At 40.2% G+C, this 55,558-nt stretch overlaps 1 protein-coding gene across 3 annotated transcripts; it reads left to right on the top strand.

The window, feature by feature from the left end:
- Window positions 1–4,337: 4,337 nt before the first annotated feature.
- Window positions 4,338–48,297, top strand: LOC133547071 (uncharacterized). Of its 3 annotated transcripts, none has more exons than XM_061892855.1 (9): window positions 4,338–4,386; window positions 9,200–9,253; window positions 9,353–9,424; window positions 23,650–23,685; window positions 26,303–26,369; window positions 28,208–28,399; window positions 30,023–30,100; window positions 44,809–44,964; window positions 47,663–48,297. In XM_061892855.1, exons 1-9 carry the CDS (start codon window positions 4,367–4,369, stop codon window positions 47,804–47,806), a joined length of 819 nt encoding a protein of 272 aa, XP_061748839.1. In that variant the 5' UTR covers window positions 4,338–4,366; the 3' UTR covers window positions 47,807–48,297. The 3 variants fall into 3 exon arrangements, with proteins under 3 accessions (XP_061748839.1, XP_061748841.1, XP_061748840.1); XM_061892857.1 differs by having other exon boundaries at window positions 4,339–4,386; window positions 47,215–47,812; XM_061892856.1 differs by having other exon boundaries at window positions 4,339–4,386; window positions 47,207–47,812.
- The last annotated feature ends 7,261 nt before the right edge of the window (window positions 48,298–55,558 follow it).

The following is a 55,558-nucleotide window of genomic DNA, read 5'->3' as shown; positions in this document are numbered from 1 at the left end:
AACAGAAAATTGTGTGTCTGGGCATCGCTCATTGTTGTTGCTTACTTCGATTTCGTATATCTATGTGTTGTTTTATCATTTGTTTGTATGAGGCATGAAAATACTGCACATATGTTTGTGTGTGGCGTGTGTGAGTTCTCCATCTCCTTTCCTCACATGATTCATAAAGCCGTGTGGTGTTTCAACCTTCAATCTTAAAAATCCATAAACAATGAATTTCTTAAAAGATAACATGATATATTTAATGTGGATGTGATTTACAATGCCTTTTATAAAGAAAACCAATATTTTGTATAAAAGAATTACAATAGAATGTACTACTAACAATTACAGACATGTTATGAAGTAAGGTAATAATAATGTACAGCATCTACCTTGAAGAGCAGACTTCTATGGCATCTACTTCTTGCTACTTCTCGGTCAAAATACACCATCAGCAGCTTTTCCGTATTTGCAGGGATAAATGTCTGCCATTTAGATAATAAAATAGTGTTTTTGGCTGGTGTTAGACCCCATTCTGGGAGGCACGGTGGAACCGTGGTTAATGCATGTGCCTCACAATACGAAGGTCCTGAGTAGTCCTGAGTTCGATCCCGGGCTCGGGATCTTTCTGTGTGGGAGTTTGCATGTTCTCCCCCTGTGACTGCATGGGATCCTCCGGCTACTCCGGCTTCCTCCCACCTCCAAAGACATGCACCTGGGGATATGGTTGATTGGCAACACTAAATTGGCTTCTAGTGTGTGAATGTGAGTGTGTATGTTGTCTGTCTATCTGTGTTGGCCCTGTGATGAGGTGGTGACTTTACAGGGTGTACCCTGCCTTCCGCCCATGTGCAGCTGAGATAGGCTCCAGCACCCCCCGAAAGAGACAAGAGGTAGAAATGGATGGATGGATAGACTCATTCTGCTACAGTATGGTGCATACTAGCAGTGATACGCCCAAATTACATTGCCAAGTTGGCGACACATTCAGTCATGTTTTTGTCGATTTCTTTCTTTAATTTAATTATTATCTTCCACTTCTTTTTATCAGCAATGTCCTTCACACTCACTTCCTTTGTTTCAATGTTTAGGAAAACAAAGTTATGTTGATCTCTTGCTATAAGCTAATGCTAGCGAGTAAGAACAGGTGTTATGCCTGGATCTTACATGCTTCACTGTGAGATTTGCGACACCCACATATTGGCAGGGATACTCTGTACCTTGCAACTTGCTTGCAACTTAAAGAGGAACTACACTTTTTGGGGAATTTTGCATATCGTTCACAATCCTTATGATAGACAACATGTTTTTGTTGTTTTTTTTTGCATTCTAATTTGTAACAATCCATTGTTGGACGTGTCTAACAATGCAGCTAATGAGAGAAATTCATTCTGCCTTTAAGTCACTTTAAAATTGCCCCAAAAACCGCCAAAAATACTTTAGTAACCTGCATAATAACCACGGAGTAGCGCCATTGTGATTGTAAGAGCAAACACTAAGGTACTGTTTATCTAACATAGTAACACATCACCCTGCGACTATATGCCACAGTAGTAGCTGTAAGCTATTCTTCGGGGTTAGCCGCAGGATATGGCGTTTGAGTTTATAAATGTACAATACAATACGATAGGACACCAAACTGTACAAAGAAAAAAATATGAACAGTAATATTACAGCATCTGTAAAGTTATAGCCCACATTGCATGTTTTGTTTGTAGACAGCTAGCGTGTACAAACAAATATTCATTGCGAGATTTTTGTCCTTTTTTTAGCATCTATATGCAGGGTCCTTACAGGGTCACTAAGTTTTTATGGTTGCAGGTTTTGTACGTAGTTGTAGCAAGCATGGTGTGTATGTATCGTGATCGATATTATAGTGGACTCACTCGATGAACAGTTGTCTTGGTCAGGCTGGTCGGGGAACGTTTTTTTCCAGTTGATTGTGAATATGCACTTAATTTCTGTCGACATAGCTTGGCTCCAAACTCCACATCTACAGCCTCAAGCCACTCCAGTCCTGACTCTCGGCTGTTGTCTGCTCCAATATTTTACCCTGTGCTGAAGTTTTGCTCAGCTTCTATGACCAGTAGTTCATCTTCCGTAAATTCAGGTTAAAAAATATAAGGTTGTTGAATCCTCAAAAATACTCATCTTTGTTTATTAACGAAGTCAGCCATGATTAGAACACGCACGCGGTTATTGCCCGGAAGTACAAACTATTTTGCTATGGGCACTAAAAAAAATGCGCCCAGGAATTAAGTTCCGGCAAGGCTTAAAATGACTAAAATACGTTATATTTTGTACGTATTTCATATTGTTATGAACGTGTTTGTTACTACATTATGTATATATGCATTATGTATATTTACATTATATATATATATATATATATATATATATATATATATATATATATATATATAAGGGCTGTGAATCTTTGGGTGTCCCACGATTCGATTCAATATCAATTCTTGGGGTAATATATAGATTTTTTTCGATTCGATTCGATTCTCAATTTAAAAACGATATTTTTCCGATTCAAAACGATTCTGTATTCATTCACTACATAGGATTTCAGCAGGATCTACCCCAGTCTGCTGACATTGCTAACAGAGTAGTAGATTTAAAAAAAAAAAAAGCTTTTATAATTGTAAAGGCCAATGTTTTATCAACTGATTGCAATAATGTAAATTTGTTTTAACTATTAAACGAACCAAAAATATGACTTATTTTATCTTTGTAAAAACATTGGACACAGTGTGTTGTCAAGCTTATGAGATGCAATGCAAGTGTAAGCCACTGAGACACTATTGTTCTTTTTTATTATTTTTATAAAAGTGTAGGGATAATGTCAGTGAGGCATTTTAAATCACTGCTATACTGAAATTATAATTAATATTGATACTGTTGTTGATAATATTAATTTTTGTTTCATTACTTTTGGTTTGTTCTGTGTCGTGTTTGTCTTCTCTCAATTGCTCTGTTTATTGCAGTTCTGAGTGTTGCTGGCTCAGTTTTGGTTTTGGAATTGGATTGCATTGTTATGGTATTGCTGTGTAGTGGTTTGTTGGATTGATTAAAAAAAATAAATTAAAAAATTAAAAAATTGTTTTTAAATGAAAAAATATATATTCTTTTTTTTTTTTAAATTGAGAATCGATTCTGAATCGCACAACATAAACGATACGATTCGTATTCGAATTGATTTTTTCCCACACCCCATAATATATATATATATATATATATATAATTATATTGATAGAGAGAGCAACCATACTAAACTAAATTGGGCATTATCTACCGCAGATTTTTGTTCATTTATTTTTCCTTAAATGTTATTGATGTGCTGCCAAATGTTCCTATCCTACTACCAACATATTGAGAAGCATCACACACAGCTACCAACGTCTTGGGATTGCAGCAAAATTATAATCAATTACATATCATTTATCATAAGATGTATGTATGTGTCCGGTTTGACACACAATACAAATTGTCAAACCTTTACAAGTTCTCCGCTACTCACAAGTGCAGCAATTTATCATCGCAACACTAAATCCATGATGATATTTTGCAGTTGTCAGTCAGGGTAAGGGCAGATGTGCGATCGTAATTATATTTATGTACAGTGTCACAGTGTGAAAACAAGACACAATTATTTATCAGTTAGTTAATGAGAGACTGGACAAGACATATTGAGCGATCCAAGCCTCCAAATTTGTGGCAACAGTTTAGTTTCTCTGCACCAGTGCACAGAGCAAGCTCCACTGAGGCTTGCTTTCATGAGTTTGGTGTGGATGCACCTGAGAGCCCAGAACACAACCAATTCTTGTTGTGGGTGCAAAGGAACAAACTATGTTTTTGCTTCTGTGTTAAAGGTTTTGTAACATCAATAACCTTTGATGGTTAATTATGTGTTCAAGTGTAGCTGTAAGCCTATTTTTCTTACCTAGCGTTACGTTCTAACATGAGTTGTAAACCTTTTCTGAAGGCTAACACATCTTTCAACTCAAAAATTGAAGGTCTTTTAGAGGATTAGTTCCTCACTTTGCATTTTACACATTCAGCTCCATTATTTTGCAGTAACATGCAGACATTTACTGCCAACATTATTAAATCCTTTTAAAGATTGTAGTGGTTATTTTATCTCCTTTGACCCTTTACTTAATAAAGTTTTATTTGTGACGTCTAAATAGTGATCAGTTAAAACCTTGTTCTTTGTATGACAAAATAATATTGTATTATTAGTCACACAGGTTTCAATATTCAGACCTATTGTATTATATTCTGTATTGACAAGAGCGAGTATTGCTGTGGTGATTTAAACCTTCTTGTTTGTGTTATGCTCAGGGTGTTCCTGGAAACCAAGGCTCCCCTGGTAGAGATGGCCCCCCAGGATCGAGGGTAAGACATCCCCTGTTGTTGGAGTGTGGATCTCTCAATCTTTATTTCACAGCAATATAATGCACGATCATGTTGTTGACTGTGTGACTATAAATTATGTGGACAATTAGTGGCAAGTGCTTAACCGCAAAAGGATATTAAAAGACAAATTATTCATACTTACACTATATTGCCAAAAGTATTTGGCCACCTACCTTGACTAACATATGAACTTGAAGTGCCATCCCATTCCTAACCCATAGGGTTCAATATTATGTCAGTCCACTTTTTGCAGCTAACGCAGCACTAATCTTTCCAACATGTCCACATGACATATTTTTTATTCTGTGAATACAGGTGATAATAACGTCCCTGTTACTTAGAGTCCAAAAACTCATTGCAATTACTTTTCATTTAAAAAAAGCCTAAATACAAATAAACAGTCACTTTGAAAACACATGCATTTCCAAACTCTTGAGCCTCTTTATCTAAACAGCCTAAAGAAGGTTTAGCAACTCTCCTTTCGGTATCGTACCATTAGCGTCTGTAGCCAATAGGAGGGACAATATGGACTAAAGATTATTCTGGTACCCTTCACAACATTTGATAATAAAATCCAAATAAACTATTTTCCAACAGTCAGTTTGCTTGCTGACTTTATGTAGGATTCGATGCGTGACCAAAATCCGTAAATCATAAAGCACTTCGAACCAGCTGAGAAAACAGGAAACACTGCAGCATTTTTAACTCAATCCATTAGAAGGAAAGCAAATACCTTTGTGCTGTATCTTTCAAATAGTTGTCAAATACAGGACAACACGAGTTTGCCCCTAAGATAGATGCTTAACACAACATAGTGTCATGGAAGAAATGAAGAGCACCCATACTAATAATACAACACCAATAAAGTGGCTTCTACACGTTCTACTAAGGATTGAACTTGGACGAACTACAAACTCTTGAAATAAATCAATCACACATTGAAAGTCAAAGTGCTTTGCAAGGACGATGAACAACAGCATCGACATTCACAGAGAAGACTTTCCACTATTGGTGGCTAATTTCACAGAAATACTCTACTTACACAAGATGCTATGCTTGGCCCTCTTGTGATATAACAGATGCCTTACTAATGGAGCTTTGCTTGGCTGGACTCAGTCTTTAGCGCGTAACAGCAGGTTGCTGCGTCAGGCTTTTCAATCACACCCCAAGCTTGGCTGCTTATACTTGTAGTGCCGGTAACCTCTGTGTCCCGGGAATTCAGTTATTTTAGTTCCATACGTGCGCTACTGCAATCGTATGTATGTGCAATATTGAGATGCGTGTTGTGTCAAGGTGGTTTTGAATGCCTCTCACTTTGCATTCATTTGTTTCGCCGTAAATAATACAGATCGGACCGTTGTGTCCCACTCTTGGAGCCGGTGTTTTCCCTTGGAAGGCCGATGAGTCCGTTGAAATTGTAGCTGCCTCCTAAAATTCAACACCGCAGGGAATGTTCTTTGTCTCACCAAATAGGATTTACCAGTGTGAGCAAGCCAAAAACACATAAGCACAACTTAGGGGCTAATTCATTGTAATATCTGGGGGCTTGTATCTTCAGCTGTGTTCAATATTTTAGCGGTTGTATTGCTTGTTATTGGCTTCACTTCACACATGGTGAAATGAGAGCCACGTAAGAAGACAGTCCTTGTTGAAAGGGTATCGGGCGATGAAGCAAAGCAAAAACAATAACCTCTGTTTGCAAAGTTTGGGAGATTTGTACAGTTGTGTTTCAAAACTGCCGCAGTGCTAAAATTGCATTGATAATTACCCCCAAAAATAGGGGGTAGAACTGCACAACACATTCCAAATGTGATTGGAGGTCATTTAGGGCTGAGCAATCGACGATAGACGATACACGATATAAATGATATACATTTGGCCAACGATAGAGCTTTCAATACCATCTTTATATCATGGTAATGCATGTTGATCGAACATTATCGCTCATTCTTTCAAATATGACAGCAACAAGGGTATTAACGTGCCTGTCACTACTATTATCGAGCCCTGCATGTGCAAAGATACGCCATCTCCTGTCAACTTGTTTTGCAGTCATGTTCGTGCATGCCGTCACAGTTGAGTTTGATTGATTGATTGATTGATTGATTGAGACTTTTATTAGTAGATTGCACAGTACAGTACATTTTCCGTACAATTGACCAAATAACACCCGAATACGTTTTTAAAGATGTTTAAGTCGGGGTCCACGTTAATCAATTCATGTTATCATGATTTTCTATATTTGTAATCTTTTTTTTTTATTTCAACAGCAATGTCATACAAAATATTACACACAAACAACAAAACAAATGTTATTTAAGAATACAGTATTTGTTTTGATAACGTCAGCTCTACACAGAAACCCGAACAATGTGTTCAGCTGCCTTAATTGGCAAAGAAATCAATCTTTTTTACTACTTTATTTGCATTAAACACATCAATTCACAATACTGACAATTTAAATGTCTACTTTTTGTTGGGCTTTAAATATAGGTTTAAGTTAAGTGTCTCCTTTAGAAAAAAATCTTCTTTTAAAGATTAAATTACCAGTGGGAGTCACTCATTGCAATGAAAGAGTAAAAGGGATTTAAAATGTGGCAGTAAAACTCCTTGAATTTTTAAATCTACCCCTTGTTCATTTTTATATTCCTGTTATTTTTTACTACTAAAAAAAAAAAAAAAAACATTGCTTAGAAGGAAGAAAAGTAGTCTTTATGCATGCATGCGTGAGCCAATCAACACAGTATTTTTATTTTTATTCTTATTGTGATATTTTTTATATTTTGTTTCCATTTTAACCCCCATTATTTACTTTTTACTTTTTAAATTCGATCTCATTTCTGTACACTGCTGCTGGAATTGTAATTTTCCTGAAAGAACTCTCCTGAAGGAATCAATAAAGTGCAATCCATCCATCCATCTATCTATCTATCTATCTATCTATCTATCTATCTATCTATCTATCTATCTATCTATCTATCTATCTATCTACCTATCCATCTATCTATCTATCTATCTATCTATCCATCTATCCATCTATCTATCTATCTATCTATCTATCTATCTATCTATCTATCTATCTATCTATCCATCTATCTATCTATCTATCTATTTATTTATCTCACATTCTTGTTAGTAGCTAGTGGCTAACATCCCTTCACAGTGCAAAAACACTTCTAAATCAGTAATCCTTGACTCCATGGTGGAAAATAAACTATGTTTCCTACAATTACAATTATCATTATAACTGGAAAACAAGCAATAGCTAATCATGCTACACTACTCAGTGAAGGTTATACTATCCGCTAAACTAGAGCTCTCGAATGTAAACAAAGGTGGGTGAATCGACAGAAATATCAACAGTAACGATAGCAAGTAATACTACAGTGGTTAGATCGATATTTTTTATTAACAAAAAATATTTTGTTGTTTTTATTATTGTTTACAAACAGGAAATAAATACCAAAGGCTCCAAAGGCAAAAAATTCATGAATAAATCATTTAAATCAGAGCCAAAATTAGTGAATAATTTTTATATTTCATTGGTATTGTTACATTGCCATTTTATGTTTTTGTCTGATTATAATTGTGATCCAAAATGTAATCATTCATATTAAAAATGTGACGTATCAGCATTGGTTTGACCAATACTGTCCCTGTAATTACTTGGTATTTGATCAAAACTAAAGTTTGCAGTATCTCTCAAAACTAAAGTAAAGTATCGAAACAACATAAGAATAAATTCTTATAACACTTTAACAGAAGTCGAGATTGAAACATGTTACAACAGACATTAACTGGACATTAACAGTAAATTCACACGAAGATTAATTATAGTTTTGAGGAATACAATACAACCAGAAATGACTGCTTACGTCAGCAGCCAAATTAGAAGCATTTGTAAATTGATTTAAAATTATTCAATCATCATTTATATACCAAATAATATAGTGTGATATGTATATTGTTATTGCAGGAGGCTGCAATATGCAGCGCCTTGCAAAAGTATGCACCCCCTTTGGCTTTTTCCATAAAGCCCAGCTCTATGGAATATACAGATTATTTTAGTCCTTTGCACCGACACTCCAGTCTTTTCTGAGGAACTCTGCAGCTTCTCCAGGGTTACTTTTGGACTCTCTGTTGCCTCCCTGATCAATGCCCTCCTTGCTCTGTCTGAGAGTTTTGGTGGGCGGCCCTGTCTTGGTAGGTCTGAGGTGCTTCCAGATTCTTTCCAATTGAATATTATGGATTTGATGGTGCTCAGGGGGATAATCAGAGACGTTGATATTTATTTATCACCCAACCCGAACTAATTATGTGACTTCTGGAGGTAATAGATTGCACCAGAACATTTTAAGTGGCTACATATGTACATGCCAATTTTATTATTAAATATTCTTTATTTTTTTCAAATTTCACTCCACCAACTTAGGTTATTTTATGCAGATCCGTCATATACTGTAAAATACAGATTCAAACATTTAAATGAAAGGTTGTCATGTAACAAAATAGGTAAGCCCAAGGGGACGAATACTTTTGCACGGCACTGTATATCACGATATACTGTAGATGTTAGGCCGTATCACCCATCCCTATTGTTGGTGGATGTGTTGTCAATCAGTGCAAGCTGGTGAGTTTGGTTTTCAAAAGCAGCTTGTTTTAATAATTGGTGTTTGTGTAAGAAAACAACTAAGTTGCTCTCATCGTTGCCAATGAAAATGTAAAGCAAATCATCACAGGAGTTGTGAAAGTCTACTCAATTATGAGAGTGCTGTCTGTGCATCTGTCACAGGGTCTGCCAGGTAATAACGGACCTCAGGGCCGACAGGGACCACCGGGGCCACTTGTAAGTTTATGCCTTTTTATCATCACTCCCACTCTACATATAAATGGGATTAATTAGCTAACCATCTCATGCTTTTCATCTCCTTGTTACCTCTTTCAGGGAACCCCGGGTGCACCTGGAGCTCCAGGACCAAATGGGTCAGCAGGACCCGAGGGGAATCAAGGACTTCCTGTAAGTGATTTGTTTGTTTTTTTCGTGAAAAAAGATAAATAGAAAATATGAAATCATGACAAAACTTTCACCGCATTGAAAAATGTTCTTAACTCATACGAGTATAAATAGCAAATAACTCCTGTAAAATAAAGCTACGAAAATACCTGACAGGCACATAAAGCAGAGGGAGTAGAGCATTTATTTTAGCATCTGATTGTTTCGATGTAAAGTGGTACCTTGACATGCAAGTTTAATTTGTTCCATGATAGAGCTCGTTACCCAAAATACTTGTGAAGGAATTGTTTAACATTAATTGTATCCAAGCTCCCAATAAACAGCACAATTTTAACATGTACCATGCTTTTCAATAAGAAAAACACATTTCTAAAGAACAAATATTATATCAAAACAATACAATACTAGCAACAACAACAACAGTAGTTTAGTAAGTGAAAGGAAAATAATATTTACCTTGGAGAGCAGACTTCTATACAATATCTACTGTGACCGACTTCTCTGTCAAAGACACCATTAGCAGCTTTCAAGGGTAAATGTCCTTCATTTAAAAAATTATATTAACACCCTTGGCCGGTGATAGCTTTTATTGACTCCTCCTGCTTCAGTGTGGTGCAGATTATAGTAGTGCTATGCTCATACTGCTTCGCCAAGTCGGCGAGACACACACCTCGGTCATGTTTTTGATTATTTCTTCAATTCAATCTGCTTCTTCTTGTCAGCAATCTCCTTCACACTCACTTTTTTCGGAACCATACTTGGAAAACCCTTTTTTGTTTGTCTGACCATTAGCGACTGGTAGTGAGTGAGATTCTGAATGTTGGGCGGAAATTACAGGGCTCACTGTGGCAACTGTTCCGCCAACTAGCAATAAAATGTTATCTAAAGATGGCTCGGAACTCAAATTTTTGGTCGCAACTTAAAGAAAAAGATTAGCTGAGATACCGCTCTTATTTAAAAATTATCCTAAGGTTGGGCACTAGAGATGCGCAGTTTGCGGTCTCATCCGCGGAGTCCGCGGATAAACCGCGGGTCGGGCGGTTGACATGACGAAAAAATAGATTTTAATTAGATACGGGCGGGTGGCGGTTGAACCATCTGGAAATATTTGATATGCATGGTTCTGTGATCGGTATCCTTTGCCATTCAAAGTGCCATTTGGGACCCGTGTCATAAAGCGAAGAAGACAATAAGAGCAATATTATTCTCCTGAATGACTGCCGGTAGTCACCCAGATAATAAGTTTTAGGGCGTGTTGTGAAGCCATTGGCTTTGTCGCCTACTACAACATGTACGATCTGCTTGTCAGTCCAGTATCATGTTGTGTGTGGCTTCCGCGGCAACACGCACACGACTGCAAGGCATACTGGGTGACACAGAGTACACTAATGGTTGTGATATAAACAATTTTAACACTAATATGCGCCATGCTGTGAAGCCACACCAATTAAGAACGACAAACACATTTCGGTAGAACATCCTCACAGTAACACAACATAAACGCAACACAACAAATACCCATAATCCTTTGTATTCATGACACACCCGACTATTTTATACACCCGCTAGCAGCAAACCTTAAATTGAAATACTTTGCTTTGACATGCGAAGAACTTAACAAACAGAAAGGTGTGTTATTATTTGTGCTACGGTGCCATCTTTTGGATGAGCTGCTCACTGCAGGTGCTGTAAAAGAATTACACTTCCACTGTAAACAAACATGGCTTTGTGCATTTCTGATTGTCCAATGTTGTCACTGTATTTATTTGTCATTTTTTTCTTTCTGTTCACTATTTTTGTTTTACTTCTCTTTTTGAAATGGAACTGTTCTGTGCCTTTTATAACGTGATTATGTGCGGTTTGCGGCACATCTTCCTGTTACGACATTTTGTGTATATGTCTGTCGCTAGCAGTTAGCACTTGGAGTAGCTGTAATGTCGGGAATAAAACAGCTTGTTAAGATGACTACTGAATACCTTCTTTTATTGTTACATTGACACATGACACTCCAGACCATACTTTTGTTTTTGTTTTTCTCATTTTAAAGCAACAAACTCAACAGTATGTAACTTTATTTCTGTATATGTTGAGGGGGAACACAGCAGCAAGACAATTACTTTATTTGGAGACTATTCAATTTAGTCCTCCTCCATCTGACATCAAAGACATGCGCAGTAAGGCGAACTTCGGAAGATGTGTTTTCATGCGCTACAATCCGAATGACTATTGGCATAAACCACCCGTCTCTATCGGAATGGAATTTAGATCAGAACCTGTGTGATCGGGTCAGAATATTGCATATGTCGTGTTTACAAAAAGCATTTTTATTCCGGTTAGGGCAAGCCTTTTAATCCGATTAAATGTGTCCATGTGCATGTCCTTTTGACAGTGAATTAATCAAATTGTACTGAACTGTCAGACCTTTTCCTATATTTCGCAACAATATTCATATTTTGTATCATCGTCATCATTGGTCTATTTTCTGTTGTATTATCAGAAAAATGAATACAGAAGAAAATTGAAGATGTTTTCTGAGCTGAAGTTTCATGAGGTTGGCACCATGCATCATACATAATCTAAACTGTATAAAAAAATTAAATAAAATGAACATGAGATACAGACATGTAAGGAATAAACTTCCATTTATTTTTTGTTAAATCACCCGTGAGATTTCTGTGGATTATTGCCACAGGAAAATTTTTTTTTTTTTTTTTTTCTCAAACTGGCACATATTTTTATGGAGAGAAGTTCAGAGTTGTTTCTTTTCAAGCCCGATGTCTGACACAAAACACTTTTAAATGTGGTTACCTGTCACTCAACCCCCTCAGGTTATGATAAAAAATAATTTGCTGAAGTTGGTAGCAAGCACATTTGCCGGTTGAAACATTTTAATATATCATTTTTGAAAGCAATTCTTTTCATTCAACGCTTTTATCAGCTTTGTTACAACACACTTCCTTAGACTAAATAATAAGAGCACTGGTGAGTCTAGCTTCAGCGGCGCCCTGGGCGTGACCCCTTTCGCCGCCAAAACAACATTGGCATTAAGATCGCGGCAAGCCTTTACCAAATGAGATTTTACCCGAACATCCATCCATCCATCCATTTTGGACCGCTTATTCCCTTTAGGGTTGCGGGGCCGCTGGTGCCTATCTCAGCTACAATCGGGCGGAAGGCCGGATACACCCTGGACAAGTCGCTTCTTCATCGCAGGGCTTACTAGAACATACTTGACATCAAACAACATTTGCAAAAGCACTTTGAGACATATTTTCTCAAACTTTATGGAAATGAACGGCCAATCTACAGCTCTGCTCGGATGTCTGTTGAATCAGAACTAACTCAAGTGATAACGTCGCCAATGTTGGGTGACACTTGATTACCAGGAGAGTGCAGCACATTTACCACCACTCTGACATCACAAAACAACTACAGTATTTTTCGGATAATAAGTCGCAGTTTTTTTCATAGTTCGGCCGGGGGTGCGACTTATACTTAGGAGCAATTTATGTGTGAAATTATTAACACATTACCATAAAATATCAAATAATATTATTTAGCTCATTCACGTAAGAGACAAGACTTATAAGATTTCATGGGATTTAGCGATTACAAGTGACAGATTGTTTGGTAAACGTATAGCATGTTCTATATGTTATAGTTATTTGAATGACTCTTACCATAATATGTTATGTTAACATACCAGGCACCTTCTCAGTTGGTTATTTATGCATCATATAACGTACACTTATTCAGCCTGCTGTTCACTATTCTTTATTTATTTTAAATTGCCTTTCAAATGTCTATTCTTGGTGTTGGGTTTTATCAAATAAATGTCCCCAAAAATACATGAAGCATTTTTATTCCGGTTAGGACAAGCCTTTTAATCCGATTAAATGTGTCCATGTGCATGTCCTTTTGACAGTGAACTAATCAAATTGTACTGAACTGTCAGACCTTTGCTTTATCTCTCAAAATGTTGACAAGACTTATATATGTTTTTTTCCTTCTTTATTATGCATTTTCGGCAGGTGCGACTTGTACTCCGAAAAATACGGTACCTGGATAAACACCCAAGGGATCATACAGCTGATTGTATCATGGATGTCAGAAACCCATCCATCCATTCATTTTCCACTGTTAATTCCCTTCGGGTTCCGGGGGGGCGCTGGTGCCTAGCTCAGCTACAATCGGGCGGAAGGCGGTTTACACCCTGGACAAGTCACCAACTCGTCGCAGGGGCCAACACAGATAGACAGACAACATTCACACTCACATTCACACACTAGGGCCAATTTAGTGATGCCAAGCAACCTATCCCCAGGTGCAACAGTCTTAAATCCTGAGGAAAAACTAGTTGGAAATGTTGATAAAGTGCTACTATCTCCACTCAACAGTAGACCTCTCCCAAACATCGACAGGAGGATAAACACATTCAGCAGGCCGCTTCAGTTGCTGTCTTGAGTCTGTGAGTCCAGAGAACTACATTTCATTGACAACTTCAATCTCTTCCAGAAAAGATAGGATTTGTTTCTAGGGAAAAGTTCACACCTGGACAGAGGTGGAGTGAGACGACTGATTGATAACCTCCTCCATGCTCCGAGGCATCAGAATAGGACCGGACCAAATCCTGCATTGCCTCTGAAGGGGAGTGGAAGAAGAAGTTCTCCTTCGCTGCCACCTAGGAACCCAGTAAAGGTCTCTGCCACAGCAACCACAGCTGCACCTCCAGAATCCCCAACACAGAAGTCTGAAGCAGCAACACCTCCATCGCCATCATCACCTACACCATGGCCTCCATCACAAACATGGATCCCACCTCCTGCATCTACACCCTCCAGAGATGCTGCCCTGTCTTGCTCCTCTCCACTGTCACTAATGAGACTTCCTGACCACCTTAAACGCTTGATGAAATAAGGGACTAAAAAATGATTCCCCTTACTTCGGACATAGTGCGATCAATGATTTTGTAATCCAAAAAAGTATTGCGTCTCTCTCTCTCTACCCCTACTCCATTAACCAAAACTCCCCCAGCTTGGCCCCTGCCAACGATTCCCATAGCTGTTATTCCCAACAGCATCAATGCAATTGTCTAAGATGCTAAGGGCCTCTGCGCAGATAAACATCACATCAACCGGAGGACCAATAAGAAAGTGTTCACTTCTAAAACAATATGAGAACACAAAGATAAGTTAAAAGGCAGTTAGATTATCTGATCAGAGAAAATTGAATTCTCATTCTTTTGAAGAACACAACTCTATCTAATCTCAAACATGCAGTACTCAATGTCAGATATTTAGGTAACAAATTATTTGATTTCCCCTTACAATTTCAATTTATGTTTTTACTGAGACATGGCTCCACAAAAACACCGCAAATGCGGTTATGATTTAGACTACTCCACCTCACTTCAACTATGTGTTTGAGACACGACAAAACCAGAAGGGTGAGGGTGTCCATGCAATGTTCAGGGAAAATAAATAGTCATCTAAGGTTTTTTTCATAATTTCAGTACAACAACAAGTGGTGTACAGATGTGACGGTGATATCCCAACACACCTCTCCTGCTCTGGAATATATTTTCCTTCACTGTAAGCCCTTTTACTCACCGTGTGAGATTGTTTCATTCATTCTGGTGGCTGCCTACATACCGCCCAGCGCGGACGTGCGTGACGCTCAGCGCACGCTTGCAGGCCAGATCTTACATGTGGAACGGTCTTTTCCGGACTCTTGTTATCATGCTTGGTGACTTTAACAAGGGAAATTTGAGCCAGGAATTACTCAAGTATAGGCAGTTTATTAAATGCCCGACTAGAGAGGAGAACACTTTGGATCACTGTTACACCACAATAAGCAAGGCATACCATGCAGTCCCGTGTGCTGCTCTTGGACTATCAGATCACGTGATGGTGCACTTAATCCCTTCATACAGACATAGACTGAAACTGGCTAAACCTGTTATGAAGACCATTAAGTGTTTCACCGCTGAAGCTGTAGAGGAGATGCGCGCATGTTTGGAGACGACAGACTGGGAGGAAATTGGAGCGAACACGGACAATCTGGACGAGTATACAGACACTGTGAGTTCATACATTCAATTCAATGAGGTGCGCATCATTCCAACGCGCACCAGGGCTTGTTATAAAAACGACAAGCCCTGGTTCACACCTAAGCTCCAACAGCTGTGCAAGAAGAAGGAGGCTGTGTGGAGAAGCGGGGACCGGAGTACCTACAGAGAAGCGAAGTACCACTTCAACAGAGAATTGGAGAAAGCTAAATCTGTGTACTCTAACTGTCTACAGGAACAGTTCCGCTCCAGTGATTCTGCGGCCGTTTGGAGAGGGCTGAGGACCCTTACGAACTATAAGCCCAAAGCCCCCCAGGCCCTGAATGACCGGACACTCGCTCAAGGCCTCAACATAAAATTACTGCCGTCATGAACGGCCTTCAGCTCATCAAAGCTCTGCTCCCCCCACCATAACCCTCCCCACCAACGCCAGCACTCCTTTGAAGGACTACAAGGACTTCACAGGACTCCAAGAACATCACAGGACTTTAAAGGCCCTCTCCATATAAATGGGTTGTACTTGTATAGCGCTTTTCTACCTTCAAGGTACTCAAAGCGCTTTGACACTACTTCCACATTTACCCATTCACACACACATGCACACACTGATGGAGGGAGCTGCCATGCAAGGCGCCAACCAGCACCCATCAGGAGCAAGGGTGAAGTGTCTTGCTCAGGACACAACGGACGTGACGAGGTTGGTACTAGGTGGGGATTGAACCAGGGACCCTCGGGTTGCGCACAGCAACTCTCCCACTGCGCCACGCCGTGAGAGGAGGATGTATGCCGGCAGTTCTTGAAGCTGAACACACGGAAGGCCCCCTGGCCGGATGGTGTCTCCCCCTCTGCCCTCAGACACTGCGCGGATCAGCTGGCTCCGGTCTTCATTTTTAACACCTCTCTGGAGCTATGCCGCGTGCCGTCCTGCTTTAAGACCTCCACCATTGTCCCTGTCCCCAATAAAGCACGGATCACAGGACTCAATGGCTACAGGCCGGTTGCGCTGACGTCTGTGGTCATGAAGTCCTTTGAGCGCTTCGTCCTGCCCCACCTCAAAGACATCACCGCCCGCATCCTGGACCCACTGCAGTTCACCTACAGAGCCAACAGGTCTGTGGATGATGCAGTGAACCTGGCCCTCCACTTCATCCTGGAGCATCTGGACTCCCCAGGAACCTACGCGAGGATCCTGTTTGTGGAGTTCAGCTCTGCTTTCAACACCATCCACCCTGGACTGCTACGAGACACGCTCTACCAGCTCAGCATGCCCGACTCTCTCTGCAGTAGGATCAATGACTTCCTGACAGACCGAAGACAGCACGTGCGGCTGGGGAAGATTGTCTCGGACAGTCAAACCACTAACACTGGTACTCCTCAGGGCTGTGTACTTTCCCCCTGGCTCTTCTCCCTTTATACAAACTGTTGCACCTCCAGTCACCAGTCGGTAAAGCTGCTGAAGTTTGCGGATGACACTACCCTCAACGGGCTCATCTCAGATGGCGATGAGTCCGCCTACAGGAGAGAGGTGGACCGGTTGGCGTCCTGGTGAAGTCTCAACAACCTGGAGCTGAACACCCAGAAAACAGTGGAGATGATCATGGACTTCAGGAAAGTCACAGCCCCACCATCCTCCCTCATCCTGATTGACTCTCCCACCCCCGTCTCCATTGTGGACTCCTTCCGTTTCTTGGGCACCACCATCACCCAAGACCTCAAGTGGGACCCGACTATCAGCTCCCTCATCAAGAAGGCCCAGCAGAGAATTTACTTCCTGCGGCAGCTGAGGAAACTTAAGGCGCCGACCAAGATGCTGGTGTAGTTTTATTCAGCCATTATCGAGTCCATCCTCACCTCCTCCATCACCGTGTGGTTCCCCGGCGCCACAGTCCAGGATAAGCATCGACTGCAGCGCATCATACATGCTGCTGAGGAGGTGATTGGCTGCAAGCTCCCACCCCTCCAGGACCTGTTCTCCTCCAGGACCAGTAGGCGTGTGGGTCGGATCACAGCTGACTCTTATCACCCTGGACACAAACTATTCTCCCCTCAGGCAGGAGACTACGGTTCATCCAGACCCACACCTTCCGCAACCTGAACAGTTGTTTCCTCTTGGCCATCAGACACATGAACAAGAACAAGAGCTGATAGCTCATCCTATTACCTATTCTGTCTTATATGTCTTCTATGTTGCATGATTGCACCAAGAAAAATTACTAGTTTGTGAACCCGTTCTCAAACAATGGCAAAAAAAACTATTCTGATTCTGATTCTGATATGTCATTCAAAATGGAGATAAAGCAATTCCATACTCTATATCGTTATTTACAAACCACCACAAACTTCTTCTTCATCCTCTTCTTAAAAGACCTAACCTCGATCCTGACCTCATGGTAAACTACCGACCGGTGTCTCACCTTCCCTTTATTTCAAAAATCCTCGAAAAAATTGTTGCGGAGCAGTTAAATGAACACTTAGCGTCTAACAATCTATGTGAAACCTTTCAATCCAGTTTCAGGGCAAATCACTCCACGGAGACAGCCCTCGCAAAAATGACTAATGATCTATTGCTAACGATGGATTCTGATGCGTCATCTATGTTGCTGCTCCTCGATCTTAGCGCTGCTTTCGATACTGTCGATCATAATATTTTATTAGAACGTATCAAAACACGAATTGGTATGTCAGACTTAGCCCTGTCTTGGTTTAACTCTTATCTTACTGATAGGATGCAGTGTGTCTCCCATAACAATGTGACCTCGGACTACGTTAAGGCAACGTGTGGAGTTCCCCAGGGTTCGGTCCTTGGCCCTGCACTCTTCAGCATCTACATGCTGCCGCTAGGTGACATCATACGCAAATACGGTGTTAGCTTTCACTGTTATGCTGATGACACCCAACTCTACATGCCCCTAAAGCTGACCAACACGCCGGATTGTAGTCAGCTGGAGGCGTGTCTTAATGAAATTAAACAATGGATGTCCGCTAACTTTTTGCAACTCAACGCCAAAAAAACGGAAATGCTGATTATCGGTCCTGCTAGACACCGAACTCTATTTAATAATACAACTCTAACATTTGACAACCAAACAATTAAACAAGGCGACACGGTAAAGAATCTGGGTATTATCTTCGACCCAACTCTCTCCTTTGAGCCACACATTAAAAGCGTTACTAAAACGGCCTTCTTTCATCTCCGCAATATCGCTAAAATTCGCTCCATTTTGTCCATTAAAGACGCCGAGATCATTATCCATGCGTTTGTTACGTCTCGTCTCGAATACTGTAACGTATTATTTTCGGGTCTCCCCATGTCTAGCATTAAAAGATTACAGTTGGTACAAAATGCGGCTGCTAGACTTTTGACAAGAACAAGAAAGTTTGATCACATTACGCCTGTACTGGCTCACCTGCACTGGCTTCCTGTGCACTTAAGATGTGACTTTGAGATTTTACTACTTACGTATAAAATACTACACGGTCTAGCTCCATCCTATCTTGCCGATTGTATTGTACCATATGTCCCGGCAAGAAATCTGCGTTCAAAGGACTCCGGCTTATTAGTGATTCCCAAAGCCCAAAAAAAGTCTGCGGGCTGTAGAGCTTTTTCATTTCGGGCTCCAGTACTCTGGAATGCCCTCCCGGTAACAGTTCGAGATGCCACCTCAGTAGAAGCATTTAAGTCTCACCTTAAAACTCATTTGTATACTCTAGCCTTTAAATAGACTCCCTTTTTAGACCAGTTGATCTGCCGTTTCTTTTCTTTTTCTTCTATGTCCCACTCTCCTTTGTGGAGGGAGTCCGGTCCGATCCGGTGGCCATGTACTGCTCGCCTGTGTATCGGCTGGGGACATCTCTGCGCTGCTGATCTGCCTCCGCTTGGGATGGTTTCCTGCTGGCTCCGCTGTGAACGGGACTCTCGCTGCTGTGTTGGACCCGCTTTGGACTGGACTCTCGCGACTGTGTTGGATCCATTATGGATTGAACTTTCACAGTATCATGTTAGACCCGCTCGACATTCATTACTTTCCTCCTCTCCAAGGTTCTCATAGTCATCATTGTCGCCGACGTCCCACTGGGTCATTATTGTCACCGATGTCCCACTGGGTGTGAGTTTTCTTTGCCCTTATGTGGGCCTACCGAGGATGTCGTAGTGGTTTGTGCAGCCCTTTGAGACACTAGTGATTTAGGGCTATATAAGTAAACATTGATTGATTGATTGATTGATATTCATTTATTGAAGATTTTACAGCATTACTTTCAGTTGTGTACACTGATTTTGACAGTTGTTTCATCACGGTGGACGTAAATATGCATGTGGATGTAGCCAATGACAGGCAGGCTTTGATCATTACTAAGGAAGGGTTTTTCTATCTCAAACGTCAATGTTGTCTATGCTGCTTTTTTTTTGGATCATTTCTGTGTTTTCTTCAACTTATCTGTTGGACCCAAACCAACAGTTGGGTCTGCGGTTGTTCGGAGAACACTCATACATGACAACATACGGACACAGTTTGTGGAAATTATTAGGTTTAAAAACACTCTGTATTCTAATTTTGATGATCTGCCGAACGCATATACATCATTTGTTAAATGTAAATGTTTTGGACACCATTGCTCCTATCAAGGTTAGAATGTTTAAAAGTAAGCAAAAGGTACCATGAAGAAAAGGGAGTGTTGCAGAGCCAAACGGAAATGCCAAATCAAAGCTCCAAGCTCATTATGAGATTTACAAAGAAAAGATGCATGTGTTCAACCAGACTTTGCGTAGATCAAGGGAAAATGTTTCTCTGAAATCATTACAAACTGTAGTGACAACTCTTGTGTTCTGTATGCTACAGTCAACAGATGAACAAACCCTCCACTTTCACTTCCAATAGAACTCATGCCCACATCAAAGTGCAATGAGTTTGCAATATTATTTCATGCTAAAGTTCAAAGCATTAACAATGCAATTATTTCTGGAAAAAAAAATAGGTACTCTGCAGCCAGATAGACAACTAGAACTGGCACATTCCATTTCTCCAAACTTAAGAGATGCGAGGCAAGTGTAAACCACTATGACACTATTGTTCATTTTTTAAATGTTTTTATTTTATTTTTTATAAATGGCTGTGGTGATACGAATTCTTATTAACATTGATACAGTTGTTGATATTAGTTTTTGTTAGACTACTTCTGGATTGTGTGTCCTCTCAAGTGCTCTGTGTATTGCTTTTCCGAATGTTGCTGGAATTGGAATTGTATTATTATTGTATTAATGTGTATTATTTTTTGGGACTTATTAATTAAAAAAAAAAACTGGACTTTGGGACTTTGCCTATGTGGCTCATACTTACAAAAAGAAGCCCATTGCTAAAGAACATTATCTTTACTTGTGGTGTGTTGCATACAACTACTCTTTATTGTGAAAGCATGCCTGGTTACAATGATACCTCAGCTTAAGAATGTTTTGAGATAAAAAAAAATAATTTAAGAATTTCATCAGTATGCATAGCAATTTTCACAGTAAATCCTATAATATCTGCCCAACACATCTGGTCCTACTTGCTAGCATTAGCTTATATTTAGAAATCAACATAATTTGGTTTTTCCAAGCATGGGAACGAAGACAGTGAGTGTGCTGAGAAAAAGTAGTGGATGATATTCATTGAATTAAATCCAGTAATCATCAAAATTATGACTGAGCGTATTGCCAACTTAGTAAAACAATTTGTTAGTCTGCACCATAATGAAATAGAGAATGAATCTAATGCCAGCCAATAATTCTTAAATAATATCCAAACAGGGGACATTTAGGCTCGGGATCTTTCTGTGTGGAGTTTGCATGTTCTCCCCGTGAATGCGTGGGTTCCCTCCGGGTACTCCGGCTTCCTCCCACTTCCAAAGACATGCACCTGGGGATAGGTTAATTGGCAACACTAAATTGGCCCTAGTGTGTGAATGTGACTGTGAATGTTGTCTGTCTATCTGTGTTGGCCCTGCGATGAGGTGGCGACTTGTCCAGGGTGTACCCTGCCTTCCGCCCGATTGTAGCTGAGATAGGCGCCAGCGCCCCCCGCGACCCCGAAAGGGAATAAGCGGTAGAAAATGGATGGATGGGACATTTATTAATGAAAATATGGAAAAGCTGCTGATAGTGTGTTTGATGGGGAAGCAGCTGGAAGGCGATGCCGTAGAACACATAATATATGCGGCTTTCACACACACATATGCGAATGCCCCACATACTTGGTCAACAGCCATACAGGTCACACTGAGGGTTGCCATACAAACAACTTTAACATTGTTACAAATATGCGCCACACTGTGAACCCACACCAAACAAGAATGACAAAACACATTTCGGGAGAACACCCGCACCGTAACAGATAGATAGATAGATAGATAGTACTTTATTGATTCCTTCAGGAGAGTTCCTTCAGGAAAATTAAAATTCCAGCAGCAGTGTACAGAGTTGAGATCAATTTAAAAAAAAAAGTAAAAAGTAAATAATGGGGGTTTAAAAGGAAACAAAATAGAGAAATATTACAAAAAGAATAAAAACAATGGGAATAACAATATAACAGTAAAACACAACATAAACACAACAGAACAAATACCCAGGACCCCTTGCAGCACTAACTCTTCCGGAACGCTACAATATACACCCCCCACTACCACCAAACCCCGCCCAACTCATTTTTATTTTATTTTCGAATGTATTAGCCTGTGGAAAAAGTTAATGTTGATATTTACCTCAGAAGGCTGCAAATAGAAAAGAGGCATTAATTTTTTTAATGAAATTTAATTTAATATACCACTGATGTTTTTTTGTTTGTTTTTTGAAAGTTGATTTTGCACTATTACGTTATATAAGCTCTGCCTGTTCCATGGGAGGAAGCCGGAGTACCCGGAGGGAACCCACGCAGTCACGCGGAGAACATGCAAACTCCACACAGAAAGATCCCATGCCCAGGATTGAACCCGGGATTACTCAGGACCATCGTATTGTGAGGCAGATGCACTAACCCCTGTATCACCGTGCTGCCCTATTTAAGCCATGCTTGTTCAATATTCATTGCAAAACTTGTTTGGGTCCCTATTAAAAGGTTCATTTGTTCAACCTTGGCCCGCGGCTTTGTTCAGTTTAAAATTTTGGCCCACTCTGTATTTGAGTTTGACACCACTGCCGTAGAAGTCCACTCTCCAAGATAAATAATGTACATTATTATTACATTACTTTATAAAAATACTGTAGTTGTTTGTAGTACATTTGATTGTATTGTTTTTATACAATATTTCTTATCAAAAAACGTGTTTTTCTTTTGAAAAGGCACATTACATGTTAAAATTGTGCTGTTTTCAGAGGGTCAAGCACCTACTAAATTGATTCCAATTCATTTCAGGGGGAAATGTTGATTTTGAAGTGGTTTAAGTTAAGACCCCCGTCACAGAAAACCCGTTCAGATTGCAAGTTGAGGTCCTACTGAATAGCTAATACAGTTTCTTGTTCTAAGGTGTCCCAAAACTTTTGACGCGTACTGTATATCACACGATTACACAACAGTTAAAGGGACAACTGAGCCTTAAATCAAAATTGTAATAGGCTGTAGAGGTTATCCTTTAGTGGGTTCCAACTCACACTGCCAGGATAGTTCGGAATTCAGGGTATAACACTGTTTTATTTTCATATATATTAAAAGGCTTCTGCTTTCCAGCACAATGTCTTTTCCTCCTGCGTCCGCTCATCAGCACATCCAACACCGTGTCTCCTTCCGGCTGCTGCTAATAAAGGCGACAGGTGATTAGATAACAAGGCCCACCTGGGCCAGCCACTCACCTGTCACTGTCTTCGAGGCCAGTCCTTGCACACCCCGGTCCGCGGCAGGCCCGCAGGCCACGCCCCCTTTCGCATAGGCATAAGAGTATATTTGTCAAACCTGAGGCGTGGTAATATTTACCTGTGGATGACAAGGTGCTTCACTCAGAAGTGCATTCATAGCTTTGGCAGCTTTTCTGAGTAGGTTTTGACCAGACATGTTTGTGTGCAAGGCCCTCTAAACCTGTGCTTATTATTGTTGTTATACATGCACACAACCAACATAATTCACTAAGTCAACATGCATTTACATCACAACCGAGTACTTCAAGAGTAAAATTGCCCTGTGCTTTTACTTCCTAGGGTCCTGGTGGCATCAAAGGAGACAAAGGAGAAAGAGTAAGTCCCCACACTAAGTCAATCATTGCTGGTCCAATCAAGTTTTTGCTGAAATGGGAGTATTACTTTGCTGCACTGTCTTGGTTCGAAGGAATTAGCGTGCCACTCTGTTCCCCCTTAAAAAGGCTGTTTTTTTAGCACAAGTGTTCATTCTGTTTCTCCTGGGACTCCCTTCCCTCCATTTAGTGCAAATCAAGTTGGCGTTCATGCCTCAGATTGGTAGTAGAGCGAGGTCTGTACTTTTGATCAGTGCGCCACCGCTGAGACACTGCTTACCACTCTAACTCAAACCTGCTTCCAACCAATTCCATCATTTGTATCCAACTGTGCTTCATTTATCGGAAGGGAGAAAGACTCTTCAGAAATACAGAACATGGTTTTTTTGGTGCTTCTTTAGTACAATTTTAGTGCCTGGCGGGCTTTTTCCCCGATGATGAAACTCACTTCACAGCATAGGGGTGATGTATGATCATTTAACAGGGAAACCTTATAACCTTTATTGGAAATAGTTGTATTAAATATTTAAGCTCTTGGCTTCCAATTGCATCTGTTGTAGGTTTGCAATAAAAGTGCCATACTGCGTTTCACCTAATGTGGTTGGAGGGATTTAGAATGGCCTGCAGGAGGGTGGATTGTGTTCTTATGTGGACGTATACAAATAGGGAAATGGTCAAAGTTTTAGTTTATTTGGAACGTGCATATAAGGTTACCTTGTAGTATGTCACATAATTACAATTTCACAATTCAATCAGTTCGAAAAGAAGTTTGATGAAGCAGAGCTTAATTTCTATTAGTTCTCCATTTGTTCACTTCCTGTATTTATTTTGATTGCAACTTGCTCACAATTACTGGTACATTTATAAAAGCAAAAAAAAAAAATCTGATTAAAAAAAAAAGGATTGTTTTATGTAAACATTAGTGGTTTAACAGAACATATTTGTTTTACATTTGTCTATATTTTTAAAAAAATATATTTTTTATTTTTACCAGCCCAAATAAAATGATTGGTGTTTCCGGTTGTCACCCACCCGGTCTCATCAATGTGTAGGCGCAGGGAGCGCATGCACACATACAAAAACTTCACCTTTAAGCCTGAAAGTGTCCATTGTAAAAAGTACACTTTTTATATAGTGAACAGGTATCTTATACGCCAGTGGTCCCCAACCACCGGGCCATGGCCCGGTACCGGGCCGTGGCCCGATTGGTACCGGGCCGCAGAAGATTGTTTTATTAATTTTTATTTAAAAAAAAAAAAAAAAAAAATGTAAATCAACATAAATAACACAATATACACTTACAATTAGTGCACCAACCACAAAAAACTATTTTTTTCATGACAAAAACGTCCCTTTTTCATGACAAAGAAAAAAAAAAAATTGTTGGGGACCACTGTGTTAAACCACTAATGATAACATAAGTCTGGTGGTGTTCTTGTTATATTTTGGGGGACTGAAAAATTTTACTTTGAGCAAGTTGCAAACAGACCATTTAATTTAAAAAAATAATTTCATTGTAATTGATGTTTACATTTTTAAATGGATGTATATCCTTGATCTTGGACCATTTTGATTTAACACATTTTTTGGCACCATTTTAAAGAACCCTGGTGACGTTTGCCATAATCTTGAGCATTCTAATCAACTAAATGCACGCCTGTATTATTTAGTTTTTATTTATTTATTATTTATTTCTGTATTTTGATTATTTGCACTTATTTCAAACAAACTATTCTTGTTTTCTATTTCTTATTTCTTTTTATGGTTCTGCATAGAAACTGCCTTAGTTATCTATCTATTGCCACACTCTCTCTATTCTATGTCTTCCTTATTAGAAAATGGTAGCACTTAAATGCAGGAAGTCAACAAATGATCAGTTCTGTTTATGGAGAAAGGTTTAAAATAAGATTGAATAAAAGATCTGCTTCTTCGTACTCCTTTCTGGACATGTTGAAATGTAAAATGTAGTCATGTGATAGACCAGGGGTAGGGAACCTATGGCTCTAGAGCCAGATGTGGCTCTTTTGATGACTGCATCTGGCTCTCAGATAAATCTCAGCTGACATTGCTTAACAGGATAAGTAATGAATAATTACGCTGGTAATCACAGTGTTAAACATAACCCCGTATCAAGACTACATAGACATCAGCAAAACCATGCAGCACCATAAGTCACATTAATGGTAAGAAGCATTTTATTTATTATTGGTTATCTTCAGAATAACAATAATATTTAAAAGAATAAGAGACTTATCATACTCTAAACATGTTGGTCTTTCTTAAAAATGCACGCATTTAGTTGTATTCAGTGTTAAAAAAACATTATATGGCATTCACGGAAATACATTTTAAAATATTTGGCTTTCATGGTTCTCTCAGCCAAAAAGGTTCCCGACCCCTGCGATAGACCTTAGCATATCTAAAACAAATAAAACCAGGACCAACATCAGATATGAGTAGTCTATATTGAGAAAGGCTGTAGATGACAGTGGACATAAAGTATGTGTACAGTATGTGCTGCTCTCAGAAACAACATCACCAGTCTGCCAGTCAGTCCTACTGGTTTAGATGAAATATGACTACAAACAGAAATACATAAACAACAATGTGTTTTTTCCCAGGGTGACATGCAATCCCCAGCAGCCGTGCGCACTATCGCACGCCAAGTATGTGAGCAGCTCATTCAGAGTGAGTATTACTCAAAACACAATTATTACACACAATATTTATTTTCCTGCCAATATAATGGGGCCCATACTGCCAGGGACTTGACGATATACAGTATGTAATACACTTAGATCAGGGGTGGCCAAACCAATCAAGTTGCTTTTCAGGACTGGGTCATTTTGCTTTGTGCCTCAAAGTTGCCCTTTTGCTTACTTCATACACCTGTTTTCCATTTGTGGACTTCCCAGCCGCACGTTTTTGTTTTTTGTGTTACCTGTGAATCCTTAATTAAGAGTGCTTCTTTTCATTACTTGCCTGCCGTCTCTGCATCCAAAATATCCATCAATCTATCCATCGTCTTATGCTTATCCGAAGTCGGGTTGCGGGGTCAGCAGCCTAAGCAGGGAAGCCCAGACTTCCCTCTCCCCAGCCATTTTGTCCAGCTCCTCCCGGGGGATCCTGAGGCGTTCCAATAGTCATTGTATTCCTAACGTGTCCTGGGTCTTTCCCGTGGCCTCCTACCGGTTGGACGGGCCCTAAACACCTCCTTAGGGAGGCGTTTGGGTGGCATCCTGACCAGATGCCCAAACCACCTCATCTGGCTCCTCTCGATGTGGAGGAGCAGCGGCTTTACTTTGAGTTCCTCCCGGATGACAGAGCTTCTAACCCTATCTCTAAGGGAGAGCCTCGCCAGCCGGCGGAGGAAGCTCATTTTGGACGCTTTGTCCCTCTGACCCAAAGCTCATGACCCTGGTTGAGGATGGAAACGTAGATCGACCGGTAAATTGAAAGCTTTGCTCTCCGGCTCAGCTCCTTCTTCCAAACACCAAAGCATAACAAAGCCAACACAATGTACTCTAATCGAGTATTGTTATTATTCGTATTATCATATATTATTCATATTTATTTAATTTTTTTTTTTTTTCAATTTGTGGCGTTTTTATTATTATTATTTTTATTCAGTAATTTTTTTACTTTTTATTCGACCCCTTTTACCGTATTGCTTTTGCACTTCTAGGGGACGGCGTGGCGCAGTGGGAAAGTGGCCGTGCGCAACCCGAGGGTCACTGGTTCAAATCCCACCTGGAACCAACCTCGTCATGTCCGTTGTGTCCTGAGCAAGACACTTCACCCTTGCTCCTGATGGTTAGCGCCTTGCATGGCAGCTCCCTCCATCAGTGTGTGAATGTGTGTGTGAATGGGTAAATGTGGAAGTAGTGTCAAAGCGCTTTGAGTACCTTGAAGGTAGAAAAGCGCTATACAAGTACAACCCATTTATTTATTTATTTAGTTTAGCCCATTCATTGTTTATGTTCTTTGTTTGTTTTTGGTTAATATTTTTGTTCTATGCTTTTTAACCGGTAAAGCACTTTGTTTCAATTTAAAAATTGTTGCAAATGTGCTATATAAAAAAAATTCCCTTGCCTTGCCTATAATACATATTAGTATCATTATTACATCAGAGCTTTAGCACACCTAAAATCTTACCAAATTTTGCAAGAAAAGTGTTAATATTTTCATCAAACACCATGTGGAAGAGGTCGACAGCCATTTTAGATTTAAGGTCAAATTTTGGGGGTCTGGTTTAATTTTCCTTAGTTGTTTTTTCTTGTTTCATTTTAATCAAAAAACGTGTTAATTTTGTGTATTGAAGGTGTTGCAGGTCAATAAAAAACGAGCTGCAGGCCGCACGTTGGACACCCTTGAATTAGATCTCACTTAACGTTGTGCACTACAAGTACTGTACAAGTACTCCTCTGAGGTTCCTTCTGTTATGTCATGTTCATTTGCACAAAGACAGGAGTACAATCCCTCAAAAGTCTTCTTGCATCATCGTCATCTGACCTTTGTGTTCGCAGGCCACTTGTCCCGCTACAACTCCATCCTCAACCAGATCCCAGTCCAGTCAGCCGTGTCCGTGCGCACGGTACCAGGACCGCCCGGCGAGCCCGGTAGAAGAGGCCCCCCAGGACCCCAGGGAGAACAAGGGTCCGCCGGCAGGCCTGGTTTCCCTGGTTCTAATGGGCAGAGTGGAAGACCAGGAGACAGAGGTGAGGGAGGACCAGGTCGTGAAGATGAGTGACAAGCAGGCAAAATAGGACTGTGTTGGGAGGACATGTCAAGATGGAGACAATCAATCAATCAATCAATGTTTACTTATATAGCCTTAAATCATGATTGTCTCAAAGGGTTGCACAAGCTACAACGACATCCCACATCAGGGCAAGAAAAAACTCAACACAAGGGGATGACAATGAGAAACCTTGGTGCAATGGACTTCGAGTGGATCTAACATAATAGTGAGAGACTCCAGTCCATAGTGGATCTAACATAATAGTGAGAGTCCGGTCCATGGTGGATCCAGCATAAAAATGAGAGTTCAGTCCATAGTGAATCTAACATAATAGTGAGAGTCCAGTCCATAGAGGATCTAGCATAAAAGTGAGAGTTCAGTCCATAGTAGATCTAGTATAATATTGAGAGTCCAGTCCATAGTGAATCTAACATAATAGTGAGAGTCTTGTCCATAGTGGATTTAACATAATAGTGAGAGTCCAGTCCATAGTGGATCCAACATAATAGTGAGAGTCCAGTCCATATTGGATCTAGCATAATAGTGAGAGTCCAGTCCATAGTGGAGCTAGCATAATAGTGAGAGTCCAGTCCATAGTGGAGCTAACATAATAGTGAGAGTCCAGTCTATAGTGGATCTAACATAATAGTGAGAGTCCAGTCCATAGTGGATCTAACATAATAGTGAGAGTCCAGTCCATAGTGGATCAAGCATATTAGTGAGACTCCAGTCCATAGTGGATCTAACATAATAGTAAGAGTCCAGTCCATAGTGGATCTAGCATAATAATAAGAGTCCAGTCCATAGTGGATCTAGCATAATAGTGAGACTCCAGTCCATAGTGGATCTAACATAATAGTGGGAGTCCAGTCCACAGTGAATCTAACATAATAGTGAGAGTCCAGTCCATAGTAAATCTAATATAATTGTGAGAGTCCAGTCCATAGTGGATCTATCATAATAGTGAGAGTCCAGTCCATAGTGGATCTAACATAATAGTGAGAGTCCAGTCCATAGTGGATCTAACATAATAGTGAGAGTCCAGTCCATGGTGGATCCAACATAATAGTGAGAGTCCAGTCCATATTGGATCTAGCATAATAGTGAGAGTTCAGTCCATAGTGGATCCAACATAATAGTGAGAGTCCATTCCATAGTGGATCTAACATAGTAGTGAGAGTTCAGTCCATAGTGGATCTAGCATAATAGTAAGAGTCCAGTCCATAGTGAATCCAACATAATAGTGAGAGTCCAGTCCATAGTGGGGCCAGCAGGAGATTATCTTGAGCAGAGACAGGTCAGCAGCAGAGATGTCCCCAACTCATGCACAGATGAGTGGTCCACCCTGGATCCCGACTTTGAACAGCTAGCGCGTCATCTGTGGTCACCGAATCTGTGCCCGCCCCTGTCCATGAAGGAGAGGGGGGCAGAGCAGAAAAGAAACGGCAGATCAACTGGTCTAAAAGGGAGGTCTATTTAAAGGCTAGAGTATACAAATGAGTTTTAAGATGGGACTTAAACAAACAACTTATGTCCTCTTTTAGTAATTAGTCTCACAATCAAACCGTCTTCATTCAATCGATTCCTTTGTTGTCTGCAGGTCCACCTGGAGAGAAGGGCGAGAGGGGGAGTCCAGGTATTGGAAAGCAAGGACCAAGGGGACCTCCTGGACCGCCAGGTGAGACTTACTTTCATAGAACAAGGAAGTCATGTTTTGATCATAGTAGGTTTGTTTATTTGTTTGTGAAACATCTGAGAATGCTCCTATTTTTCCTCACAAATATGTTTAAGTTTTGGGTAAAACTAACAAAGTATAAGGGAACTAATATAACAGCGGTGCTTGGCTTTTTCATTATAACACTTAATCATTTTGATAATTCTAGTTTTATACGTGGCAAACAATGATAAAGATGACCAAGTTCTTTCTGCCTCACCTTATTTACACTAGTGCAAAATTATTTGGCCCCATGGCGGATTATTTTGTAATAGTTAGGACTTAAATAATTGCAGACTGTCTAACAACCTTACGCAGAGCACTTAAACACCTCACTCATCACATCCTCATACTCTATGGTGAGAAAAAGACATTGTTTTACACATTGTTCTGTCTAAAACAAATAAAGCACGCACTAATAATATCAAAAATGATGACAGGACTCAATCGCCAAAGTCTGTCTTTAGTGTCCCAAGTTTTAAAAGAAAAAACACCGAGTTTGGATATTTGATTCAGTGCACTGATACAAACTGACTGAATTCTGATCTACAAAGTTTTGCGGTATACAAAAACTCAAATCATACAAAAAACATGGAGTACAAAATCTGAGGTACCACTGCCAATTTCAGATTTATGTCATGCCTTATCTAGTTTCACTATTTCAGTACTGTGATATTGTTTATTTGAGTCTGGGTCACAGGAAATCCGGGACTTATCCCAGCCGACCTTGGATGAGTGCTTATTTTACTGTTATGTAAACGTAAAGGGGACCTATGATGATTCTAAACTTCGGTTAGAGGGGAATTACACTTTTTTAAAACTTTGCCTATCATTCACAATCCTTATATAAAACAAGAACACATATGTTTTTCTATTTTTATGCATTCTAAGTCGTATGCAAATTTTAGCAGAAGTCAGCTCACAATGGACTTAATGGTGTTCACTCTATTCCTCCTATAAAGCACTTTAAAAAAAATCTTTGTTCATATACAGTAGATGCTGTAAGTAAAGTATATGTAATGTAGCAACAGGCACTTTCATAATGACATGTTATATTTGCATATTTTGTGCATTTTTAAGCATACGGCGGCGTATTAATTTCACAGACGCATCACAACGTTAACTATTACCTTCAACAACACCAACAATTACGACCACTCATAGCAGACTTCGTAAGAGACAACAAAGACTACTTTGGGACAAATGATGATCCGGGACCTTATATTTTTGAGCCTGAATATACAGAGGATGTGCTACAAGTTTTACAAGCTGAGTGATAAAGAGATAAAGCCCTAGTGAAACATTAAACAGCATGGAGCAGAATTGCTAAGTGCTAAACAAGCAACATAATATGTGAACACAATAAAACAACCACGTCCGTACAATGTCTGCTCTCTCTGGGATGTTCATATATTCCCGTTTGGATAAATAATTAATCATAATTCACACAAAGAGTTGAAAGAAAAGTTTTCGTGCCTTTCTCGCTATCTCCGGGTATAGGTTGGGCGTCAAAGTTGACCAACTTGTCGGTTTATGGTCACCACTTTCTACTATCCAGGTGAGAGCAATGATTTATAATCTAGAGTTAACTTTTACCAACTCACTGGTCACCAGCTCAATATGTCAGTACAGCAGCATTAGCTCGTTAGCTCTCTGTGATCAATGTGCGGCTGAAAATAAATCGTTGAATCACTAATACTTGGTTACTATTCAGGTCTCGAGGTGTGCACGGAGGATTGTTGGTGAGTTTTAAATGGGTTTTTAGAGGGCTCTATGAGCAGAACAGGGGAGCTCCTATCGACTTCATTGTTAGCAGACAGTTGCTAACGTTTATTTACGATTTCGAATGCATAAAAAAAAAAAAATCAATCTACAATCAATCAATGTTTATTTATACAGCCCTAAATAACAAGTGTCTCAAAGGGCTGCACAAACCACAACGACATCCTCGGTAGGGCCCATATAAGGGCAAGAAAAAACTCACCCCAGTGGGACGTCGACCCTGATGACTATGAGAAACCTTGGGGACAGAAAGCAATGGATGTCGAGCAGATCTAACATGATATTGTGAAAGTCCAATCCTTAGTGGATCCAACACAACCGTGAGAGTTCAGTCCAAAGTGGATCCAATATAGTAGCGAGATTCCCATCCAAAGTGGAGCCAGCATGAAACTATCCCAAGCGGAGGCGTCTCAGCAGCGCAGAGATGTCCCCAGCCGATACACAGGCGAGCGGTCCATCCTGGGTCCTGACTCTGGACGAGCGGTACATCCTGGGTCCTGATTTTGGACAGCCAGTACTTCATCCATGGCCACCGGACCGGACCCCCTCCACAAAGGATGGGGGGACATAGGAGAAAAAGAAAAGAAACGGCAGATCAACTGGTCTAAAAAGGGGGTCTATTTAAAGGCTAGAGTATAAAAATAAGTTTTAAGGTGAGACTTAAATGCTTCTACTGAGGTAGCATCTCGAACTGTTACCGGGAGGGCATTCCAGAGTACTGGAGCCCGAACGGAAAACGCTCTATAGCTCGCAGACTTTTTTTGGGCTCTGGGAATCACTAATAAGCGGGAGTCCTTTGAATGCAGATTTCTTGCCGGGACATATGGTACAATACAATCGGCAAGATAGGCTGGAGCTAGACCGTGTAGTATTTTATACGTAAGTAGTAAAACCTTAAAGTCACATCTTAAGTGCACAGGAAGCCAGTGCAGGTGAGCCAGTACAGGCGTAATGTGATCAAACTTTCTTGTTCTTGTCAAAAGTCTAGCAGCCGCATTTTGTACCAACTGTAATCTTTTAATGCTAGACATTCAGAGACCCGAAAATAATATGTTAGAGTAATCGAGACGAGACGTAACAAACGCATGGATAATGATCTCAGCGTCGTTACTGGACAAAATGGAGCGAATTTTAGCGATATTACGGAGATGAAAGAAGGCCGTTTTAGTAACGCTTTTAATAGATGGATGGATGGATGGATGGATGGATGGATGGATGGATGGATGGATGGATGGATGGATGGATGGATGGATGGATGGATGGATGGATGGATGGATGGATGGATGGATGGATGGATAGATAGATAGATAGATAGATAGATAGATAGATAGATAGATAGATAGATAGATAGATAGATAGATAGATAGATAGATAGATAGATAGATAGATAGATAGATAGATAGATAGATAGATAGATAGATAGATAGATAGATAGATAGATAATACTTTATTGATTCCTTCAGGAGAGTTCCTTCAGGAAAATTAAAAATGTGTGCCTCAAAGGAGAGAGTTGGGTCGAAGATAATACCCAGATTCTTTACCGAGTCGCCTTGTTTAATTGTTTGGTTTTCAAATGTTAAAGTTGAATTATTAAATAGAGGTCGGTGTCTAGCAGGACCGATAATCAGCATTTGCGTTTATTTGGCGTTGAGTTGCAAAAAGTTGGCAGACATCCGTTGTTTAATTTCATTAAAATATTTTAGTGTCTTACATAGGGATTGTGAATGAGAGGCAATATTAAAACAAAAAAATGCAGTTCCCCCTTAATCAGATAATTAATTGTCTAGACCAGGGGTCAGGAACCTTTTTGGCTGAGAGAACCATGAAAGCCAAATATTTAAAAATGTATTTCCGTAGAGCCATATCACATTTTTTAACACTAAATACAACTAAATGAGTGCATTTATAAATAAGACCAACATTTTTAGAGAATAATACGTCTCTTATTCTTTTTAATAACATTGTTATTCTGAAGCTAACCTATAATAGATCAAATAGTTTTACCTTTAATGCCACTTCTTGAACAGGTGCGGTAGGAAACGATTGGGTGGATTAAAATGCATGAGAATGTTTTATAATTTGAACATTATTTTTGACACTGTGATTACCAGCGGAATTATTTCATTATGCCAGTTAAGATTGATCTGAGAGCCAGATGCAGTCATCAAAAGAGCCACATTAGGCTCCAGAGCCATAGGTTCCCTACTCCTGGTCTAGACAATGGGTATTGGATATGCTTCGTTTTAAATTTTGCTCAACATTCACATTTTCAACCCATCCATCCATCAATCCATCCATCTTCTTCCGCTTAGCCGAGATCAGGTCGCGGGGGCAGCAGCCTAAGCAGGGAAGCCCAGACTTCTCCACAGCCACTTGGTCCAGCTCTTCCCGGGGGATCCCGAGGCGTTCCCAGGCCAGCCGGGAGACATAGTCTTCCCGACGTGTTCTGGGTCTTGGCCGTGGCCTCCTACCGGTCGGACGTGCCCGAAACACCTTCCTACGGAGGTGTTTAATCCGTTTTTTATTTGTCTGTCTGCAAAAAAATTGTGTGTGGAGGCTTTCCCAGATTGCGAATGAAATCTTGCCCCACCCTCTCCAATAGAATTAAAGTTTATCTTTTGAAAATGTACGCAATGAATTTACAAACCCTGTTTCCATATGAGTTGGGAAATTGTGTTAGATGTAAATATAAACGGAATACAATGATTTACAAATCATTTTCAACCCATACTCAATTGAATATGCTACAAAGACAACATATTTGATGTTCAAACTGATAAACATTTTTTTTTGTTGCAAATAATCATTAACTTTAGAATTTGATGCCAGCAACACGTGACAAAGAAGTTGGGAAAGGTGGCAATAAATACTGATAACGTTGAGGAATGCTCATCAAACACTTATTTGGAACATCCCACAGGTGTGCAGGCTAATTGGGAACAGGTGGGTGCCATGATTGGGTATAAAAGCAGCTTCCATGAAATGCTAAGTCATTCACAAACAAGGATGGGGCGAGGGTCACCAATTTGTAAGCAAATTGTCGAACAGTTTTAGAACAACATTTCTCAATGAGATATTGCAACGAATTTAGGGACTTTACCATCTACGGTCTGTAAAATCATCAAAAGGTTCAGAGAATCTTGAGAAATCTCTGCACGTAAGCGATGATATTACGGACCTTTGATCCCTCATGTGGTACTGCATCAAAAACCGACATCAGTGTGTAAAGAATATCACCACATGGGCTCAGGAACACTTCATAAAAACACTGTCAGTAACTACAGTTGGTTACTACATCTGTAAGTGCAAGTTAAAACTCTACTATGCAAAGCCAAACCCATTTATCAACAATATCCTGAAACGCCGCCGGCTTGGCTGGGCCCGAGCTCATCTAAAATGGACTGACGCAAAGTGGAAAGGTGTTCTGTGGTCTGACGAGTCCACATTTCAAATTATATTTGGAAACAGAGGACGTGGTGTCCTCCAAAACAAAGAGGAAAATAACCATTCGGATTGTTATAGGCGCAAAGTTCAAAAGCCAGCATCTGTGATAGTATGGGGGTGGATTAGTGCCCAAGGCATGGGTAACTTACACATCTGTGAAGGCACCATTAATGCTGAAAGGTCCATACAGGTTTTGGAGCAACATATGTTGTCATCCAAGCAACGTTATCATGGACGCCCCTGCTTATTTCAGCAAGACAAGTGTTACAACAGCGTCACTTCGTAAAAAAGAGTGTGGGTACTTTCCTGGCCCGCCTGCAGTTCAGACCTGTCTCCCATCAAAAATGTGTGGTGCATTATGAAGCGTAAAATACGACAGCCGAGACTCCGCACTGTTGAACGACTAAAGCTCTACACAAAACAAGAATGGCAAATAATTCCACTTTCAAAGCTTCAACAGTTAGTTTCCTAAGTTCCAAAACGTGTATTGGGTGTTGTTAAAAGAAAAGGTGATGTAACACAGTGGTGAACATGCCCTTTCCCAACTACTTTAGCACGTGTTGCAGCCATGAAATTATAAGTTAATTATTATTTGCCAAAAAAAAATTAAGTTTATGAGTTTGAACATCAAATATCTTTTATTTGTAGTGCATTCAACTGAATATGAGTTGAAAAGGATTTGCAAATCATTGTATTCCGTTTATATCTACATCTAACACAATTTCCCAACTCATTTGGAAACGGGGTTTGTATATGTTGAAGACGAACATCACCACTATTTCAATAACTAGCTATCAAACATCTTTAACAATGAGATAAACATCACTACAAATGACTACAAATGTGCGTGGACAAGTACTGCCCCATCTGCCATTTTGCCATGTCTTCATCATCATTTCTACCAATTAGGATTAAGATCTGAAATTGTGGAACAATGGTACTAACGTTTTGTGTTTTGTGGCAACCATCCAATTGACGTTTGGCACCGTGCCAGGCCCACATCCTGCAGATGTTCATATTTTATCAGCACCTACCAGTTCCTTAAAGAGCAGCAATGCCTGATTGATTATTAATGGCAAGGAGCACTTTTTGCCCCTGGACTTTGCCCACTACAAATAGGCATGAACAAGTCTGACCCATCTGCCACTTCAGGGTGTCTTCATCATCATTTCTACCAATTAGGATCAAGATTAGATTTTGCATTAACCTTTTGTGTTTTGTGGCGTACACTCATATCAGAGTTTGGCGCCATGCCACGCCCACATCCATCTTATTACCCATCTGTCTCGTATCGCTCATTTTTATCTATGCTCATTTGGTCTCCCTCCCTAGGAGGACTTTGTTTTTGGCTAAAGAATGGCTGACTTCCTGTTTTGTTTCAAATATGGGTTCTTGAGACTTTTAAGTGTATCGTGTAATGATAGGCGGCATGGTGCAGTTGGGAGAATGGCCGTGCCAGCACCCTCAGGGTTCCCAGTTCGATTCCCAACTTCTACCCACTTAGTCACGTCCACTGTGTCCTCGAGCAAGACACTTCACCCTTGCTCCTGATGGGTCCTGGTTAAGGCCATCAGTGTGTGAATGGGTGAATGTGGAAATAGTGTCAAAGCGCTTTGAGTACCTTAAAGGTAGAAAAGCGCTCTACATGTATAACCCATTTATCACTTACCAGCTATTTTTGTTGTGACGATACGTAAAACTGGAGGAAAGGGGTTACATTTTACTCATTTTAAAGAAAGCGCTAAAGAGCCAATTTTAAAATGACATGTTCAAGAGCCTTGAAATATAAATATTTTTGCAGAATCTGATGCAACTGCAAAATGTCCATCCATCCATCCATCTTCGTCCACTTATCCGAGGTCGGGTCGCGGGGGCAGCAGCCTAAGCAGGGAAGCCCAGACTTCCCTCTCCCTTGCCACTTCGTCCAGCTCTTCCCGGGGGATCCCGAGACGTTCCAAGGCTAGCCGGGAAACATAGTCTTCCCAACGTGTCCTGGGTCTTCCCCGTGGCCTCTTACCAGTCGGACGTGCCCTAAACGCCTCACTAGGGAGGCGTTCGGGTGGCATCCTGACCAGATGTCCGAACCACCTCATCTGCCTCCTCTCGATGTGGAGGAGCAGCAGCTTTACTTTGAGTTCCTCCCGGATGACAGAGCTTCTAAGCCTATCTCTAAGGGAGAACCCCGCCACACGGCGGAGGAAACTCATTTTGGCCGCTTGTACCCGTGATCTTATCCTTTCGGTCATGACCCAAAGCTCATGACCATAGGTGAGGATGGGAACGTAGATCGACCGGTAAATTGAGAGCTTTGCTTTCCGGCTCAGCTCCTTCTTCACCACAACGGATCGGTACAACATCTGCATTACTGAAGACGCCGCACCGATCCGCCTGTCGATCTCACGATCCACAATTCCCTCACTTGTGAACAAGACTCCTAGGTACTTGAACTCCTCCACTTGGGGCAGGGTCTCCTCCCCAACCCGGAGATGGCACTCCACCCTTTTCTGGGCGAGAACCACGGACTGGGACTTGGAGGTGCTGATTATCATTCCGGTCGCTTCACACTCGGCTGCGAACAGATCCAGTGAGAGCTGAAGATCCCGGCCAGATGAAGCCATCAGGACCACAACATCTGCAAAAAGCAGAGACCTAATCCCGTGGCCACCAAACCAAAACCCCTCAATGTCAATCAATCAATCAATGTTTATTTATATAGCCCCAAATCACAAATGTCTCAAAGGACTGCACAAATCATTACGACTACAACATCCTCGGAAGAACCCACAAAAGGGCAAGGAAAACTCACACCCAGTGGGCAGGGAGAATTCACATCCAGTGGGACGCCAGTGACAATGCTGACTATGAGAAACCTTGGAGAGGACCTCAGATGTGGGCAACCCCCCCCCCCCTCTAGGGGACTGAAAGCAATGGATGTCGAGCGGGTCTAACATGATACTGTGAAAGTTCAATCCATAGTGGCTCCAACACAGCCGCGAGAGTTCAGTTCAAGCGGATCCAAGACAGCAGCGAGAGTCCCGTCCACAGGAAACCATCTCAAGCGGAGGCGGATCAGCAGCGTAGAGATGTCCCCAACCGATACAGGCGAGCGGTCCATCCTGGGTCCCGACGAGCGGTCCATCCTGGGTCTCGACTCTGGACAGCCAGTACTTCATCCATGGTCATCGGACCGGACCCCCTCCACAAGGGAGTGGGGGACATAGGAGAAAGAAAAGAAGCGGCAGATCAACTGGTCAAAAAAGGAGGTCTATTTAAAGGCTAGAGTATACAGATGAGTTTTAAGGTGAGACTTAAATGCTTCTACTGAGGTAGCATCTCGAACTGTTACCGGGAGGGCATTCCAGAGTACTGGAGCCCGAACGGAAAACGCTCTATAGCCCGCAGACTTTTTTTGGGCTCTAGGAATCACTAATAAGCCGGAGTCTTTTGAACGCAGATTTCTTGCCGGGACATACGGTACAATACAATCGGCAAGATAGGCTGGAGCTAGACCGTGTAGTATTTTATACGTAAGTAGTAAAACCTTAAAGTCACATCCTAAGTGCACAGGAAGCCAGTGCAGGTGAGCCAGTACAGGCGTAATATGATCAAACTTTCTTGTTTTTGTCAAAAGTCTAGCAGCCGCATTTTGTACCAACTGTAATCTTTTAATGCTAGACATGGGGAGACCCGAAAATAATACGTTACAGTAATCGAGACGAGACGTAACAAACGCATGGATAATGATCTCGGCGTCTTTAGTGGACAAAATGGAGCGAATTTTAGCGATATTACGGAGATGAAAGAAGGCCGTTTTAGTAACTCTTTTAATGTGTGACTCAAAGGAGAGAGTTGGGTCGAAGATAATACCCAGATTTTTTACAGAGTCACCTTGTTTTATTATTTGGTTGTCAAATGTTAAAGTTGTATTATTAAATAGAGGTCGGTGTCTAGCAGGACCGATAATCAGCATTTCCGGTTTTTTGGCATTAAGTTGCAAAAAGTTAGCGGACATCCATTGTTTAATTTCATTAAGACACGCTTCCAACTGACTACAGTCTGGCGTGTTGGTCAGCTTTAGGGGCATGTAGAGTTGGGTGTCATCAGCATAACAGTGAAAGCTAATACCGTATTTGCGTATGAGGTCACCCAGCGGCAGCATGTAGATGCTGAAGAGTACAGGGCCAAGGACCGAACCCTGGGGAACTCCACACGTTACCTTAACATAGTCCGAGGTCACACTGTTATGGGAGACGCACTGCATCCTATCAGTAAGATAAGAGTTAAACCATGACAGGGCTGAGTCTGACATACCAATTCGTGTTTTGATACGTTCTAATAAAATATTATGATCGACGGTATCGAAAGCAGCGCTAAGATCGAGGAGCAGCAACATAGATGACGCATCAGAGTCCATCGTTAGCAATAGATCATTAGTCAATTTTGCGAGGGCTGTCTCAGTCGAGTGATTTGCCCTGAAACCGGATTGAAAGGTTTCACATAGATTGTTAAACGCTAAGTGTTCATTTAGCTGCTCTGCAACAATTTTTTCGAAGATTTTCAAAATAAAGGGAAGGTGAGACACCGGTCGGTAGTTTACCATGAGGTCAGGATCGAGGTTAGGTCTTTTAAGGAGAGGATGAATAACCGCTTTTTTGAATGCTAGGAGAACAGTGCCCGAGGAAAGTGATAAGTTTATAATATTTAGCACTGATGGACCTAATAATACAAAAAGCTCCTTGATAAGTTTCCCAGGAAGTGGGTCAAGTAAACATGTTGTTTGTTTTATTCCATTTACACGTTGTAACAATCCTTCTAATGTTATTTCATCAAAACGAGAGAAACTATTTTGGATATTTGCAGTATCCACCGTATATACAGTCGTATCTGTGTTAATATAACCCAGTTGTAGCTGGGACGCATTGTCTTTAATCTCCTTTCTAATAAGTTCAATTTTCTTATTAAAGAACTTCATAAAGTCATCTGCCGAATGGGTGGAGCTACTGGAAGGAGTCCCTTGTTGGGTTAGCGATGCTACTGTACTAAACAAAAATTTTGGATCGTTTTTATTAATGCGGATGAGATTTGAGTAATAATTAGTTTTAGCTAAGGTAAGCATGCGTTTATAAGTTATTAAACTATCACTCCATGCTTGATGGTGCACCTCAAGTTTAGTCGTGCGCCATTTGCGTTCCAGCTTTCTACATAATAATTTCTGAGCTCTTGTTTCTTCAGTAAACCATGGCGTACGCCTTTTTGGAGCCTTTTTTAACTTCAGCGGTGCTATGTCATCAATGGTTTCGCGCAGGGTGTCGTTAAAGTTGTTAGTGAGGTTATCAATAGAGCCCACATACTTTGGGAACGGTGCCATTACCGAGGGCAGTAGGTCAGCAAGAGTCGTCGTTGTGGCAGCATTAATGTTGCGGCTGCTATAGCAGTTATTATTATTATTAGCTTGCCGAACATGAGTCTGAACTTCGAATTTTATAAGGTAATGATCGGACATTACTTTAGTGTACGGGAGTATCATAACTTTGGAAACGGTGATACCTCTGACAAGCACTAGGTCTATCGTATTACCGCTGCGATGCGTTGGTTCATTTATTATTTGTGTAAGACCACAGCTATCAATTATAGTCTGGAGCGCCACGCACGGTGGGTCCAATGGGGTATTCATATGGATATTAAAGTCCCCCATTATAATTATATTATCGGCGTGCGTCACTAGATCAGCAACAAACTCTGAGAATTCACTAATAAAGTCCGAATAGGGCCCTGGGGGGCGGTAGATAACGGCCAGGCACAGAGGCAGAGGTGTGGCAGACTTCATAGAAAGCACCTCAAACGATTTATATTTATTATTTAAGTTAGGACTAAAGTTAAAGTTTTCGTTGTATATTAGTGCGACACCCCCTCCCCTTTTAAGGTGACGGGCAATATGCGCATTCGTATAGTTAAGAGGGGTTGCCTCATTTATCGCAAAAAAGTCGTCTGGTTTAAGCCAGGTTTCGCTAAGACCGATGACGTTAAGGTTGTTGTCTCTAATGACCTCATTGACTAATAACGTTTTGGGAGACAAAGATCTGATGTTTAGAAAGCCCATATTATAGGTAGTGGGCTGTTTTAAGGAGTTGTTGATAAAATTATCCGTAATAGCAATATTAATAATGTTGCGTTTATCATGCGCAGTGTACTTAAAATAACTACGACCATATCTAGGAATTGATATGAAGGGAATTTTCAGATTGTCTACTTGGCGCTGTGATAAACTGAACGCATCATAATTTGCCACCTCAGTAGAACGCATGTCTAACTCTGACGTAGTCATAGACACAGCAGAAAAAACATTTTGTGAGTTGTGTATTATTCTACGAAAATTGCTATGTGTACAGGGATCATCCAGCTTGGCGCTGGCTAGTTCTAGCTTAACTGACTCCATACCCAGGCTAGCAGGCTCTGTAATTGCCTGTGACCGGGCTTGCTCTAGTGCAGTTAGTCAAATGTGGCTCAATGCGAAATCTATGTTCCGAGACAAGAGGATAGCGCCTTCTTGGTTAGGGTGAAGGCCGTCTCTCCTCAACAAGCCAGGTTTGCCCCAGAAAGAGGGCCAATTATCAATAAACGTAAATCCCTGTTGTCTACAGAAGCTATCTACATAAGCTAATGCCTTGACTGCGCCTAGAAATTCTGTCCATGAAAGTTATGAACAGAATCGGTGACAAACGACAGCCTTGGCGGAGTCCAACCCTCACTGGAAATGTGTTCGACTTACTGCCGGCAATGCGGACCAAGCTCTGGCACTGATCGTACAGGGAACGGACCGCCACAATAAGACTGCAAAATATGACTACCGTATTTTTCAAAGTACAAGTCGCTCCTGCCGAAAATGCATAACAAAGAAGGAAAACAACATTTATAAGTCGCACTGGAGTATAAGTCGCATTTTTGGGGGAAATTTATTTGATAAAACCGAACACCAAGAATAGACATTTGAAAGGCAATTTAAAATAAATAAAGAATAGTGAACAACAGGCTGCATAAGTGTACGTTATATGACGCATAAATAACCAACTGAGAAGGTGCCTGGTATGTTAACGTAACATATTATGGTACGAGTCATTCAAATAACTATAACATATAGAACATGCTATACGTTTACCAAACAATCTGTCACTCCTAATCGCTAAATCCCATGAAATCTTATACGTCTCGTCTCTTACATGAATGAGCTAAATAATATTATTTGATATTTTACGGTAATGTGTTAATAATTTCACACATAAGTCGTTCCTGAGTATAAGTCGCACCCCTGGCCTAACTATGAAAAAAACTGCGATTTAAAGTGCGAAAAATACGGTAGTTTTCATAGAAAAGCTTTTATCTCACTGCATGTCCCACGCTAGTGTTATTGTGCACATGCCACAATTAGATGAAAATAATACTTCATCATACCTTTTCTTGTGTTTCCTCTAACCAAGTAAAAACGTCGCAATGGCGCTGTCTTTTTTGTCGAGACTTAAGCGGCTCATCCAATTTGTACTAACGTGTTTATGTTGACAACCAACAACCAACATACCATAAACTTGCTTATCTGTATTCTCAGCTGTTGCTTGCTAGTGACAGTCACAACTATGGTACCAGGCTAGCCCTAAGACAGACCTGGGAAAATTAAGGCCTGGGGACCACATGCGGCCCGTTGAGCTTTTCAATCTGGTCCGCCGGACATTCCCAAATATTTCTTGTAGGTCTTTAAGATGGAAAGTGTAGCTGCCATTATAATGTACACTCATGTTTTATAATGATCGTAAGTCTTCAACTATACAAAGTATTTCAATGGTTGGAATCGGCGCTTATGGATGAAATACTAGTTGCTATGGTCATCTAATTAGTTACTATGGTCATCTTCGTCACAGCAGCTCAGACGAGGCACCAAGCAGTGTGGGTGGGAAGTGTTTCCACAGACACGGAAGGAAATTTTCACAACAAAAATTTCGAAAGCTTAGAAAGAATAGAATAGAAAGTACTGTACTTTAGTGATCCCTGGGGGAAATTCAGCAAATATCAGATATCAGTTTGCAGGTGGGTTTATTTTGTACCCTTCGCGTTCACTGTTTCTTGCATTTTTGTTGCGTTTCAGTTGATGGTAAAATATGTCGGTCGAAAGCGGGTGTGACATTAATATTTTGTCAATATTCAGTGTTTTATCCTTCATAGAAAATTTAAAATTCCATTATGTTTTTAAGGCGGTCTGTCATATTGTTTAATCAGACATTATTGTGAGGTTTTGTATTAGTGTTCCTAAAAATACATATACCGCCCCCCAGACACATTTTCTTCTCTAAATGTGGCCCCCGAGTCAAAATAATTGCCCAGGCCTGCCCTAAGAGGTGCTCTCACCCATCTTAAACCCTAAACTGATGATTTGAAAAAGACTGTTGTGTATCGGGCTATCACGCCTTTTAAAAGCACTGTGCCCTTATATTAAACATCTCTTAAATGCATATGCTAGATATTTTATGTTTAGGTTTTTTTAAACAAAGTATAACTTACTCTTCTAAGTAATCAATTACATTTATTTAAGAGTAATTCTGTTAGTAATTCAATTACTTTTTTGGTAAACTAACAAGTAACTATAATTGATTACTTTTTTAAAGTAATTTTTGGAATACTATATGTATGTATAAATGTGTGTGTGTGTGTGTGTGTGTTTGTGTGTGTGTGTGTGTGTGTGTGTGTGTGTGTGTGTGTGTGTGTGTGTGTGTGTGTGTGTGTGTGTGTGTGTGTGTGTGTGTGTGTGTGTATATATTTATATTTATACTTTTTTTTTTTTTATGTGCAATGTTTTCCCTACCAAAACATTTTCTTAGTTGAATATTTGATGTGAACTAATTGGAGCCTTATATAAGTAACTCATTTATAAGAAAATTGTTTTTGATTCCTGATTATTTTTTGAACAATGCCAATTTTAAAGTAAAAAAAAAATGCCTGCTTGGCAGGTTTTTGTTATTAGTGTCACTATTGCAACATTCTCCTGTTACATTGCACCTGTTTGCTTTTTTATTCCACTTTTCTTTTTTTTTGTGATAGTATTTTTAAAATATTCCGCGGGCTTTTAAAACTTTGGACACCATTGCTGTAGCTTTTCGGTGTGCACACTTGATGATTTGACAGGATGCTTGCATAAAGGATGCCGTTTAACGACATCATAATGCTGAGTCGGTAAAAATTAACGGCTTCAGAAACATTTGAGGGGATGACCAAAGGATTCAATGCGACGGTTGAGGTAAAAGGAGATGGAGGACATAAAAGTCAACCCTCTGGCTAAATGTCTGACACATTCTTGTTCCTCCACTCCCACTGTGGCTTCTTTTGTGCACAATTGAGAGCCTTACCGCAGGAGTGTGAGCGTGTTGACATCATCCTCATATTTCCTGCTCTCATCACCTCAGGTTTGCCAGGCGAGGGGCGCACAGGCAGCCAGGGCCCTCTCGGTCGCCCTGGTAACCCCGGGGCACCTGGGAGGCCGGGCAGTGCTGGGACCGCCGGACCAGCTGGACCTCCAGGATACTGTGACCACAACTCCTGTTTGGGGTATAATGTTGGAGGTAAGTTATGCTAATGCTTTTTATTGCACTATAAAATACTCGGGTAAGAAACCATCAAATATTTATTAGGTCCATGTTTGGCTCTGACATAGTAGTTGCCATGGTTCTATTATTCCGCCTATTTATTTCTGCCATGATTGTTTTTTGGTTAATTCTAAAAATAGTCATATATATTTATTCAGGCCTCAGTTTTATATGCTGAGCATGAATTCTACTTGTCAAAAAGCTTTTGACTTTTTTTTCGAGAGAATTGTACTCAGGAGTTGAGCGTCTTCCAACCGGAGCGTATTAAAGACAACAATGTAAAATAATCTTCACTTATTGTTCGCATAAATCTGCCAGACTAATCTGGTTACAAGACGTTGATTCATGCCAAGATGGTGTGAAGGCGTAAACAAAGGTGGACAAACAAAGAAGAGCAGGTTTGCTAAAAGTGTCTGATGGATTCATCAATACACATTTTTTATTCTACAAAGTGATGCCGCATATTCTTTTGTAACTTTAAAAATATTATTATTCTGAAAATGTTGCATCCCTCCTTTGTAAAACCGAGCAGTTATTTGCTCCTTGTACAATAACATCGAGCAGACGTTTTGTCTTCTCAACTTGCTGAGCAGACATTAAAAACTCCACTGAGCCATGTTGTGGGAAAAAAAGACTACATTAATGCTAGTTAATATTAGTTGTTAACTTTGTAAAAGGTGTCCTATGATTATGTTTGAATGTGTTGAGTAAGGCGAGATGATCGCAAAAGGGCAAAAAATAAGAAGTGAAGAACAGCATGCATAAAACATTATTTTGTTGAGACAATATAAGACATTTTATACATGAAAAAGTTACATAAAAAATCTAATCAAATTACAAAAACTAAGAAAAGAAATTCAGGGTTAATAAAGATTTATTTTAGTAGGACTTCACATATTTATTTTCTATATTTGTTCTGTAAAATTGAACATTGTAAATTAAGACTAACAGCTATTGTATTGTATTGTAAATGACACACAGGTCCCTGCCAAAAATAAAAGCTAGACACATTGCAAAGAAATATACTGTATGTACATTATTTAGTTTTAAAAAAGGAAAAAATAAATAGAATAAGCAATTATAAAATGGTGATGAAATAATAATTATAATAAATAAAAAGTTAAACGTATGTATGTGTATAAAGGAAACACATTGCATAGCTATAAAAAATATTTAATAAACCAGAAAAAAATACATTTAATACTGTTGTAATACAATAGTGTGTTCAAATGAAGACTAAAATACTTACTTGCATATAAAGGAAACTCATTGCATAGAAACAAATGTATTTTTTCTTAATGAAACATATCAAAACGAAAAATAAAATCAATATATAAGTGTGCTAAAATTATACTGACAATTGATAACAAAATAATATAATATACAGTACGTGTATAAAGAAAACACTACATTGAAATATTTTTAGATTATATATTTACAACAAAATAAATATGGTAAAGAAATTATAACAATACAACTGTGATTAAAAACTATTTTAACAACTAATTGATAACAAATTAACACAAGATAAGTATAAAGTAGATGAAATATATTAAATATTAAAAAGTATTTTTAAATAATAAGAACAACATTTCAAACAAATTTGAATAAGGTAAAGAAAAAATAATAATACAAGTTTGATCAAATTGCACCCACAATGAATTGATAAGCAACTGGAATAATATATGCATATCCAGTACAGGAAACACGCTGTTAATTAATACAATATATTTTAAAAAATACATCTGAATAACATTTTTAAAAATTAGAAAATAATTATTAGTGTGATCAAATGTATTTGTGTATAATGGGAACACATTGCATTATTTCAAATCATAAATATTTCAATAACATTTAAAAGTTAATAATAGTGATCAAATGAGTCCATACACAGTAATATATGTGTATAATGGAAGCACATTGCAAAACAAAACCAGTTGTTTATTTTTGTCAAAAATGTTTGCATTTTTTTTTTTCCATGAAGTCATATTTTCTGTGGGGAAGCTTTATTTGTACTTTCTCTTAAAGTCAAATAAAGATATTTTATTCGATATTTCCTTCCTGTCCAACATGAATGATTTCACATTTCTATTCTGAGTGCAGTTTGAAGACATTAAACCTTCTGGTGTCTTTGTGGGGGTCTTGCGGACGTGACCTTACTTCTCCTTCTCCTCTCTCCTTTTCTCCTCTCGGCCTCCTTGTGTCCTCCCTGCCTAAGTTCAACAGGACTACGGCAATGATTACTGAGGAGCGTGGTGTGCTGGTCCTCCTCCTCCTCCTCCCTCCTGCGTCTCGGAGTTCCTAAATCCCCGCCACCGTGGCTCGCTATCAAAAGAAGACGTGAGCTGCATTTCCGTATGAATCGCTTTGCTATTCCTGGATTAGCGAAACACAAACAAACAGACAAATTCGAAGGTGCACACAAAGTTTCTGCGCGCGCTAATCTCTTCAGCGCTAATCTCGCCTTTCAAAAGCGCAGGAGTCAGCGAAGGAGGTGTTCTCCCTGCAAATGTGGCTCACTCATTGGGAGAGTTGGACGTGTGCATGTTCTTGCTGGCTTACAAACCTTCACTTTTCAGCGTCTTTGGTGGTGGAATGTTTCTTTGCAAGTCCTCAAAGCAGACCTGCTCAACTTTTCCATGGAAATGTTTTCAAGTCAATATTCCACCTGCAGTCCAACCTCTTCCTCATGGCGGCTATCGGCCAGACAGCAGACCTTACCGCCCTGCCCAGGAGGAGGAGGAGGAGGAAGAGGAAGAGGAAGAGGACCCGTACTATCAGCTGCATCATCGCCAGCTTCACGGAGACGTGGAGCTGAGGTCGCCGGGTGTGGTCAGGAGGTTCCCCCGCAGTGTCGTCGTCATGGAGGAGAGCGAGTGAGGAGGACTCAGGAGGAAGGACGCTTCAACCTCAAACACTCATTCTTCAGAAACTGCCCGCCCCCCACCCCCCCTGTGTACCCGTCATGTAAATACTGTAACACCTGTGTCATATTCTGTGAAAAAAAGAAAAAGTGCCTGATTTTTTGTTGTATTTTGTTTTCCCGAGCGAGGTGAGGACATCGCTCCCATCTCCACGTCTCACACTCAAACCTCCAAAGTTGCCCTCGGATTTGTTCGACCCGCGAAAATGTTTTACCTTTTTCAACTCGGGAGGTGAGTCTCATCACGCGAAACCGACAACCTCTGTCTTTTTTTTTCATGCTTGAACAGTACACACGCCTGTAGCCAGGTGGCAGCACTTCTCAAATGACTGAAATGTTTCACTTTGGTGGATCATAACGGAAATAAAGGGAGTGCAGAAGTCTAATATATGGCACACTTCATTTGCATATTAAAGGCCTACTGAAACCCACTACTACCCACCACACAGTCTGATAGTTTATATATCAATGATGAAATATTAACGTTGCAACACATGCCAATACGGCATTTTTAGTTTACTAAATTGCAATTTAAAATTTCCCGGGAGTTTTTGTGTAATGATGACGTGTACACAAAACATCACAGGTTTTTAGGAAGTATGAGTGCTGCGTACACACACAGCTAAAAGTTGTCTGCTTTAACGGCATAATCATACAGTTTTTTGGGACATCTGTGTTGTTGAATCTTTTGCAATTTGTTCAATTAATATTGGAGGAGTCACAGTAGAAAGATGGAGTTGGGAAGCTTTAGCTTTTAGCCACACGGTGATTCATTGTTTAAAAATTCCTGGAGATGAAACTTTCCTATGGATCAGAGCGCGGTCAAGAGAACATGGATCCCTACCAAATGTCAACCAGCAGGTTTCGGTGAGAAAATTGTGGTTAAAAAGTCGTTTCTTACCGGAGAAACGCTGAGCCTGTGCCGTCCATAGCTGCCGTCGACTCCCCTGAGACATTGGCGTCAACACACCCGTGGACACACACCTCCGACTATCAGGTACTATTTAACTCATTAAAACACTAGCAACACAATAGAAAGATAAGGGATTTCCCAGAATTATCATAGTAAATGTGTTTAAAAACATCGGAATCTGTCCCAATGCAATCGCGTTTCTTTTTTTTTTAACTTTTTTTTTTTTGTTTGTTTGTTTTTCTACTCCGTCGCTATCAATATCATCGAACACAAATATTTCATCCTCGCTCAAATTAATGGGGAAATTGTCGTTTTCTCGGTCCGAGTAGCACTTTTTGTTGGAGGCTCCCATTAAAATCAATGTGAATATGTGAGGAGCCATCAAACATGTGACATCGTCGTCTGCAACTTCCGGTAGAGGCAGGGCATTTCTCTTAACACCAAAAGTTGCGAACTTTACCGTGGATGTTCTCTACTAAATCCTTTCAGCAAAAATATGGCAATATCGCGAAATGATCAAGTATGACACATAAATTTGACCTGCTATCCCCGTTTAAATAAGAAAATCTCATTTCAGTGGGCCTTTAAAGACTCTCCCTTCCATAAATCACAATTACAAGTGGCACCTTCCACAATAGAAATGATAAAGAAAACCTTTAAAGGAAGACTGTAAATAATCCACTAAATCAGAGAAAAGGAAAACAGAAGCAGGCATTAAAAGCAGTACACACTATTCTTCTGTTTGCCTTTAAAGGGGAACTGCACTTTAATTATTTTGTCTATGATTCACAATCCCAATGTGAGACAAGAACGCATATAACTTTATTTTTTAATGCATTCTAATCTGTAAGCACGAGAAGCACGAGGTGGCCAACGATGGCCCTGGTAGGGGCCCGGGGCCGCAATGTGCATTCAAAGTGTGGATGTTCAACGTGTCCGGCAATGCAAATAATGGAAGTCATCCATTCTGCAAATAAGACCCTCTTATAGAACATAAAAAGACCGCCAAAAATACTCCATTTAAATGACATAACCTGAATATTAACCAAGTATTAGCCATATGTTCAAGTTAAAAGTTAAAGTACTAATGATTGTCACACACACACTAGGTGTGGTGAAATGTGTCCTCTGCATTTGACTCATCCCCTTGTTTACCCCCTGGGAGGTGAGGGGAGCAGTGGGCAGCAGCGGTGCCGCGCCCGGGAATAATTTTTGGTGATTTAACGCCCAATTCCAACCCTTGATGCTGAGTGCCAAGTAGGGAGGTAATGGGTCCCATTTTTATAGTCTTTGGTATGACTCGGCCGAGGTTGGAACTCACAACCTACCGATCTCAGGGCGGACACTCTAACCACTAGGCCACTGAGTAGGTGGTTATTATAAGCGCTAACGCTAATAACGTCCCCATGATCACAGAGAGCTAACTAGCTTATGCAGCTATTGATATACTTAGAGACTTAGATGTCCTTTTATTGACATTCACATTTGAAATTTGCAGTACAAATAAGAACTCAATTTAGTTGCATTAGCTCATGGAAGTGCAGGATAAAAGAGCATACTGAGCTGCTGCATCGCCTCTGAGTTGGTGAAAGTTAATTTGAGATTATAAATCATGCATCTCACTTGTATAGTAGGAGGTTGTTGCCCTAAAGCGTGAAGTTGGTCAACTTTAACATCCAACTAATACCCGCAGATGGCAAAACAGACACAGAAAAAGGTATGTTTGTGGCAACCTTTTTTTTTTTTTTTTTTTTTTTACCTCTGAGGGGATTGAAAAAAATTCTTCATCTAAACAGGAAGATATAAACATCCCATCAGTCGGCATCCCAGTGAGAGCAGACATTGTACAGTAAGTGTTTTTTTAATGTTCATAGTTTGTATTTCTTGTTTAGCACTTAGTGCTACTTGCTGTATTTGTTTATCCCTCATCTTCTAAAACCTGTAGCTCATACTCCGTATATTCAGGCTAAAAAAGTTATGGTTTTGGATCCTTTGTCCCAAAGTAGTCGTTGTTGTCTCTCATGAAGTCTGCCATGATTAGTAGAAGTAATAAAGAAGAAAATAGTGTGTCTGTGAAATGAATGTGCCACCCTATACTTAAATGAGCACCACATGTAAATATTACAAGTTATTATGCCTATTATTACATTACATATATACTTACAGCATGTATATGAAATAATGATTGAGATTTTTGGATGTTTTTTAGATTGCTTTATCGGAAGAATAGAGCAAATCCCATTAGCTCTATTGTTAGTTGACTTTTATTACCGTTTATGATTTAGAAGGCATTAAAAAAAAACAATATGTGTTTGTTTTTTATTAAAAAAATTTAAATGATAGACAAAATTCCCAATTATGAGCAGTTCCCAGGTGTATGTCTTTGGAAGTGGGAGGAAGCCGGAGTACCCGGAGGGAACCCACGCATTCACGGGGAGGACATGCAAACTCCACACAGAAAGATCCCGAGCTAGGGATTGAACCCACGACTACTTAGGACCTTCATATTGTGAGGCAAACGCACTAACCCCTCTGCCACCGTGAAGCCCGGATAGGTTGATTGGCAATTAAAAATTGGCCCTTGTGTGTGAATGTTGTCTGTCTATCTGTGTTGGCCCTGTGATGAGCAGGTGACTTGTCCAGGGTGTACCCCGCCTTCCGCCCGATTGTAGCTGAGATAGGCACCAATGGGAATAAGCTTCAGAAAATGGATGGATGAGCAATTCCCCTTTAGGTATTTTTTTCCTAACTTGAGGTTATGCACGTTCCTCTTATCAGTATTCTCCCATCCAGCGTGTGGACACGCCCGCCCCGCGTAAGTTAGGTTGAGGCGGGCTCACTACTAATGAGGCGGACTTTGCCAATAAGCCTTTTTATAGGTTGTTTGAATGTACAGTGGAGCAAAAAAGTATTTAGTCAGCCACCGATTGTGCAAGTTCTCCCAATTAAAATGATGACAGAGGTCTAGAATTTTTATCATAGGTAGACTTCAACTGTGAGAGACAGAATGTGAAAAAAAAATCCAGGAATTCACATTGTTGGAATTTTAAAGAATTTATTTGTAAATTATGGTAGAAAATAAGTATTTGCTCAATAACACAAATTCAACTCAATACTTTGTAATATAACCTTTGTTGGTAATAACAGAGGTCAAACGATTACTATAGGTCTTTACCAGGTTTGCACACACAGTAGCTGGTATTTTGGCCCATTCCTCTATGCAGATCTTTTCGAGAGCAGATTTTCTATGGGGTTGACGTCTGGAGACTGGCTAGGCCACTCCAGTACTTTCAAATGCTTCTTACGGAGCCACTCCTTCGTTGCCTGTGCGGTGTGTTTGGGATCATCGTCATGCTGGAAGACCCAGCCACTTTTCATCTTCAAAGCTCTTACTGATGGAAGGAGGTTTTGGCTCAAAATCTCACGATACATGGCCCCATTCATTCTTTTCTTAACACGGATCAGTCGTCCTATCCCCTTAGCAGAAAAACAGCCCCAAAGCTTGATGTTTCCACCCCCGTGCTTTACAGTAGGTATGGTGTTCTTGGGATGCAACTCAGTATTCTTCTTTCTCCAAACACGACGAGTTGAGTTTATACTAAAAAGTTATATTTTGGTTTCATCTGACCACATGACATTCTCCCAACCCTCTGCTGTATCATCCATGTGCTCTCTGGCAAACTTCAGACAGGCCTGGACATGCCCTGGCTTAAGTAGAGGGACACGTCTGGCACTGCAGGATTTGATTCCCTGTCGGCGTAGTGTGTTACTGATGGTAATCTTTGTTACTTTGGTCCCAGCTCTCTGCAGGTCATTCACCAGGTCCCCCCGTGTGGTTCTGGGATTTTTGCTTACCGTTCTCATGATCATTTTAACCCCACGGGATGAGATCTTGCATGGAGCCCCAGATCGAGGGAGATTATCAGTGGTCTTGTATGTCTTCCATTTTCTGATAATTGCTCCCACAGTTGATTTTTTCACACCAAGCTGCTTGCCTTTTGTAGATTCACTCTTCACAGTCTGGTGCAGGTCTACAATTCTTTTCCAGGTGTTATTCGACAGCGGTTTGGTTATGGCCATAGCTGAGTTTGGAGTCTGACTGTTTGAGGCTGTGGACAGGTGTCTTTTATACGGATAACGAGTTCAAACAAGTTCCATTAATACAGATAACGAGTGGAGGACAGATGAGCTTCTTAAAGAAGAAGATACAGGTCTGTGAGAGCCAGAGATCTTCCTTGTTTGAAGTGACCAAATACTTATTTTCCACCATAATTTACAAATAAATTCTTTAAAATTCCTACAATGTGCATTTCTGGATTTTTTTCCCCACATTCTGTCTCTCACAGTCGAAGTTAACCTATGATGAAAATTACAGACCTCTGTCATCATTTTAAGTGGGAGAACTTGCACAATCGGTGGCTGACTAAATACTTTTTTGCCCCACTGTATGTACATGTATGTAGTTTTAATAACACTTGTGGATGTCATCGAAATCTGTGATAAATTATTCAACGCAATCAGAATTTGCGCAGGTTTTATCACTTAGACGGGAACTGCAGTTGTGTTTCTTTGCCTTATAAAATATAAAAATTGACTCGTTCTCAGTGGCTAGCAATGCATCCAATAGGAACAATCAATTCTACTTATAAATCACTTTAAAATGCATTCAAAAACAGTCAACAATACTTCATTTACTCTCGGTAACCTGTCTAATAACCAAGCTAAAGCGCCATTGTTATTGTAAGAGCAAACACTGAGGAACTCTTTTCTAGCGTGCTATCACGTCAGCGTGCTTTGGTATTAGCCGTACAAACTAACTACGGAAAGAGGTAAGCTAGCTTCTACAACAATACAAAATTATTTTGGGTAAGCAATCAGTTTATGTTAAAATAGCTTGGCTCCAAGTTCCATCTTTATATCGTCAAAATTGATTTCATCCCTCTCTCTCTCAGCTTCTGCTCCAATGTCTCATTCTTCCTTAATGCTTGCTTCTATAAGCAGCAGTATATTTATATTCAAAAGTATAAGGTTGGGTATTGTCATTTGTCCAAAAATAGCCGTCTTCGTCCCATACTACACATCACATTCTACACATCACATTAAAAACATCACATACAACACAACATCACATTAAAAACATCACATACAACACAACATCACAACTAACATTTTCTGTGTGCGTTGTCTCAACAAGTAATGTTGCCTGAACACTGTGTGATACTACATGTCTTTTTTATGACTCAACAGTTATCATCCTGTTACTACAGTACACATTACAGTATAGAGTACACAGTACAGTATGCAAGACAGTATATAGTACAGTACAGTATACAGTAAAGTACACAGTACAGTACAGTACACAGTACAGTAAAGTATACAGCATAGAGTACACAGTACAGTATAAAGCATAGAGTACAGTACAGTATACAGCATAGAGTACAGTATACTGCGCTGCACACAACTCGGTGTGTGTTTGTGGTCCTTTTCTTTTGCCACAAACACAAATGTCCACTGCAGAGGACACTGGTCCACATAAAACCTTACAATTGTGCATCAGAAAGATGATGAAACATTGGACATAAATCTTGGGAGGCCAAAGTTCACCAGCAACAGCGCCATTTTCCTCAGTAGGTGACCTCTGACCTCGTGAACAAGTCCGAATATGACATGTGTGTCATCATGGTGGCATGGGAGTATTTATTTACTTTGCTTTTTGAACCAATAAAAATGCAACCACACCATGATAGACGCTCACAGTCATATGACACTTCATGAATGATTCCTGCCTGTCCATTCTGCACTTCATTGTGCCAAACAACATTCTGCACTTCATTGTGCCAAACAACATTCTGCACTTCATTGTGCCAAACAACATTCTGCACTTCATTGTGCCAAACAAGAAGTGAACTGAACCATCAGACAACCAAGACCACCTCTGGCATGATTGGCACAACATTGCTTTGATGGGAAACATCTTTTGAAGAAGGCCAAACTAAAAGTGAAACTTCAACGCATGGACAGGAAACAGTATGGGACGTGTATGAATACATGAATCTGCATGTGATGTCTATGAATACATGAATCTGTATGTGACGTGTGAGAATACATGAATCTGTATGTGGTGTGTATGAATACATCAGTCTGTATATGGCATGTATAAACAGCAATCTGTATGTAGCTTGTATGAATACATGAATCTGTATGTGCCATGTATGAATACATAAATCTATGTGACGTGTATGAATACATGAATCTGTATGTGGTGTGTATGAATACATGAGTCTGTATGTGACGTGTATAAACACGTGAATCTGCATGGGACGTGTATGAACACATGAATTGTATGTGGCTTGTATGAATACATGAATGTGTATGTGGTGTTTATGAATACATGAATCTGTATGTGATGTGTATGAATACATGAATCCGTATGTGACGTGATATAATATGTGGCGTGTATGAATACATGAGTCTGTATATGGTGTGTATGAACACATCAATCTGTATGTGACATGTATGAACACATGAATCTGTATGTGGCTTGTATGAATATGTGGCATGTATGAATACATGAATCTGTATGTGGTGTGTATGAATACACGAGTCTGTATGTGGCGTGTATGAATACAATCTGTATGTTGCGTTTATGAATACATGAATCTGTATGTGGTGTGATTGAATACATGAATGTGTATGTGGCGTGTATAAACACAATCTGTATGTGGCGTTTATGA

This window comes from Nerophis ophidion, unplaced genomic scaffold (assembly GCF_033978795.1).
Source record: "Nerophis ophidion isolate RoL-2023_Sa unplaced genomic scaffold, RoL_Noph_v1.0 HiC_scaffold_58, whole genome shotgun sequence".
Classification (NCBI taxonomy): domain Eukaryota; kingdom Metazoa; phylum Chordata; class Actinopteri; order Syngnathiformes; family Syngnathidae; genus Nerophis; species Nerophis ophidion.
Note: the sequence above shows the minus strand (reverse complement) of the source record. Positions and strands in the feature narration are given on the sequence as shown.

Coding starts and splice junctions, on each gene's coding strand:
- LOC133547071 (XM_061892855.1), top strand. CDS start 4,367: ATGGCCCCCCAGGATCGAGG. Junction 23,686..26,302: donor AAGGAGACAAAGGAGAAAGA/GTAAGTCCCCAC, acceptor GTTTTTTCCCAG/GGTGACATGCAATCCCCAGC. Junction 30,101..44,808: donor GGGACCTCCTGGACCGCCAG/GTGAGACTTACT, acceptor TCATCACCTCAG/GTTTGCCAGGCGAGGGGCGC.